The sequence below is a fragment of the Triticum aestivum genome, chromosome 1A (assembly GCF_018294505.1).
Source record: "Triticum aestivum cultivar Chinese Spring chromosome 1A, IWGSC CS RefSeq v2.1, whole genome shotgun sequence".
NCBI lineage: Eukaryota > Viridiplantae > Streptophyta > Magnoliopsida > Poales > Poaceae > Triticum > Triticum aestivum.
Genome location: NC_057794.1, coordinates 87,584,398 through 87,653,134, shown reverse-complemented (window position 1 = coordinate 87,653,134; position 68,737 = coordinate 87,584,398). Strand labels below are relative to the sequence as shown.

The 68,737-nt window shown below is 46.0% G+C and overlaps 3 protein-coding genes across 3 annotated transcripts; 1 reads left to right on the top strand and 2 right to left on the bottom strand.

Annotated features, from left to right (window-relative positions):
- Positions 1-17,790: 17,790 nt before the first annotated feature.
- On the top strand, positions 17,791-20,125 carry LOC123191404 (40S ribosomal protein S4). Its single transcript, XM_044604160.1, has 5 exons — positions 17,791-17,937; positions 18,600-18,677; positions 18,771-18,951; positions 19,059-19,156; positions 19,516-20,125. The coding sequence occupies exons 1-5, from the start codon at positions 17,935-17,937 to the stop codon at positions 19,951-19,953; spliced, it is 798 nt and encodes a 265-aa protein (XP_044460095.1). The 5' UTR covers positions 17,791-17,934; the 3' UTR covers positions 19,954-20,125.
- A 5,599-nt stretch (positions 20,126-25,724) lies between these two features.
- LOC123100250 (desiccation-related protein PCC13-62) lies at positions 25,725-26,992 on the bottom strand. Its single transcript, XM_044522233.1, has one exon. It carries the CDS (start codon positions 26,915-26,917, stop codon positions 25,946-25,948), a length of 972 nt encoding a protein of 323 aa, XP_044378168.1. The 5' UTR covers positions 26,918-26,992; the 3' UTR covers positions 25,725-25,945.
- Positions 26,993-44,879: 17,887 nt separating this feature from the next.
- On the bottom strand, positions 44,880-46,468 carry LOC123100141 (uncharacterized). Its single transcript, XM_044522142.1, has one exon. It carries the CDS (start codon positions 46,448-46,450, stop codon positions 45,059-45,061), a length of 1,392 nt encoding a protein of 463 aa, XP_044378077.1. The 5' UTR covers positions 46,451-46,468; the 3' UTR covers positions 44,880-45,058.
- Positions 46,469-68,737: the final 22,269 nt, after the last annotated feature.

Below are 68,737 nucleotides of genomic sequence, written 5' to 3'. Positions count from 1 at the left end.
ACCCCTTCACCGTCTACTATTCATTCAGCCCTCCACACCACGGGGTCCTGTTCGTCCACCCCTCCACGGGCACCCCTCCACCGTCTACTGTTCATCCAGCCCTCCACCACACCACGGGGTCCTGTTCATCCAGAGGCAACGCCACCGCTCACTGTTCATCCAACCCCCCCTGCAACACTCACTATTCATCCCATCGATCGACTTCAGTTAGCAGCAGTAGCGAAGGAATTGCTCGATCGGGTTCAGTTAATAGCCATCGTTCGATCGCTCGGGTTCAGTAACGCGTAGCCTGCAGTGCAATCGCTCGGGTTCAGTTAGAGCCCAATGCCTCGCTCGGGTTCAGTTAGAGCCAACGCCTCGCACACACGCGCATATGTGTACGAGAGAAACACGCATCGCTCGGCCCCCGACCTCCCACCATAACCGGGAACTCCCCGAAAGTTTCCTCGCCCTCGCTTCTACCATGGTTTTTTCCGTCATGGACGGCCCAAAGAATGTCATGCAGCTGCGTCTCCGGCCTGCCCAGGACGAAAAGCCCATTTTCTGTCATGATTTTTTGTCATAGAAGTAGGAGCCCACCACATCTATGATGATACCGGGTTTTGTCACAATTATCGTCATAGAAGTGTCATATGTATGACAGAAAAAAATTTCGTTCGGCCCAAAATGTCACAGATGTGTCTTTTTTTGTAGTGAAGAGATTGCGAAGAACGTCAACTCGAGAGTCACGTTGAGTTGAGACTCCTTCGTTGACCTTTGACAGCCTATCCCGGATAAGCTTAGCTGTCTCCAAAGCACTCACGCTGCCATACTGCCCTTTGCTCAGATGGCCACATATGATGTTCTTCACTTGAGAGTCGAGTTGCTTGAATCTCTTCACATCAGCAGCGTTAATGGTAGGAGTGACGAAGGGAACGCCATTTTCCACAACATACCAAAGATCGTTGTCAATTGCCTTAAGATGCATTCGCATCTTGTTCTTCCAGTAGGGGTAGTCCGTCCCATCGAAGGTAGGACACCTAGCAGAGACCTTGATCATGCCTGCAGTCGGCATAACTAAAATTCTAGGTGGTTAAACAAAAATCACATAAAACAAGGGAGTACCTTGCTCTGATACCAACTGAAAGTGTGTTATATCGACTAGAGGGGGGTGAATAGGCGATTTTTACAAATTCGTCACTGAGGAATTTCAGGGTGAGGAAATTCCTAAGCAATGAACTACTTAGCAGCGGAATAAGTACTCAGATGTAAGCATAACAGAGTAGTAGCATGGTCATCATGATGAAATGAAAACAAGCACATAGTACAAGTAGCGTAAACACAAGATAAGCAGGATGAAGACAAAGTGACTGAAGAATTAGGATTGAGGAAATTGAGAAAGTCTTCAGTCAAAGTCTTCAAACAGTAACGATCAAGTACTTTTGCACAGAAATGAGGAAGTGGAAGGGTTGAGGAAATAGAACCACTAGCTTGGTGAAGACAGTGATTTGGTAGACCAGATCCAACTGCTGTGACAGTCGTACATCTGGTTGGAGCGGCTAGGTATTTAAACCTGAGGACACATAGTCTCGGACACACAGTCCTCACCGTATTCTCCTTGAGCTAAGGTCACACAGACCTCGCCCAATCACTCGTGGTAAGTCTTTAGGTGACTTCCAAACCTTCACAGATTCGGTCACTCGATGATCCACAATTTCCTCTTGGATGCTCTAGACCATGACGCCTAACCGTCTGGAGGATGCACAGTCCTCAAAGGTAACAAGCGTCAGTTCTACATAGGAACAATCTCTTCAGTGATGTTCAATCACTTTGGGTTTGTAGGTGTTTGGGTTTGGGTTTTCCTCACTTGATGATTTTCGCTCAAAGTCCTCGAAGGATGTGATGCTCTCAATGACAAGTGTCAATTTCTCTCGGAGTAGCCAACCAGCTAGTGGTTGTATAGGGGGCGGCTATTTATAGCCTAGGGAGAAGCCCGACATGATAAGACATAAATGCCCTTTAATGATATGACCGTTAAGTGGGTAGATATTTTGGGAAAGCCAGCACATAGCACAGCAACGGTCGGAAATTTGGCTATCAAATTCCTCAAGGCTATCATGTTCCTCACTTGTAGGCAATCCGCATGAACTCCTAACTCCTCAGTCAGAACAAATTCCTCAGAGACCAGAAGATCTTCGTCTTTGTAGAAATTGACTGAACTGTATGAGATTTCCAATGGCTTCACTCGAAAGGATTGGTAAGTGTAGGATTTTGAAATGAGAATCGCTTGGAAACTTTTCCTTAGTTTTACCTCGACCCCCTTTAACAGTACGGTGTTTCCTATGACTCAAGAACGAGAAAATGAAACTACGAAAACAAAAGTCTTCACGCTTCATAAACCTCACATGAATATCAAGTCTTCAGGGTCACACCAGTTTCTTCACTTTCAAAGTCTTCGGAAAGCCAAAGTCTTCAGTTGAAGACATTCATTTTTAGGGGTCGACTTTCTCTCTAAATATCAAACTCCTCATAGACTTATAGACCTGTGTACACTCACAAACACATTAGTCCCTTAACCTATAAGTCTTCAATACACCAAAATCACTAAGGGGCACTAGATGCACTTACACTTTGAGATTTCATTGTTATCGGATTGAATACGTTTATGGATTTGAGAGCACTTGAAATACGTTTTGCATATGAATACTCGTGGTGACAATGGGGTATCGTATTGATTCATTTGATATATGTTTTGGCACTCAACTCGCGGATTCCCAGTTTCAAGAGAATTCATTTTTTGGACCTTAACATGTGAATTGGTTGCTACTTTGTCATGATGAGTTTTATGAGAAAGATTTACTTTTATGATGCTAGGGAAAGTGATTGAATTATCATTGATCAAACTTGTGCACTTTGCTAGCATTCACACTTCACAGATTATTTCTTGTATCATTTACCTACTCGAGGACGAGTAGGAATTAAGCTTGGGGATGCTGATACGTCTCCAACGTATCTATAATTTATGAAGTATTCATGATGTTATATTATCATTCTTGGATGTTTTATAATCATTTTGTAGCAACTTTATATCATTTTTGGGACTAACCTATTGACCTAGTGCCCAGTGCAAGTTGTTGATTTTTGCTTGTTTTTTACATCGGAGGAAAGCAATATCAAATAGAGTCCAAACACCATGAAACTTTTTGTGGATTTTTTATGGACCAGAAGACATCCAATGGGCCATAGCAGCACCTAGGGGGGTGCCCCGAGGGGGCACAACCCACCAGGGCGTGCCCAGGTGGGTTGTGCCCACCTCGGTGGCCTCCCGTACCCCCTCTTCGCCCTATAAATCGTCAAATATTCCAAAAACCCTCGGGGTTACCCTAGATCGGAAGTTCCGCCGCCGCAAGCCTCTATAACCACGAAAGACCAATCTAGACCCCTTTCCGGCACTCCGCCAGAGGGGGAAATCATCACCGGTGGCCATCTTCATCATCCCGGCGTCCACCACGATGAGGAGGGAGTAGTCCACCCTCGGGGCTGAGGGTTTGTACTAGTAGCTACTCCCTCCTTCCACGAATAAGTGTACATCTAGCTTTTGTTCTAAATCAAAGATTTAAAATTTTGACCAACTTTATAGAAAATAGTAGTAGCATATATGACATCAAATTGATATATTATGAAAGTACATTTCAAAACGAATCTAGCGATACTAATTTAGTGTCATAAATGCTGCTACATTTCCCTATAAAGTTGGTCAAAGTTTTAAAACTTTGACTTGGGACAAAACGTAGATGTAGACTTATTCATGGACGGAGGGAATATGTGTTTAATCTCTCTCTCTCTCTCTCTCTCTCTCTCTCTCTCGTGTTCTTGAGATGTCACGATCTTGATGTATCGTGGGCTTTGTTAATATAGTCGAATCATATGGTGTTTTCCCCTCTCTATCTTGTTGTGAATTGAGTTTTCCCTTTGAGATTCCATTTTATCGGATTGAATACTTTTATGGATTTGAGAGCACTTGATATATGTCTTGCATATGAATACTCGTGGTGACAATGGGGTATTATATTGATTCACTTGAGATATGTTTTGGCACTCAACTCGCGGATTCCTGAGGTGACATTGGGGTAATCTATGCATAGGGGTTGATGCAATTTCTTGTCCTTGTTTCTCCGGTAGAAATCTTGGGGCACTCTTTGAGGTTCTTGTGTTGGATTGAGTATTATGAATCTGAAATTATTTGGTGTTATTTTAGTACGAACTCTTGGATAGATCGATTGGAAAGAATAGCTTCGAGGTGGTTTCGTACCCTACAAACGATTTCTTCTTATGTTCTCCGCTAGATAGGAACTTCGGAGTGATTCTTCATCGCACGTTGAGGGATGGTTATATGATCCAATTATATTAGCATTGTTGAGAGATTGCACTAGTGAAAGTACGAACCGTATGCCTCATTTTAAAGCATTGCAACACCTTCATATCTGCTGACTTGCATAGGTCTTCTTATAATCTTCTGCTCTTCATGAGTTCTGAGAAAGCATTAAGGAGATTAGGAGAAGGGGAGACGTTAATTCAATTCATGGTGTTGGCTTCTCATTTGTGCTAACTATTGTGGCATTCGTACAAATTCACATTATGCCATATGATATCCAGGTGCTTTTCTGATCTGTATTGAACATATTTTACGCGCCTTGTATGGTGACATGTCTTGTCAAAAGCATTTCTCTAGTAGTAGTGATGAAAATATGAGGGAAAACATGTATAGATGAACAAGTAGAATTCCCAAAAAATGGTTGACAATTTTTTACCGGACGAGTAGTTCTTTCTGGAATCACTGCAAGTGGCAATATATAGTAAATGTTTGAAGTTCTCTTGGTTGATAAATAAATTGTAGAGTTAGTTTTAGAATTCGGAGATAATGGAGCTATCTATTCCATCTACTAAATGTTTACTTTAGTTTTGACATACAAAATATTTTAAGTTCATGTGTGTCAAGAAAACAAAAAAGAACAAGGGCCCCTTGTTGTCTTCGTGCCCCGAGCCCCGTATATATGTGGGCCGGCCCTGTCCATGTGGGGACTTTTCGGTTTCCGAGGTAGGTGCCGAAAAGAAGTTATGCATATTGGGTATTAAAAACATCACCAACACATTGGGCCACATGCAGACGATGGTTGTCACTCGTTCTCCTATGACTATTCCCTCCATGGGTCCGCTAGGTCGTCGTCCATCTAATATATGACACAACAAGAAAGGTAATTTGACGAACAAGGAGGATTATTTTCGGGTTGTGTTATGGTACGTAGGAGTACATATTAGGCGTCGAAGAGGGGAGGGGGCAACATATATATACTACGTGTCATGAACCTCGGTTAGTGTGGGGGACTTAAAGGTTTCCAAGACAGGTGCCACATCAAAGTTCTGCATATATATTAGGTATTCAAACATCACAACCACACATCTCCATACACGTATTTAGCCCATAAGCAAGTAATGGCGGTTGTCCTCTAGCACTCACTCATGGGGTTATCAGCGAGATGCTTCGTCCATCTCTGTGTGCCCGCTTGGTCAATCACTCCGACCGACAGCGATAGAGGTTAATTTGACTTATAATTTGGAGGGGATTAAATTTTGGTTTGTCTTATATGGTTCGATACATGCAACTATATACTTCGCACGCATGTGTACGCACGAATCCCTCCCACCGGGCCGAAGTGGGGGGGGGGGGCGAGCAAGCGACGCATCATGAACTAGATCTGTGTGGGGACTGTGCGTTTTTTGACGCATGCATGCGCCACATCAAAATGTTGTGCTTTTGGTATTCAAACATATATGCATGCATCACGCATGTCCATACATATGTTTGAGGCACATATATACATGCAGTGGTTGTCTTTGGACACTCTCCATCGCTTGGTTATCATCGACGACCTATATATTCCTGGGCCTGTGTGGACGTACATCACTTTGACCAACAACGCGAGAGAGGTTACCAGGGTGGACTCGTCTTCTCTTTGTTCGCGTTACCGTATAGTCGTACATCGATCATGGTGAGATTCGAGACCTAAGTTCAAGGGCTCGCATACACATGAATCCCTACATATATAGTATACTATGCACCATGAACCCTCGCTCCGTGTGGGGACTTTCCGGTTCCAAAAGCACGCGACCACATCAAAGTTGTGCATTGGGTATATTCAAACACCACATGACACTTCATACATATGTTTGGGCCACATGCAGGCAGTGGTTGTCTTCAGGCACTCCCTGGCGTGGTTATCGCTGACAAACTAGCCTATTTTGTGGGGCCGCGTGTGGAACGTCAATGCATGACTTTGACCCAGCAAACAAGAGAGGTTATATGACCAAGGTGGTGATTCTTCTTGGTTAGTCTTACAATACACCTTGGCGAGATGCCCCATCCCACCGACTCAAAGTGTGTGTGGGGGGTACTACTTTGTACTAGATGAACCTTCATGGGGTCGGGGATGCCTGGTTAATTTGCGATGCACATGTGCCACATCAAATTTCTGATTTGGTAACGCTAGAAGAACACATCTGTGGGGCCGCACACTATCCACATTTGATCGAAAGGAAAGGGGGGGGGTTGGTGTACTCCTTTTGTTTTTGTGTTACGGTACGGTGAGATGTCAAACCTAGCTATTTGGGGGCATGCATTCATAGCTAGGATTCCCCTCCCGGCAACACGAAGTGTGTGTGTGTGTGTGTGTGTGTGTGTGTGTGTGTGTGTTGGGGGTAGCAATAATAACGTGCGCTTTGTGCGACAGGTGCCACATCAAAGTTGTGCATTGGGTATTTGAACATCAAACCACCCTTTTCATACATATATTTCGTCCACATGTAAGTATGTTCGTGTTCTGACCCTTTCCCGCATTTTTTGGCCAAATTTATAAACAGCAGACGAGTCAGACGCAACAACCGTCTGCGACCAGGTACAAAACAGACACGGTTCCATTGGACTACCCATGTGTCGTGCCCCTGCCCCTGTCACCCACATGATCATAGTAGATTGGGCCCCACGTACGAGGCTTCCCTCCCCCTTCAAAAATATCTAATCCCTCACACTCTCGAAAATATCTACCCGTGTAGATGGTTTTTATGTTTGATAGCACACGATTACTATGTCTAGACCGTGTGCGATGTCTGTTACTCCTGCCTCCATCCCTCACAATCTCAAAAATATCTGCTCGACTGGAGTGTTTTTCGGTTTGATAGCACATGATTATTATGTTTTAACCATGTGTGATGTCCGTTACTCCCGCCCGGCTCTGCTTCAATCCCTTGATCCAAATTTTTGGTAGCCCCGCCATTTTACTCCCGCCTAGTAAAATTTTCAGTACCCGCAGCATTTTCTCAAACACCACCTTGGACCCCCTCCACACACACACACACCGCAAATCCCCCGCTCACACACATACACACCACCAGTGGCGGAGACAGGGGGACCAGCAGGGGCCCTGGCCCCCCTAACAGCAGAGATGTAGTGCTAATTTGCTGATGAATAGTGCTAAAATTAGTGATTATTTCCTGTCAAAAGCATGTTTTCCATTTCCTTGGCCTTCCCCAAGCAGTTTTTACATCATTCGACCCTGTTGATACTATTTTCTTGGCTCCGCCACTGCACACCACCCCTCCCTCACTCCAAACCTAGCTAGGTCGTCGCCGCCGCCGCGCCGCCTCCATCGTCAACCTCTGTCGGTCTGCTCGTGTAGTTACCCACCAATATACATACCCTCCCTGCCCTGAGTTTCTTAGATGACGCCTACGAAACACTCCCTTTCCTAGAAATCCCCATCCCCACCCCCTTCGCCACTCCAGAGCGTCGCAACCTAAGCCCGACTACGCTTCCCGAGGAGCTCGAGGAGCGAATGGCCCAAAAGAGCTTTACCGTGGCCTCTTCACCCGACGTTGACGAGGTGGCCGCTGAGGAAGCTGACGATGATTACTGGACCTGGATTGAGCCTTTCAATCAGCAGGCTAGAGTATTCTGGCATGTCACGAATGCCGGATATGACATCGAGGTCGTCGACGCGACTACTTGACGTGGGTTATGTCACAGGTTAAGTTTCCCACACCCAACCCTTCGGGTTCGGCAGCTGTCGATCTTAGCGGTGGCCCTGCTGCTGATCTCCTGCGGCTCGTTATGAACAATTTGTCATCCTTCATCGCCATGGAGCCCCTTTTTTCATTTCTGAAGGACACGTTCTGCGACACTTGCCTAGGAACCTCAGCTGGCAAGTCAGACCTCATCGACGGCGACCACGAGGAGGAGCCAATATGTGACAAGGGAGGAAACCCATGATTTGTTTTCTCGAACCCCTTTTGTAGTGAGAACTTGTCCAGTATTTATTGCTATATTAGGTTGTTTGCATTAGGCCTTGTTTATTTCTATGGTTTATGGTTGTTCGATTGTTTGTAGTTAGCATATGTCCAGTTTCAATTGCCATCTTTGGTTGTTCGTAGTATGCCTTGTTTATTTCACTATTAACAGTGTGATGTTCTATATGTGCTAGTATGAACTGTGCAGTTCAATTTCATCAATACCAAATTTAACAATACCTCTATGAATGACTATATTTGGTTGATGTTAAGCATGTTGTACTCCCTCTGAATCTTTTTAGTTCACATATAAGATTTTTCTACAGTCAAGCCTTGTAAATTTTGACCAACTTTATAGAAAAAAATACCAACATTCACAATATGAAATAAATATCAGTACATGTGTCATGACTTAATTTTTTATATTGTATAACTTTAGCATGCTAGATGTTGATATTTTTTCATATAAATAAGGTCAAACTTTATGAAGTTTGACTACAGACAATTCTTATATGCAGAGTAAAAAGGACCGGAGGGAGTATTGAACACGCCTTTCCATTTGATTTAACAATGGCACTGTTTGGATACTCTAACTTAGCTAGAGGTTAGAGTTAGATTCTAGCTCATGACAGTTAAAAGGGAGAGAGAGAGATTGGTTGAATAGTTGATTTTATTGCTTGAGCCTCGTGAGCGTATCTATAGGAGTACATGGTCATCTTGGAGTACAAGTCAGGGTAGAATAAATCCTACGGTTTCCTAAATAACAATGATACTAAACAATGACTAACCCTGAACTAACTCTAGCCAAAGAGGTGTTTGGATGACAATGTTAGATTGACAATAAATGCACTAGGAGAACTAGCCCCAATCAGCACCTCTTGGGTGGGATTGTTGTTTTGGGTGGGTTTGACGCAGCTAGCTCAAACTAGCCCTCATGTTTGGATACTTTAGGGCTATTTGAGCCCAAACTAGCTCAAACTAACTCTAACCATGGATCCAAACAGGGCTAATAACTAGTGTACTTAGACATGCACAATACAAGTTTGAATGACTACATTTGCTTGTTTTTAAATATTAGTCATGTTGCAGTTAATAGCACACATTTCCGCTTCTTATTTTTAAATATTAGGTTTTTAACAATTTGGTCTTGCACATGTAGGTCCTGCTGTCAGAGGTTTTGACCCACTGTTTTACCCTTTTTGCATACGTGGAAATGAGTTGTCCATTAATATCAGTCAAGTCAAGAAACTCGGAAAGATTGTTACGATAAAGAAGTTAGCGACAAAAAACAACAAGATCTTTGTCTGCACAATGTAGAAGACATCATTTCACTACGGGGTGGTACTAACTGTTATACCTTGCCTTTTTAATTCCTTTGCGCCATTTCAAATCTGGAGAAGATATTTATGCATATCCTTGTTTTCAAGCCTTTCCAAAGCAGTTCACTTATGATTACCTCTCAAACCACCTGTATGGTCAGGAGGCGGAGAAGGTTTTCATACAACACCCATGGTTCAATATTAATGTGTTCCTGAAGAGGACGAAGGATGGATGGTCAATCATCCACAGGCATTAGCCTAAAGTTGCAAAGACCTTCAACATCAATGAAGGCTCAATATTCGACTTGTGCTTCAGCAGTTTTCCAAATGAGATTCATCTGTCTATTCCCGTCTATGATGCTAATTTCGAAAGGTTGTAGATGTTGCATGTGAAACTTGGTGTTGGTGTAGTTGTGTAATGGGGTAGCTGAGTGCTGAAGTACTCTGATGTATTTCAATTATGAAATCCTGCTTCCTTAATATGGAAATGAAATATATTGTGTGCTTAATATGAAATGTCAATTAAATTAATAAATGGATTATTAATACTAGGGCAATTAGCCTGCTAATGGCCAATTAGCCTGCTAATTGGGTTTTTCCATTGCAAACGATTATTGAAAAAATACCGTGGGCAATGACCTCAGGCAATGCACACAGTTTCTAGGAATAAACCGTGTTGGATCAATGAACAATCACACACGACATCCTCTTGAAAACTATTTGCGTTAGACCACCTTGCGCAAACATTTACCATATAAAAAGTGTGTGTGATGGACAACCTTTGCCACACAGTTTTTTCTACGCACCATGTGTGATGCATTCAGTAACACAAATGATAAAATTGTTAATATCGTGTGCAATGGCAATGCTGTCACAAATGATTTAGTGGGGAAAATTGTGTATGTACCTGCGAACGGAAACGTTTTTCTTGGAGTGAATGTGTGGGATATATATACAAACGGAAACGTACTTCTTGGATTAATTGCGTGGGATGTACATACTAACGGAAACGTATTGCTTGGATTGACTGTGTGGAATGTACATGCGAACGGAAATGTTTAGCGGTGACTGACTGTGTGGGATGTACTTACGACCAAAAATGATTTTGCTTGTATAATTGTATTTTTAGCACTATTGTACATATAACCAGATTTGATCGCTCGTCGGTCGCACACGACCTCATTTTGTCAAGCGTGTGTGCCAGGAGGGCATATCCCCGACGGTTTTTGGGTCGTGTGGGAAGGACCCCTATCGCAGTCACTCACTAGGTGATGGTTCTAAATGTCATCGCGAAAAGGGATTAAAAACCGTTTGTATAGCGCCTCATTGTACCAGTGTCTGCTTTGTGATCTATCTATGTAATTGAGTCCGTGAGTTATATAATAAAGAGTAGTTTTGAGTTGAGGGATTTGTTTTCTTGCTATGATCTAGAAAAAAAGATTATATAATGATTTTATGGAGAGTGATGACTTCACATATAAAGAGTATGATGAATAAAAGTTGTTGAGAGTTGACAAACATAGTTTTGGTCATTGTTGAAATTAATAGAAAGTAATAAAGAAAGAGAGGTTTCACATATAAATATATTATCTTGGACATCTTTTGTGATTGTGAGCACTCATTAAAATATGGCATGCTAAAAAGTTGATGTTGGACAAGGAAGACAACATAATGGGTTATGTTTTCTTATATCCGAATAGAAGTTACATTATCATGGATCCTCCAACATGTTGAGCTTGCTTTCCCTCTTGTGCTAGCCAGATCTTTTGCACCAAGTAGAGATACTACTTGTGCACCCAAACATCCCTTACACCAGTTTTGCCATGAGAGTCCACCATACCTACCTATGGATTGAGTAAGATCCTTCAAGTAAGTTGTCATCGGTGCAAGCAATAAAAATTGCTCTCTAAATATGTATGATTTTTTCATGTGAAGAAAATAAGCTTTATACGAACTTGTGATGTGGAAGAAATAAAAGCAATGGACTACAATAAAGTTCTCTATCACAAGCGGCAATATAAAAGTGACATTCTTTGATTAAGATTTTGTGCATCCAACCATGAAAGTGCATGACAACCTCTGCTTTCCTCTGCAAAGCGCCTGTCTTTTACTTTTACTTTCTACCTCTATACAAGAGTCATGGTGATCTTCACCTTTCCTTTTTACACTTTTTCCTTTTGGCAAGCACTATATGTTGGGGAAAGATCTAGATATATATCCACTCGGATGTAGGTTATCATAAAGTATTATTGTTGACATTACCCTTGAGGTAAAAGGTTGGGAGACGAAACTATAAGCCCATATCTTTCTGTGTCCGATTGAGGCTTTGAACACATAAGTATCACGTGAGTGTTAGCAATTATGAAAGACTAAAAGATGGTTGAGTATGTGGACTTGCTATACAAAAGCTCTTACATTGACTCTTTCCAATATTATGATAAATTGCAATTGCTTCAATGATTGAGATCATAGTTTGTTGGTTTTTAATAAAGTTTTTGATTCATACTTTACCTTGTGAATGAATTGTCACTTTAGCATAAGAAATTATATGTCATTATATGCTATTTTTCTAAAGATGATCATGATGCCCTCATGTCCGTATTTTATTTTATCGACACCTCTATCTCTAAACATGTGGACATGATTATCGATTTCAGCTTTGCTTGAGGACAAGCAAGGTCTAAACTTTGGGGAGTTGATACATCCATTTTTCATCATGCTTTTATATTGATATTTATTGCATTATGGCCTCATGGGTTGTTATTACCTATTTTGGTACAATACTTATGCCTTTTCTTTCTTATTTTACAAGGTTTACATGAAGAAGGAGAATGCCGACAGCTGGAATTCTGGACTGTAAAAGGAGCAAATCTGAGAGACCTATTCTGCACAACTCCAAAAGTCCTGAAAATTTACAAAGAATTATTTTGAAATATATAAATAATATTGGGTGAAGAATATACCACATGGGACCCACCAGGAGGCCACAAGCTTGGGGGGCATGCCCTACCCCTTGGGCGCACCCCTGTGGCTTGTGGCCCCCTAGCAGGCCTCCAGTGCCCATCTTCTGCTATATGATGTCTTTTGACCTGGAAAAATAAGAAGGAAGCTTCCGGGACGAAGCATCGCTGTCTCGAGGCGGAACCTAGGCAGAAGCAATCTAGGGCTCCGACAGAGCTGTTCTGCCGGGGAAACTTCCCTCCCGAAGGGGGAAATCGAAGCCATCGTCGTCACCAACGATCCTCTCATCGAGAGAGGATCAATCTCCATCAACATCTTCACCATCACCATTTCCTCTCAAACCCTAGTTCATCTCTTGTATCCGATCTTTGTCTCAAAACCTCAGATTGGTACATGTTGGTTGCTAGTAGTGTTGATTACTCCTTGTAGTTGATGCTAGTTGGTTTATTCGGTGGAACATCATATGTTCAGATCCTTTGTGATAATTATTACTCTCTAATTATGAACATGAATATGCTTCATGAGTAGTTACATTTTTTCCTTAGGACATTGGAGAAGTCTTGTTATAAGTAATCATGTGAATTTGGTATTCGTTCGATATTTTGATGAGATGTATGTTGTCTTTCCTCTAGTGGTGTTATGTGAACGTCGACTACATGACACTTCACCATTATTTGGGCTTAGGGGAAGGCATTGGGAAGTAATAAGTAGATTATGGGTTGCTAGAGTGACAGAAGTTTAAACCCTAGTTTATGCGTTGCTTCGTAAGGGGCTGATTTGGATCCACATGTTTCATGATATGGTTAGATTTATCTTAATTCTTATTTCGTAGTTGCGGATGCTTGCGAGAGGTGTTAATCATAAGTGGGAGGCTTGTCCAAATAAGGACAGCACCCAAGCATCGGTCCACCCACATATCAAATTATCAAAGTAATGAACACTTGCTTTATATAAGTGCTTGACAGTAATTCCCATGTGTCCTCGGGAGCGTTTTGCTTTATATAAGAGTTCATCGAGGCTTGTCCTTTGCTACAAAAAGGATTGGGCCACCTTGCTGCACCTTTGTTACACTTGTTACTAGTTGCCCATTATGAACTATCTTATCACACAACTATCTGTTACCGCTAATTTCATTGCTTGCAGAGAATACCTTGCTGAAAACCACTTGCCATTTCCTTCTACTCCTCATTGGGTTCGACACTCTTACTTATCGAAAGGACTACGATAGATCCACTATACTTGTGGGTCATCATAGATTGACTCTGTAATCATCCTATACACTAGCTTCAAGATAATCAAGGGAGATGTAGGTTTTTCCTCTTAGAGAGGGCCCGAACTTGGGTAAGCATCGTGTCCTTCGTCCCTTGTTCCCCATTGATCCAAGATCCATAGCTCGGGACCCCCTACCCGAGATCTGCCGGTTTTGACACCGAAAACGTTCAAGGCATTTTAAGCATGGAGTAACAAATTCTTCCTGAGAGGTGTCGATCTGTTGAGCAAGCAATGAATCATTGTATTTCTGAAGATCATCATGAGAAGCTCTCAACTTCTCGAGTTCTTGCTTCCTTTGAGGAAATTCATAGGACAGCTTCTCGTGTGCAACTGAGAGGGCCACATGACGACTCTCAAGTTCATCATATTTTGACTGTAGACGCTCAAGGTCTTCAATCAGAATTTGAGATCGTCACTTTTATCTAACAGTTTGTGAATCTTTTCCATGGCAGTTTGTTGCTTTGCAACAATTGTAGCAAGTTTGGAATAACTAGGAGTCATGTTTTCATCAGATTCACCTTCACTTGAAGAAGATGAAGACGACTTGAGTACCTTAATGCCTTTGGCCACGAGGCATGTTGCTGAGGATGATGAGTCTGGATCACATGTCATGGACTTGAGGGATTCCTTGAACTCGAGGAACCAGGGATCCTGACGAGTGCGGTGACCTTCATAGACGTCAGAGATCCTGTCCCAAATGATCTTCACGTTGGCTAAGTGCATGATATGTCTGAACTCATCTTTGGATGGGCTGGAGTAGATGACATCCCTTGCCAAGTACCCAGCCGAGTATACTTGCGAATGTCATCAACATGCGCCATCTTGCATAGATCGGTAAGACCAATCTCAGTGATGGTCCACATCTCGCAGTTTGTCGCTAAGAGACACTTCCTCATCATGACTTTCACTTGGGTTAGTAGTAGCCATCAAAGATGCGGCACGCAGCTGACACCTTCTTCATACCTGTAGTCGACATAACTAAATCTCCAGGTGGTTAAACCAAAATCACATAGAACAAGGGAGTACCTTTCTCTAATACCAATTGAAAGCGCAGGTTATCTCTTAGGGGGGTGAACGGGAGATTTTTAGAAATTCATCAAACTCTGAGGAATTTGACGAAGATCAGAGTGAAGAAATAGAGATGCAAGGGAAACTAAGTCATCACAGAATTAGAGAGCACGCGGTCATGATACGTAAGAGTGAAGAACAAGCAATCATACAATCATACACGCATGAAGAATATGAACTGAGGACATGAAAGATAGCTTGATGAAATTCTTCAGTTCAAATTCGTCAGAGCATAGATCACAAATTCTTCAACGGCGGAATAATGTAAGAGAGGGTGAGAAATTTGAAACCAGGTAGGCTCGGTGAAGACAATGCAATTTGGTAGACCAGTTCAAGTTTCTATATCAACTGTACGTCTGGTTGAGGTGGCTGAGTCGCAACTTAGAGGACACTCAATCATCACCATATTCCTCTTGAGCTAAGGTCACTTAGTCCTCACCCAATCACTCATGGTAAGTCTTCAAGGTAGACTTCCAAAACCTTCACAGACTTGTTCACCAACACACCACAATGACTCTTGGTGTACTCAAAACTTGACGCCTCACCGTCTGGAAGAATGACACTTTTCAAAGGTAACAGGCGTCATATCACACAGATCAATCTCTTTAGTGATGCTCAATCACTTTGGCTCTGGGTTTTTCCTCACTTGGGATTCTCTCAAAGTCGTCAGAGGATGGGTTGCTCCCAAATGACAAGCGTCAAGTTCTCTCGGAGCAGCCAACCAACAAGTGATTATGGGGGCGGCTATTTATAGTCAGGGGCAACCCGAGATGAATTTTCATGCCCATCTCTGATTCGACTGTTGTCAGGATAAGGATCCACTCGACAGCTAGCCCACGACGCAGCAACAACCAGAATTTGAACTCTCAAATTCGTCGGGGCACTCAATTTCCTCACGATAGGTAGATCGCACTGGCGAACTCCTAACTCCTCAACCTAAACAAATTCGTCAACGACTAGATGAACTTCGTCACTGTCGCTAGCAAATGCGTCAACTGTACTAGAGATTTCCAAAGGCTTCACTCGAAGCGGTTGTTGCGTGTATAGGTTTGAGTCAGTTTGAGCATCACTTTGGAATTGTGAAATATGTTTTACCTAGACCCCCTTTACTGGTACGGTTTTCCTATGACTCAAGGAAGAAGAAAAAGAAACTATCAAAACAAAAGTCGTCGAGCTTCAAAGTCTTCTCATCAATTTCTTCAAAGGCCGTACCAATTTCATAACCAAATTCTTCACTTGAAGAAATTCATTTTTAGGGGTCGTCTTCCATGTGTTAAACCAAATCTTCAGGGACTCTGTTTCATGTGTATACTCACAAACACATTAGTTCCTCAACCTATTTGTCTTCAATATTCCAAAACCACTAAGGGGGCACTTGATGCACTTACACTATCTCACACCGCGAGAAGATCTCATGTAGGGACCCATTTCATCATTACTATCAATAGAGGTGCTCCCGCTGGACAGCATTTTGCATTATCCCACAAATCAAGCGGTCCTCGAAGCCCCTCCTTTCCACCACCTGACGAGGCAATGACCAATCTAGGCAATCATACGCCTTTTGGAATTCCAACCTACGGAAGATGCCTCTTTGGTGTTTAACCATAACGTCATGGATAACTTCATGAAGTACTAATATCATGTCGTCATTGTAGCTCCCCTTAACAAAAGCGTATTGGCTCATGTGTGTCAATTTGTGAGCAAGCATGACAAATCTAGCCGCACACACCTTCACAATGATTCACTAGATAACGTTAAACACCGTGATTGGCCTAAAGTTGCTTGATCACTATGCCCCCACAATCTTAGGGATAAAGGTTATCACACTGACGTTAAGGTGAGAAATATCAAGGGTGCCAACAAAGAATTCTTGAAACATGGACATGATCACCGGCTTGATATCATCCTAAAACTTTTGGAAAAAAGGTGACTAGCAACACATCCGGATCCTAGACCAAATTGGACCTCATTTCCATGACTTCTTCATACCTCTCGTTGTTGTTCTCCTTGTGTCTGTCGTTGTTGCTCATCTTAGATCTCGATACAACAAGTTGAGATGAAGTCAAGTGCTCGACCAGACATATGCCTAAAACTCATCGATAGTGGAACCGATGGCGTATGTGTGTGGTTGATTGAAAGGTCAATGATGAATGAACAAACATACGTATATTAGGTTAAATTAGGGTGTTCGGAGAGCACGAAAATAGTAGGAATACGAGATTCAGATTTATATCATCCCTGGTAGTGCCAAAAAGCTCAGTGTTGAAACCACTCGTGATTGATTCATATTATACATTTTAGGGCACAATCTAAGTTTTTGGAAATCCACGCTTTATCTTACACTAAGCATCATAATTACAATTTAGAGTTGAAAATGATATGTATTATGGGCCATAGGTGAGTCCACTTGGGCAAGTCATTATCAATATTTTTTATGTGTTGAGAAAGTGTTTTCCAATAGATCCTTTTTTGGGAATTTAATTTCATATACTAGTTGCTGTTTTTTTTGAGAGAAATATCAGTCGCTGTTACCTTATTTTTTGAGAATAGTCGCAGTTAGCCTTTCTTTTTTGATATAAAAATCGCTGTTAGTTTTTTTTTTAACATCAGTCGCTGTTAGTTTTTTTTTAACATCAGTCGCTGTTGGCTAAGGTCCAGAGACCAGAGCTACATTCAAAAAGAGAAGAAAAGAAAAACTATGGTCCAGAGCCCACCCTTTCTTCTTGAGATATGGCCCAGAGCCGAAGGGAGGATTTGGGCTTTTGTTCGCCAGCTGCCCACAACCGTGTCAAGCCCAAGACCAGGCCGAAAGCCCACACAGCCGAACGGGGGGACTAAAACCCTACCCCTCGCAGTATATATATAAGCTCTCTCGTCCCCTCGCTTCCCCCTCATTCTTTGTCATCCCGGCGGCGGCGCGTAGCACAGGAGAAGGAGCAGGCGGCGGTGGTGCCCGAAGACGAGAAGCACGGCGACCTAGCCCGAGCTCGCAACCATGGTGAGCGCCGCCCCTTTCCCCATCTTCATCCCTCCGCGTGCTTCCTTGCCTCTCGCTTGTAGATCCGATCCGTGGCCATGCGGTAGCGCCGCCGGCTCTCTGTTGTTGAGGTCCTTGGTTAGGGTTGAGGTCATTCGGTGGCTTGTGCTCTTACTTGGCTCGGTAGATTTGCTTGTGTTTTCCCTAGTGATTCCTGTGGTTGATGGGTTGTAGCGTGTACTGTTAGTGGGTTCCATGCCTGTTCTAACATAGATCAACTCTCAATCCATGTAGCGTTGCGTTGATTCATGATCTAGAGGCCGCTACCGGTGTGGCTTTGGAAGATTTAGCTGCATGATTTGACCAGATTTGTATAACTTGTTGTAGATTGTAGATCAGTTTCGTTTCTTCTCTATGTGTTCCAAAGTGTTTTCCGAGGAGAATTTGTTTTGAGATGTCCTGCCTAATGCTCACAGTTGTAGCCAGCAATTTTCATGCTAAAATTACTCACACCCTAAGTTCGATGAATACTAAGTAGAACACATATTCCATCAAGACTTGCAGCAATCTCTTGTAATCTAACCATTTTTATGAGGTTTATGATCTAATGTGGGATACTGTACTTGTTTGCTGTTCATGTTTCGAAAAGATAATAATTGTTGTCCTTGTTTACCTGTCAACAGGCTAGGGGTTTGAAGAAGCATCTGAAGAGGCTCAATGCCCCGTCTCACTGGATGCTTGACAAGCTTGGTGGAGCTTTTGTAAGTGCATCAGTTCTTCTATCCTGTACTTCTTCAGGCATTTAAGATGTTCTTGTTCAGTGATCTGATACTTGATTTGTCTATTGATTTCAGGCCCCCAAGCCATCATCTGGTCCTCACAAGGCCAGGGAGTGCCTTCCTCTGATCCTCATCCTGAGGAACAGACTGAAATATGCTCTCACCTACCGTGAAGTGCAGTCTATCCTTATGCAGCGTCATATCATGGTTGATGGAAAGGTCCGCACTGACAAGACCTACCCTGCTGGTTTCATGGGTATGCTCTAATCTTGTAACAGAATTAATTGTATCCTATGTGAATTCACATTCTGCAAAGATTGTTAACGTCACTTGATTGCCGATATCTTCATTTTTGTCTATTAGACATCATTTCCATTCCCAAGACTGGTGAGAACTACAGGCTTCTGTATGACACCAAGGGCCGCTTCCGCCTTCACTCTGTCAGGGATGAGGATGCTAAGGTTAGGTCTATCCTGTTTCTGTAATGTCATCCTGGTCTTCCATAATGCTGATGCCTTCTGATATCTAGAACTGCTTATATTGTACTTATGAAACCTACTTGTATATGGGTAAGCATCAATATCCTCTTGCAATGAAGACCTTGCTGTTTGCCTACCATTGTACCACTCTGTTGCATGTTTGCTTTTCTATTTGCTCACCATGCTTAACTGTTTCAATCCTGTCTTCCGTTTTCTGAAGATGCAATTTTGTTTTCAGATACTGCATAGATAAATTCTAGTTTGTCATTTGTTTTATTATCCTTAAATGTAGTATATACCATTATCTATTCATCTACTGACTTTGTTTCCTTCATGTGCAGTTCAAGCTCTGCAAGGTCAGGTCTGTCCAGTTCGGCCAGAAGGGCATCCCCTACCTGAACACCTATGATGGCCGCACCATCCGCTACCCAGACCCTCTCATCAAGGCCAATGACACTATCAAGCTCGACCTGGAGACCAACAAGATTGTTGACTTCATCAAGTTCGACGTTGGTAACGTGGTCATGGTGACTGGCGGGCGCAACACTGGGCGTGTTGGTGTGATCAAGAACAGGGAGAAGCATAAGGGAACCTTCGAGACCATCCACGTTGAGGATGCCCAGGGCCACCAGTTCGCCACCCGTCTGGGCAATGTATTCACCATTGGCAAGGGCACCAAGCCATGGGTGAGCCTCCCCAAGGGCAAGGGTATCAAGCTCACCATCATTGAGGAGCAGAGGAAGCGGGATGCCGCTGCCCAGGCTGCTGCCAAGGCCTGATTCTGAGGCGTTGAGTCGTTTTGCTATAGCCAGTTATCTGCAAGGATATAGAACTATGTTCCTGGAACCATCGTTTTTAAGTTTTGCCTGATGTTTGTTGATTTGCGAACTCGTGGTTGCCTCTAGATGTAATGTGGATGTTTATCTTATTAAGTGCTATTTCGAGACCTCATCCGGTTATCTTAAATGTTATCTGATAAAATGCTCTCTGTTTAAAGTTGGAAGATGTTTGCAACCTCTGATTTTGCTTCTTTTGGGGTTGACTTCATGGTTGGAGTTGTTGTGGAACCTTTGGCCCCAGCTTGTCAACTGTGTGGAATACTGGAACCCTGAGCGGACCCTCTTTAGATCAATTATATTCAACTAAATGTTCGGAATTCAACTTTAGTTCATTTGATTGAACTAACTCTTTAGTTCAACAATTCAACTAAATGTGCAGAATTCACTTTATTTTTGAAGCTTCAGTTCTTTTGGTTGACGACATTGTTTGAGTTGGAGTTCGTTCATCCGTGTGCGTCCCAGTGGTGGCGGCTGTTTGGGCCATTGAGAGGAGAAAATGTTTTCTTCCAGATGCCGCACGGTACCCTAAATCGGTTTTAGGGGTAACCACGAACTAGTTTTGTTGGAGGCGTTTTTGTGGGACCTGCTAGAGATGCTCTAAATGGAGTCTGGCTCGTGATCCACATCCGTCTATGGACCGTCGATAGAAGACATCGCCATGGCCTTGCAAATCACATGATGTGTTCCCTCTGTGGCATGAAGCAGAAGACTTCTGGTCACCTCATGGTAGGATGCACGTACTCCTTGCCGTTTGGACCTCGGCCCTGGGACGATGCTGCTTGGGCGGATGCCAAAGGGCGGGGAGCTGGCGGAATGGTGGTCTGCCACGCCGACACCTACCGAAGCAACCTTAGTGGGACTTTGTCACATTTGCGCTTCGTCGTCTTCATGCTATGGCTCGAGCGCAACGACATAGTCTTCCAAGCCTCGTCAAGGACGATTCATCAGCTCAAACACTGCGATCATGATCGAGGGCGATCTATGGACGAAGACGGGAAAAGGGTTGTGCGGCATTTTAAGATGGAACCTGATAAGTGTCACACGTTAGGTACGAGCACACAACAACTTCCAAAGTTTTCGATGGCAAGTTTACTGGCGCGAGGATGGCAACTTTAGTTGCCAAGCATGACAACTTTCATGTTTTAGTTTTTTTTCTGACAAAAAACTTGCCGTCTATCACTAAAAATCATCATCCTTACGTGACTGGAATAGCTATCGAAAAACAATAGGACCGGAGTGCTACACACCTAACATGTGACACTTATCATTTGAGTTTAAGATAACCTGGGTGTGTTCGTTTTTCTTTTTGGACAACGATGGTGTTCTTATTGGCGTTGTATTGACTAAGGGTGTAGGACCGACCAATCCCTCACCATAGCCGTTGTGTTGGCCGCCATCGGCGGAACACCTCTTGTACGTTGTTTTCCGTTCTAATAATGCAATGACGCACGAAGCTCTTGGGTGTCTGAAAAAAATCTTTCTTCATATTAAAATTTGGTACTTTCTCTATTTATATACATAGGGCTAAATACGTTTTTCAAGGCTAACTTTGATCACATGTTATGACATACTTCATTACTGGCCAGGTGCACCTCAAGAACGGCAGCTCATGGTGGATCTCGGTAGTTTACGAACCACAAGGGAATGAACTGAAAACATAATTCCTCACTGAGCTGTATGCTAGGGGATTGGCCTGCCCAGGGCCTTGGGTCGTCTTAGGAGACTTTAACATGATCTTGCGGGCCTCAGAGAAGAATAATGCTAATCTCAACAGAAGTGTGATCACCAAATTTCAGAACTTTGTTGACGACCACGAGCTCAAAGAATTGTACATGCATGGACGTACATTCACGTGGTCTAACGAGCGAGAAACTCCTAGGCTAACCAAGATCGACTGTGTCTTGGTTTTGTTGGAATGGGAACTGGCCCACCCGAAGTATGTTCTTCACGCCTTTTCAACTAGTCCCTCGGATCATGCGCTACTCCACCTCTTGACTAGCATCAACTATAGTACGAAGCACACCACTTCCGTTTTGAGCTATACTGGACGAAACTCGATGGCTTTGGGGAGGCCATTAGTGCAGCTTGGGCTTGCGATGATTCCATCGTCGATCCTTTTAAAAGGTTAGATACACAGTTCAGGAACATGCCGAGTTACCTGTAGGCATGGGGGCAGAGGCAGACATGAAACATCAAGCTGCTCAGGAAGGTGGCTAACTAGGTGATATTCGGTTTTGGTAAGGCCCAAGAAAACAGGAGCCTAACCTCCTTGAACTACGGCTGAGGAGAACGCTCAAGTTATCGCTGCCGGGGCTGGCTAGCTTGGAGTGTATCATTGATAGGCAAAGATCTAGGCTGAGGTGGCTCAAGGATGGTGATGCTAACTCTAAACTCTTCCAAGCAATGGCGAACAGCAGGAGGGCAAAAAACTTCATATCCAGCATCACATCAGGGGTGGAGATCATTACTGATCAAACACGGATGGAAGAGGTGTTTTCACAACATTCAAAAACTTGCTGGGAGTTGTGCCAGCAAGGAACGAGACCCTAAACCTGGAGTACCTTGGCATTCAATCCCATGACCTGGGCGACCTAGATCAGATCTTCAGGGAAGAAGTATGGAGAGTCATTAGATAAATTTCAGCGGACAGAGCACCAGGGCCCGACGAATTCATTGGTGCGTTTATCACAAAGCGTGGCCAATCATTAAAGGAGACATCATGGCCGCCTTACTTCAGCTGTTCGTTGGGGATGGCAGGGGATCCCACAAACTCAACCGCGCACACATAGTTCTGATCCCCAAGAAGGTAGACACACACGAAGTGTTTGATTTTCGCCCAATAAGTTTGCCACACAGCTTCTCCAAGTTGTTTGTGAATTTGCTAGCATCGCAGGTGAGGAAACGAATGCCAGACATTGTAGACATTAATCAGTCCGCATTTATAAAGGGTAGAAATCTGCATGATAATTTTCTGTTGGTCCGGCAGGTGGCTCAGAAAATACATATCAAGAAGGAACCGAGAGTCTTTCTGAAACTGGACATTACTAAAGCATTCGATGCCTTTTCCTGGCTGTTTTTATTTGAGATCATGAGATCCAAGGGCTTTGGACCTGGGTGGATGAGATGGATTGCTATTCTCCTTCAAACTTCCAGCACCAAGGTCATCTTTAATGGCGCCCCGGGAAGGTGCATCCACCATGCTAAACGGTTACGACAAGGTGACCTAGTTTCTCCGTGCTGTTTGTCATCGCCATGGACTCACTATGATGCGACATTGTCTACGGACACTGATGTTTCGTTAATGGAGAAGTATGTCATATCAGCTAAGCGCCGTGACAAAAGAAATCAAATGGTTACTTTCAGTTCTATGCATAAACAAAATACGACCATGCCATGTTTAGCTTCGAAGGTACAAGTACTACAGATTGGCAGGATAAAATTTCATATTATTCCGAAGAAAGAAGTGAAGCCTACCTTTCGAACACCATGCAATCAAGGCACGATCAGAAATATTGCGTCCAACTATTTTTGAAGCAACACTATAAGGATTCACAAGGGAGCATGCACGTGGTTGTCAAAGTACTAGTCCGTTTTCGACTTTTGTGTTCAACATGGCCGGATACTTAAATTAGTTGAGATTTGATTTGTTACGATAGGGGAGAGAGAGTCCGTATGTGTCTTTCCTTGTTTAAGTCGGTACAGTTTTTATCACCTATATAAAGGGCTGGCCGGCCGGCCGTGTAGGGGTAGTTTTCTTTTGGCTATTTTGCATCGATGGATAGATTAGCAAGTCGGGGTATCTTCAGGCCGCCGCAGAATATTTGTTGATAGCTTTTGAGGCTATGTGATTTTGGTTTGAGATTGATTCTAGAGTTTCAATTTCTGCTGATCTGGTGAAGATCGTCCACGTACTTCCTCTTTTGGGTGTGCGTGTTGTTTTGGTGGTGATTGCATCTACAAGATCGCGAGCGCCACACTGTTTCAGGTGACACCGTACCATGAAAGATTGGGCAAATTAATTATACCATCGATTTTCTGTCGACGATCGCATCAAGTGGTATTCAGAGCAAGGTTGATCACGATACAATTTTTTTTCTCGGCTATTTGATTCAATTATTTGAAAGATGGTGAACTCGTAGCATGAAAAATCTGATCATGAGGAGGGCGATGATAAAATGCATGCAAGTACATCTGACAGAAGACTTTGATGGTCATGAGGAAGACTTAAGATAAACATCCAACATGAGGAGAGAGAGAAAGAGGGAATGTATAGTACATGCATGCAAGTGTCATCTGATAAAAAGCTGACTTTGATGGGACCTGTGTATCCTTTTTGCATGTTGTATAACTATGTATTCATGAGAACATAATGTTTTGTTTTTTATGCTCTCTTCGTCCCTAAATATTTGTCTTTCTACAGATTTCAAATGATCACCACATACAGATGTATATAGACATATTTTAGAGTGTAAGTTCACTCATTTTGCTCTAAAAAGATAAATATTTAGAAACGAAGAGTACTACACAGTGCTACACTAATCTTTAAAACGCAATGGACGGCCGGAGATCTGCCGGTACGAGACGGAACCGTGCAATTTTCCGCTTCGGTATCTGATGATGTTGTAAGCCCAACCTGTTTAGATGGCGTGGTGGTTCTTCATGAGATCTTATATGAACTGAAAATGAAACACCAATCAGGCTGGAGTTGTTCGGCTCTGACCATGGCAACACGATGCTCTCGCAGGCTGCAGCTATCTTATGGCGCTTGCTGCTATCTAAGCATAATAATACTAAAACAAGAAACTTGCAGAAGAAAGTCAGAATTTGTTTGACGATATTGATACCAGATGTCCTTAAGAGTTAAGATGACCCAACATTTCATTTGAAACTTGATCCACAGCATATAAGGAACAAACAATGACAAATCAGAGTATGAGTAGCCGGGAGAAATCCTTGCTCCGGTCTTCACCGAAGCCGGCGACGGCGGCGCCCGCGGGTGCCGTGATCTTTCTTGGAAGCGTCGCCGTGGAGTTGCTCCTTCTCCCCACAGCTTGGGCTCCGGAGGGAAACCTCAGATTCGTTGGATCGGGCGATGGAGGAGTCTTCGTGTCTTTCTTCTCCTTGGAGGCATCGTCTCGGAGCCGGCTACGACTGAGAGACTGGAGGATGATGGCATCTTTGCCGTCGATGGCGGCATCTTCACCGCGTGGTTTGCTGAGGCGGGGCGCTGGTGTCTGTTTGGCAACGATGATGGCGTCGAGAGGAGCTTGGGTCGCGGCGTGGTCTTGGTGTTCGAGGTGCTCTTTTGGGCACGGTCGGCGCAAGTCCTGCATATTTCCCCTGTGTTGCTCGTCGTCAAAGTCGGAGCTGTCGGTTGCTTGCGCGTGTGGCCATCTGTTGGCATGTGCCGGCGTGGCTTCTGTTTCATGTCGGTGGCCAGGTTGGCCGGTGGTGCCCATGTCATGTGGGTTGTGCTGTATCGATTTTAGCCCGGTTTTCCGTCAATTAACCGGGCAATTCTCTTCTTCTTAATCAATAAAAATGGCAAATCTTTTGTCTCGTTTCAAAAAAAAAAAGAGTATGAGTAGTGCTAACGACGTACTATTCGTAACAGATTTTAATTCAGATTTGCTCATTCTCATCTAGATGAGAATTAACGAAGTCTCATCTATTCCCACACTATTTGATTAACCAAAATAAATAAATAAAAATCCCTATGAATCTCTGTGCAAAATCCCATTTCAGTTTTGTATAAAGTTCCGACTCACACCTGGCATTTTGTTTCTCGAGCTGTAAACTGAATTTGGTCTCGAGACAAATTTTCTTTTCAAAATATAGATCGCAATGTTTTTATTGTGCCTGTTTCAGTCCATGGGTAGCACGAAAGAGGTGGAATGGAAGCACCGGCTGAGTCCTCGAGCTGCAGCGACATCTATGCGAGCTGGACAAATCCTCTGGCGATGGTGCCGTTGGCGCCCCGGGGCAGGAACCCGCCGGGGACCTGCTCGTTGCGCGAGCCGTAGAGGATGCGCAGCGCCTCCGCCGGGGTGCGCTGGTACCCGAGCGAGTCCACGCCGGCGCCGAGGATGTTGCTGATGGTGCGTCGCTCCGCGCCCTGATGCCGGTCCAGCACCTTGACCCCCTCGTCCTTGGCGCCGCAGCCGGACAGCTCGTTGCGCCAGTCGGAGATCCGGCGCGTGAACTCGGCCACCGTGCGCCCCTTGTAGGGCGCCACCGTCTCGTCGGCGCGCTGGTACAGCAGCATCCTGATCACCGCGTCCTGCCCGGCCTCCACCGCCAGGACGCTGGCGTGGAGGCGCTTGGAGGCGTAGCCCATGAGGTTGGGGCTGATGCCGACGGCGGCGGCGGCGGTGACGTGGGGCAGGATGTAGGAGGCGAGGAGGAAGTTGACGGTGCCGTTGTAGGCGTCGAAGGGCGGGTCGAGGCGCGCGCCCAGGGCGTCGTCCATGATGGCGGCGAAGCGGTCGGCGCTGAGGTCGATGGGCGGGCGCGGGAACCCGCCGTTGGCCTGCGTGATGGCCCTGATGTGGCCCACCTCCTGGTACCCGAGCTCCGCGGCGATCTCGGTGGTGCGGAAGTCGAGGCTGGCCTTGCGCGGGCCGACGGGGGCCGGGCCGCCCGCCGAGAGGTTGCGGTCGAGGTAGTCGATGCCGCGGCCCAGCGCGGCGTGGAGGAACCACTCCGCCTCCACGAACTTGGGGTTGAGCAGGAACTGCAGCTGCTCCATGTCGCTCGGGTACACCGCGATGGCGCCCCGCCGCGGCAGGCTCGGCCGGCACCGCGGGTCGTCCGTCTGTGTGACTGTGATGGTCGCCGCGAGCGCGACGACCTGCAGGCCCGCGGCCAGCAGCTGCAGCAGGAATGCGCCGTGCGCGCGAGCCATGGCCAGGGAGGACGGAGCGCCGGTCGTGCCGTGCTGGTGAGAGCTCGCGTGCTTGGCTCTGCTCTGCTCTGCCCATGCTCGTCCGTGTATTTGTGCTGCGGGCTGGGGGTCTGGTAATGGTTAGCGTGGATTTAGGAGGGCATGAGGTTGGCAGGACACGAAATGCTCGCGTGTCCATCACCACGGCGGGGGCGCGGCTGTGGCTGATGTTGACTAGGATTTGGTAAAATTTCTCTTAACCGTGCCCAAATGATCGCATGTTCTCTAGAGCGTTCTGTATTTTGAACCGTGCCCAAATCCCGTTCGATCGAAAATCAAGCAGCAAGAGTCCGACCTCAGGGTCCACCATAGAAAGGCATTCCTCAGTCCCAGAATAGCATGCATACGGGAGCCATATTCCAATCATGTGAACTACTAGTAATCTGTATTTTTTTCGGGAAACACAACTGTGCTTTTCTTTTTTCGGAAAGCACATACCGTGCCTTTTTTCTTCTTCTAGGAAAGCACAATTACAAAAACATATTGTCTTGGTTGATGAAAAGTTAGGTTGCTAACTTGGGAATCATAATTTAAAATACACATAACTTATTATGTTTGATTATGTATATTTGTAAAAATATTTATTGAATATAAGTAGAATAATTGAATAGAAAATATTTTTTCATGCATGGTTGAATGGTGTGATGAGTCTTTCTCTATGCATGATTGCATGTTGAGGTGGGCCTTATCCTACTTATAATTATATGATGAGGTGGCATTGCTTACATGTTGAGATAAATAAGTTAGTGGGCAACTCTCTCTTAGGTATATAGGGTTCTAAAGGATAGCAATTTTGTTAGGGAAGAAATCGTTTGTGTTCTTTTGGTTTGTAGGAATGGATTTCTGTTCCTATATAGGATAGAACTATTTTTCTTCATATTTTAAAGGAAAAAACATTAACCTAGACTCAATGAATTTTTTCTATCGTATGCGTCAAATGACATCTCTTTTCCTATAAAAATTGAGATATATATGTCATCTCATTATTTTCAGTTCCTATAATATTTCTATCATACGAACCAAATGAGACCTCAAACTATGACTATGAACTAACAGAGAGTAGTTTAATTAGGTTGGTCATCAGAATGATATATAGAATTAATACATCGTCATGAGGAAAAACTGACCTCTAGTTGAGTAATCCGTAATCCGCACCTGAGGTCATATCCTTTAGGATGAAGACTCGTATGCTCGTAGTGAACAATAAATGTGAAAAAACAGCATTTTTTTTCAAAAAAATCTAATAGCTTTAGGAATTCAAGATGCTCAGATGCGGTAGGAGCGTCCAAATTTTGGTGGTCAAATGACATACGAGCAGCTCATTGCCAAATAAAAGGAAGAAACAGGTGAATCTTTTCTTTTATTAGTTTTTTTGATAAAAGAAGGGCCCGTCCCTTCCGATTTCCATTAAAGAAACTAGCATCAGGTTCAAACGATTACACAACTAGAAGTTCAAGACACCATCAACATCTACAAATAGTAAAGAACGACCAAAGCACTACGAACTGTCCCCCTAAGGCAAACTGGCAAAAGCACAAAGCTAAATACGTCTACTTTATTACAGACCGGAATAGCTGCACACACGACTTTTTATGCACGACAGGTGGACGATGGTAGGATCTGACATTGCTTAGGTATGGAGGGATTCAATCCAACAATTATTACCCTATGTCGTCCATGCATCGTCCGCAAAATCATCGGCTGTGTAGCATTGCTCATTACAGACCAGACGAGATCTAAGGATCTAGCCACAGCAACCAAAGTCTTTTGATCATCTAAACACAAAATAAACTACCACTAGTAGAAAACGAGCCTATTGTCCCGGTTCGTAAGGGCCTTTTGTCCCGATTCCTGAACCAGGACTAAAGGGTCGGTACTAATGCCCTGTCTCTTTAGTCCCGGTTCAATCCAGAACCGGGACTGATGGGCCTCCACGTGGCCTGTACGCGGAGCCCAGGCAGGAGGGCCTTTGGTCCCGGTTGGTGGCACCAATCGGGACCAATAGGCATCCACGCGTCAGCATTTCTGTGGCTGGGGTTTTTGTTTTTCTGAAGGGGGGGGGGGGGAGGGGGGGGGTGGGGGTTTTGGGGGGTTAATTTAGGTGTTTCATATATTGTGTTAGCTAGCTATAATTAATAGAGAGAAGTGTCCTCTCTTATGTCCGTGCTTGATCGACGGTACCTACTATTCATACGTACAGAGAGGCCTAGACACGCTAGCTAGCTAGTAAGCAAACGAAGGAAACAGAAGATCATCATGAACATATATGCATACAGAGAGAAGTGATATCGACCACCTCTCCTTCTCTGAGAGATTGGTCGAACAACAAGTTCTCGTATATCTATCCGACACTACCGGCTACATATATACAATAATTATCTCTTACAAATATAATCTCCTAACATACGGATGCATGGTCCACATAGTATTCTCCGTCTTCAGCGATCACGTGGTCAAGAAAGAATGCCGCCAATTCCTCTTGAATTGCTCGCATGCGAGCTGGTGCTAGGAGTTCATCCCGCTTCCGAAACATCTAATTTGAAAAAGGAGGTCAATACATATATATATGAATGAATGAAACTCAACACAAATGATGGTAATAAAAAAAATTATGAATGTTGTTATTTACGCACTTCATATTGTTCGTCAGAGTAGCCCCGCTCATAGGTCGTGTGGCGGATGGACTCGCAAACGTAGTATCCACAGAAATCATTCCCTTGTTCCTGCCACAACCACTTTACAAGAAATAGAGGTCAATCAAACTGATAAGCAAGAATGCCAAATGGTATTGATGAAACTAGCGCTTGAATCACTAGGAGATGCGCGGAACATGCTACTATAGTACTTACTTTCGGGTGTCTAAATTGCAGCTTCTTCGGCAGTCCCGGAGCTTTTTTGGTGAATTTTCTCTAAACCCTGCCAGACAAAAAAAACAATTACTTGATATATCAGGAAATGAACAAAGTTGCTGATATGGTGGATAATGATCGATTTAACTTACTTCTCAAGCATTTGAGTCATGTCCGCATAGTCCTGGGGATCTTTTCGTCTCGAGTCTAAGACGGTTACTAGTCCCTACTCAAGCTTAATCTCTAGGAGAATATAGTGGAAACTACACACGCATGCATAACTCATCAATTACATTACTATAACCTTGACTAATATATAAGGGAAACCGAATATGCACAAGACAGTAACACTCACTTGAAATTGTAAGAAAAGAGTATTATATTTTTGTTTCCATTTATTACCAACGATCGTAGCAAGTTGGCCTCGGTATCTGCGGCATGAAATTTAACCTGAGTTGCATCTATGAGATTTGTGTTAATGAACCCAATATCACCGATTTGTCTTTTCTTCAATTCGACGATCTTCAATCTGCATAATATAGTGAGGATAATTATAAATACATGCAATGAAAGAGCTGAGCTATATAGAGAGACTTAATGACAGAAGTAGTACTACTTACAGACAGTAGCAGGTGACCGTTGCTTTATCAAGGGCTAATTGATTGAAAAACTGAAAGAACTCCTCAAATGGAACAGGCAACAGTTCAATTCCAATGAGGTCATGCTCCTTTTTAACTCTCACATACAAAGTACTCCTCCCCCCAGACTCTCTGCAGATTTTCAAGTACCAATCATGCAATCTTCGCATCATCGTTGATAGAGATCTTTCATCTTTGACGAGAGGCTTCCCGTACTCGTATCTTTGTATCTGCACCTCCATGAAATCATAATGTACATCGTCGGGCAGGTAATCTCCAAGATTGCTATAACCGGGCACCATCCTCGGATCATTAGCGACGATGTCGCTAGGCACCTTGAGCGGGGGGCACGATTGCTTCGCTTGTTCGTCGAGCTGGGCAATTTGTTTCCCAGCTCGTCGTTCTTTCAGCCTTTGATCACTGACAGTACTTCCCGACCGCTCCGCTTCGGCAAATGCCTTTCCAATAATGCGCTCATAGTTGCCTTTCGGCGGAGACTTGGGTGGTTTTTCAGGGCATCCAGAGTGCGCTTCGCTTTCACCGGATCTACCTTCTCCTCTGGAGAGGTGGATGTTTCTTTGCTTTCACCCCTTCAAAGAAGTTCCTCACCTCTTCTCGCGCGATCTCGGCGTTCTCCTCCAGGGTCCTCTCGTATGGTAACTTCTCTTGAGTCTTCAGAGAAGGACCGAATCTGTATGTCCTCCTGCCTTTGGCTGTACTGCTAGACGCCGGCAGAGCAGACGGAGCGGTTGTCTTCTTTACTTGCTTACGAGGCAGAGGAGAAGGACTACGATGCGCCGGAGCAGCCGGAGCGGCGGTGGTTCTCTTCCGCCCTTGCTGACGAGGCGGAGAAGGAGGAGGCTGGCTGCTCGGGCGCGCCGGCGCAGGCGGAGAAGGAGGCGGAGTGCCACCACGCGCCGGAGAAGAAGCGGGCCGAGTGCCCTGATCGTCACTCGCCGGAGGAGGAGGCGGTGGAGGAGGCGGAGTGCCCTGACTCGCCGGAGGAGGAGGAGGAGGCGGAGGCATCCAGTTCGGAAGGTTGATGAGCTCCTTCCGCCATAGGCATGGAGTCTTCAGAGCAGAACCCAACCGAGTCTCCCCTTCACTGGTAGGGTGGTCAAGCTGGAGGTCCTCAAATCCCTCCGTTATTTCATCGACCATCACCCTATCATATCCTTCTGAAATCGGCCGGCAGTGAAAAGTTTGAAGGAAATATGCCCTAGAGGCGATAATAAAGTTATTATTTATTTCCTTATATCATGATAAATGTTTATTATTCATGCTAGAATTGTATTAACCGAAAACATAATACTTGTGTGAATACATAGACAAGCAAAGTGTCACTAGTATGCCTCTACTTGACTAGCTTGTTAATGGAAGATGGTTATGTTTCCTAACCATAGACATGAGTTGTCATTTGATTAACGGGATCGCATCATTAGGAGAATGATGTGATTGACATGACCCATTCCATTAGCTTAGCACCCGATCGTTTAGTATGTTGCTATTGCTTTCTTCATGACTTATACATGTTCCTATGACTATGAGATTATGCAACTCCCGTTTACCAAAGGAACACTTTGTGTGCTACCAAACATCACAACGTAACTGGGTGATTATAAAGTTTCTCTACAGGTGTCTCCAAAGGTACATGTTAGGTTGGCGTATTTCGAGATTAGGATTTGTCACTCCGATTGTCGGAGAGGTATCTCTGGGCCCTCTCGGTAATGCACATCACTTAAGCCTTGCAAGCAAAGCAACTAATAAGTTAGTTGCAAGATGATGTATTACAGAGCGAGTAAAGAGACTTGCCAGTAACGAGATTGAACTAGGTATTGAGATACCGACGATTGAATCTCGGGCAAGTAACATACCGATGACAAAGGGAACAAACGTATGTTGTTATGCGGTCTGACCGATAAAGATATTCGTAGAATATGTAGGAACCAATATGAGCATCCAGGTTCTGCTATTGGTTATTGACCGGAGATGTGTCTCGGTCATGTCTACATTTTTCTCAAACCCGTAGGGTCCACACGCTTAACGTTACGATAACAGTTTCATTATGAGTTTATATATTTTGATGTACCGAAGGTTGTTCGGAGTCCCGGATGTGATCACAGACTTGACGAGGAGTCTCGAAATGGTCGAGACATAAAGATCAATATATTGGACGACTATATTTGGACACCGGAAAGGTTCCGGGTGAGATTGGGACAATACCGGATCGCCGGGAGGTTATCGGAACCCCTCGGGAGGTATATGTGCCTTATTGGGCCTTAGTGGAAAGGAAGGGAAAGGAGCAAGGGAGGGGGCGCGCCCCCCAAGCCCAATCCGAATTGGGAGGGGGCCGGCCCCCCTTTCCTTCCTTCCTCCTTCCTCTTCCTTCCCTCTCCTACTCCTAATAGGAAAAAGGGGAGTCCTACTCCCTGTGGGAGTTGGACTCCCGCCTAGGGCGCGCCACCCTCCTTGGCCGGCCCCCTCCTCCACTCCTTTATATACGAGGGCAGGGAGCACCCCATAGACACAATAATTGATCATTGATCTCTTAGCCGTGTGCGGTGCCCCCCTCCACCATAATCCTCGATAATATTGTAGCGGTGCTTAGGAGAAGCCCTGCGACGGTAGAACATCAAGACCGTCACCATGCCGTCGTGCTGACGGAACTCATCCCCGACACTTTGCTGGATCGGAGTCCGGGCTTCATCATCGAGCTGAACGTGTGCTAGAACTCGGAGGTGCCGTAGTTTCGGTGCTTGATCGGTCGGGCCGTGAAGACGTACGACTACATCAACCGCGTTGTGCTAACGCTTCCGCTTCCGGTCTACGAGGGTACATAGACAGCACTCTCCCCTCTCGTTGCTATGCATCACCATGATCTTGCGTGTGCGTAGGATTTTTTTGAAATTACTACGTTCCCCAACAAAGTTGCGCCGGTTTCAGTAGGAAAAAGAGAGCCAACAGCCGCCTTGACCTTCATATTAAACCATTGCGTCATAAGGTGGCAATTTCGAGACTCCGTGATAGCATCAACGGGATAGCTTGCAGGAGCCGTCAAGACATGCTCCGGCTGAAGCAGCTCGGTGGAAGCCACGCTGCTTCTCCGCTGAGATGGCGGGGTAGCTTCGGGGGAAGCTTCGGCAGTTCGTTTGCTGCGATTTGGTTCTCGTTCCTCTATCGCTTGTACCCTAGCGTGCAGTGCCTACAATTAGGTCTGCTCCACTTTCTTCCTCCTCTCGTGGCATTTGTAACCGCCTGCGTCCGGAAACCCAGCCTTCCACGGAATGGAGCCTGGCGTGCCTCGTGTCCGTCCAGGGTGCTCAGGATTCCCGAGGGCCATTGTGAGCTCGTCGTTCTCTCTATCTGGAATGAACGTCCCTTGCTGCGCTGCTTCGATATAGTGCTTAAGCCTCTTGACTGGTATTTCCATTTGCTCGTCCGTCCAAATGCACTTCCCTGATACAGGGTTCAAGGTTTCGCCAGCCCCGAAGAACCAAGTACGGCAATGGTCTGGCCAGTTAATTGTCTCTGGTTCGATCCCTTTATCAACTAGATCATTCTCAGTCTTGGCCCACTTAGGCCGGGCTGCGAGGTAGCCACCTGACCCCGTGCGATGGTGATGCTTCTTCTTCGCAGCATTTTGCTTGTTTGTCGCCGACATCTTCTTACTCTTTTCTGATGTCTTGTGGGCCACAAATGCGGGCCAGTGATCTCTGATCTTCTCATATCTTCCCTTGAATTCTGGTGTCTCTTTATTTTCGACAAACTTATTCAGCTCTTTCTTCCACCTCCTGAATAGTTCTGCCATCCTCTTAAGAGCAAAAGACTTGATTAATTGCTCTTTAACTGGCTTCTCCGGATCATCCTCTGGCGGTAGGGTGAAATTTGACTTCAGCTCAGTCCAAAGATCATTTTTCTGCATATCATTGACATAAGACACCTCAGGGTCTTCTGTAGCCGGCTTTAACCATTGCTGGATGCTGATCGGGATCTTGTCCCTAACCAGAACCCCGCACTGAGCAACAAATGCGCTCTTTGTCCGGATGGGTTCAATCGGTTGGCCGTCGGGCGCGATTGCTATGATCTCAAACCTTTCATTCGAGCTCAACTTTTTCTTCGGGCCTCGTCTCTTTACCGAAGTTGTGATCGATCCGGAGGGCTAGAAAAAAGAACAACGACTTAATTAATATGTGTACATACCAAAACAATGAATGCATCAATTAGCTAGTTAGCACAAGCTTAACTAATATATATACCTAGCCGGACTCGGTTCGGTCACCGGAGACGTCATCACGGTCTCCTTCTTGCACCGGCATTGGGTCACCGGAGCCGTCCTCACGGTCTCCTTCTTGCACCGGCATTAGGTCACCGGAGCCATCATAATCATAGCCAGCTGCTTCTAGACCATCAATGTCGTTGAGAAACAACGAGCAGACGGCATCACTTCCTCGTGCGATTATGTCCCCCAACAACTCTTCTTGTACTTCGTCTCGGGCAGTGTCCATAGTTTCTACAAATATTTACAACATGGCAATTATTATTCAAACATGACAGATGGATATATTAGTGGCAAATGTAGAACTAATATTAATTAGTGGCCTCGATGCTGCTTCTCTAGGGTTTGGGGTGGCCTCGACGCTGCTTCTGTAGGGTTTGGGGTGGCCTCGACAATGCTTCAAGGATAAAAAAAAGAAGAGGAAGAAGAAAAAAAAATAGGAGAAGAAAGAATAGAGGAGAAGAACTACTCTATTCTTTCTTCTCCTCTTTCTTCTTCTTCTTCTTCTTCTTCCTCTTTTTTTTATCGGGAACGAGGGTCGTCGAGGGTCGCCGAGCGGTAGAGGAAACCCTAAATAGCAAGTATCGTCGGTGTGAGATACATGTGGTCGTCGGTGTCGAAGCCCGCGTCACACCGACGATACTTGCTATTTAGGGTTTCCTCTACCGCTCGGCGACCCTCGACGACCCTCGTTCCCGATAAAAAAAGAAGAGGAAGAAGAAAAAAAGAGGAGAAGAAAGAATAGAGGAGGATCTCCTCTATTCTTTCTTCTCCTCTTTTTTTCTTCTTCCTCTTCTTTTTTTATCCTCTTCTTCCTCTCATGTTCGACTACCCTCGACCCCTCGGCGACCCTAGACCCCTTCTCGACCGTTGACCCCTCGGCGACCGTCAACCCCCTCTCGACCCTCGACCCCTCGGTGACCGTCGACCCCCTCTCGACCCTCGACCCCTCGGCGACCCTCGACGACCCTCGTTCCCGATAAAAAAAAGAGGAAGCAGAAGAAAAAAAAAGAGTAGAAGAAAGAATAGAAGAGTTCTCTCTTCTATTCTTTCTTCTCCTCTTTTTTCTTCTTCTTCCTCTTCTTTTTTTATCCTCTTCTTCCTCTCATGTTCGGCGACCCTCGACGACCCTCGTTCCCGATAAAAAAAAGAGGAAGAAGAAGAAAAAAAAAGAGGAGAAGAAAGAATAGAGGAGAACTCCTCTATTCTTTCTTCTCCTCTTTTTTTTCTTCTTCCTCTTCTTTTTTATCCTCTTCTTCCTCTCTTGTTCGACGACCCTCGACCCCTCGGCGACCCTAGACCCCCTCTCGACCCTCGACCCCTCGGCGACTGTCGACCCCCTCTCGACCCTCATATATAAAACCTTTTCTTCCTTCTTCTTCCTTCTATTCCTTCTTCCTAAATATATAAAACTTTTTTTAAAATGAAACTAACCTAAAATGTACTAAATCAGAGAACATATATAGATAAAACTTTTCTAATTAAAAATCTAACTTTTGCATATATGTATTTTTAAAACATCATTACAATTGAAAAAATACATACATATATACACATATGAACATACATCAAATACATTAAAAACATATATCTAAAAAATACATACATACATATATATATATATGAAAATCTAAAAACATGTAAAAAAGCATGTATAATTAAAAAAAATTGCACGACGGCGGCGGGGGCGGCAGACGCGCGGTGCTCACAGAGGCGTCGGGGCAGGGGACGGCCGGCGAGGGCGCGGGCGACGAGCGCGCGGGTGACGGCGACGACGAGCGCGGGTGACGGCAACGACGGGCGCGGGCGACGGCCGGCGAGGGCGCGGGCGACGGCGACGACGGGCGCGGGTGACGGCCGGCGAGGGCGCGGGCGACGGCGACGTCGGGCACGGGCGACGGTCGGCGAGGGCGCGAGCGACGGCGACGACGGGCGCGGGCGACGGCGACGGCGGGGGCGGCGGGCGGCGTCGGGGCAGCCTGGCGGCGTCGAGAAGGTCGGCGTCGTCGGGGGCAACTAGCGAGGGAAATCTGAAAATTTCCCAAGTGTTGCTTATATAGCAAAGGCATTGGTCCCGGTTCGTGGCTCAAACCGGGACCAATGCCCCCCTTTAGTCCCGGTTGGTGTCACCAACCGGGACCAAATGCCTCTTTTCAGCAGCTCAAAGGGCGGGAAGCGGCGGCCTTTGGTCCCGGTTGGTGGCACCAATTGGGACTAAAGGGGGGGCATTGGTCCCGGTTTGTGCCACGAACCGAGACCAATGCCCCCTTTAGTCCCGATTGCTGGCACCAACCGGGACCAAAGGCCTTGTGCTGCCCCGCGCCAAAACTTTAGTCCCACCTCGCTAGCTGAGAGAGCTCGAGAGTGGTTTATAAGCGCTACTGCGCCTTCCCTCTCGAGCTCCTCTCAAATGCAGGCTTTCGGGCCTAACCCTGCGCTGTGTGCCTGTGGGCCTACAGGGCCTCCTACGGGCCTGAATCCTGACCCATGGTAGGGTTTCTAGTCGTATTCAGGCTGTGGGGGCCTAGTAGGTGGCACTTTTTTTTCTTTGTTGCTTTATTTATTTTATTTTGTTTCTACTTACAAAAAAAACTTATTGTTGCTATTTTTTTTCCAGTTTTTTTCTTTTGTTTTCTGCATTATTTATTTTCTTTTGTTTTTATTTATTTTTTAATTCTTTTTTGCTTTTAGTTTTAGAAAAATTATGAACTTTCTGTTAGTGCCATTAGTTTTCAAATTTGAAAACACTTTTTTTATTGCTTTATTTATTTTATTTTGTTTCTACTTACAACAAAATACTTATTGTTGCTATTTTTTTCCAGTTTTTTGTTTTGTTTTCTGCATTATTTATTTTCTTTTGTTTTTTGCTTTATTTTTTAATTCTTTTTGCTTTTAGTTTTAGAAAAATTATAAACTTTCTGTTAGTGCCATTAGTTTTCAAATTTGGAAACACTTTATTAGTTTTTTGTTTTCTTTGTTGCTTTATTTATTTTATTTTGTTTCTATTTACAAAAAATACTTATAGTTGCTATTTTTATTTTTTTTCCAGATTTTTTGTTTTGTTTTCTACATTATTTATTTTCTTTTGTTTTTTGCTTTATTTTTTATTTCCTTTTGCTTTTAGGTCAGCAAAATTATAAACTTTTTGTTAGTGCCATTAGTTTTAGAAAAATTATAAACTTTCTGTTAGTACCATTAGTTTTCAAATTTGAATAGTTAAAATTTGAATTCTTTGAAATTTGTGTGAATCACAAGTTTGTGATTAACTTTACTAAAAAATGAACATAGATGCACCTATAGAGAAAATTCGACCTAAATTCATAGTTTTCAAATGAACTCTGAAAAAGTTGGCATAGCATACTCGTGTGTTACAAAGTTGGCGTGGTATCATCATAATAGTTGCGGAAGAAAGTCTTTACTTTTTCTTCGCTTGTGTCATTTGCTTATTGTGCCGTAACTATGGATAATCTTCATCGTTTATCAGGATGCTTGGGTCAGCCTTGACATTGAAGGGAGGAATTTCATGAAACTTTTCATAATCTTCAGACATGTCTGTCTTGCCCTCCACTCCCAGGATGTCCCTTTTTCCTGAAAGAATTATGTGGCGCTTTGGCTCATCATATGATGTATTCGCTTCCTTATCTTTTCATTTTCTCGGTTTGGTAGACATGTCCTTCACATAGATAACCTATGCCACATCATTGGCTAGGACGAACGATTCATTAGTGTACCCAAGATTTTTCAGATCCACTGTTGTCATTCCGTACTGTGGGTCTACCTGTACCCGCCTCCTGACAGATTGACCCATTCACACTTAAACAAAGGGACCTTAAAATCATGTCCGTAGTCAAGTTCCCATATGTCCACTATGTAACCATAATATGTGTCCTTTCCGCTCTCGGTTGCTGCATCAAAGCGGACACCGCTGTTTTGGCTGGTGCTCTTTTGATCTTGGGCGATCGTGTAAAATGTATTCTCATTATCTCGTATCCTTTGTAAGTCAATACAGCCAAAGATGGTCCCCTGGACAACAAGTACAGCTCATCACAAACAGTGTTGTCACCTCTGAGACGTGTTTCCAACCAACTGCTGAAAGTCCTGATGTGTTCACATGTAATCCAGTTGTCGCACTGCTCCGGGTGTTTGGAGCGCAGACTGTTCTTGTGTTCATCGACATACGGGGTCACCAAGATAGAGTTCTGTAGAACTGTGTTGTGTGCTTGAGACCAAGAATATCCGTCCCTGCATATTATTGAGTCACTTCCAAGAGTGCCTTTTCCAGCCAGTCTCCCCTCATACCGCGATTTAGGGAGACCTATCCTCTTAAGGCCAGGAATAAAGTCAACACAAAACCGGATAACATCCTCTATTTGATGGCCCATGGAGATGCTTCCTTCTGGCCTAGCGCGGTCATGGACATATTTCTTTAGGACTCCCATGAACCTCTCAAAGGGGAATATATTGTGTAGAAATACGGGCCCCAGAATGACAATCTCGTCGACTAGATGAACTAGGACGTACGTCATGATATTGAAGAAGGATGGTGGGAACACCAGCTCGAAACTGACAAGACATTGCGCCACATCACTCTTTAGCCTTGGTACGATTTCTGGATCGATCACCTTCTGAGAGATTGCATTGAGGAATGAACATAGCTTCACAATGGCTAATCGGACGTTTTTCGGTAGAAGCCCCCTTAATGCAACCGGAAGCAATTGCGTCATAATCACGTGGCAGTCATGAGACTTTAGGTTCTGAAACTTTTTCTCTGACATATTTATTATTCCCTTTATATTCGACGAGAAGCCAGTCGTGACCTTCATACTGAGCAGGCATTCAAAGAAGACTTCTTTCTCTTCTTTCGTAAGAGCGTAGCTGGCAGGACCTTTATACTGCTTCGGAGGCATGCCATCTTTTTCGTGCAAACGTTGTAGGTCCTCCCGTGCCTCAGGTGTATCTTTTGTCTTCCCATACACGCCCAAGAAGCCTAGCAGGTTCACGCAAAGGTTCTTCATCACGTGCATCACGTCGATTGAAGAGCGGACCTCTAGGTCTTTCCAGTAGGGTAGGTCCCAAAATATAGATTTCTTCTTCCACATGGGTGCGTGTCCCTCAGCGTCATTCGGAACAGCTAGTCCGCCGGGACCCTTTCCAAATATTACGTGTAAATCATTGATCATATAGCGAGTACGTGATCACCAGTACGCATGGCGGGCTTCTTCCGGTGGTCTGCCTCGCCTTTGAAATGCTTGCCTTTCTTTCGACATTGATGGTTGGTCGGAAGAAATCGACGATGGCCCAGGTACACATTCTTCCTGCATTTGTCCAGGTATATACTTTCACTGTCATCTAAACAGTGTGTGCATGCGTGGTATCCTTTGTTTGTCTGTCCTGAAAGGTTACTAAGAGCAGGCCAATCGTTGATGGTCATGAACAGCAATGCCTTTAGGTTAAATTCCTCCTGTCTGTGCTCATCCCACGTACGTACACCGTTTCCATTCCACAGCTGTAAAAGTTCTTCAACTAATGGCCTTAGGTACACATCAATGTCGTTGTCGGGTTGCTTAGGGCCTTGGATGAGAACTGGCATCATAATAAACTTCCGCTTCATGCACATCCAAGGAGGAAGGTTATACATACATAGAGTCACGGGCTAGGTGCTGTGATTGCTGCTCTGCTCCCCGAAAGGATTAATACCATCCGCGCTTAAAACAAACCATACTTTCCTTGGGTCCTTTGCAAACTCATCCCAGCACTTTCTCTCGATTTTTCTCCACTGCGACCCGTCAGCGGGTGCTCTCAACTTCCCGTCTTTCTTATGGTCCTCACTGTGCCATCGTATCAACTTGGCATGCTCTTCGTTTCTGATCAGACGTTTCAACCGTGGTATTATAGGAGCATACCACATCACCTTTGCAGGAACCCTCTTCCTGGGGGGCTCGCCGTCAACATCACCAGGGTCATCACGTCTGATCTTATACCGCAATGCACCGCATACCGGGCATGCGTTCAGATCCTTGTATGCACCGCGATAGAGGATGCAGTCATTAGGGCATGCATGTATCTTCTCCACCTCCAATCCTAGAGGGCATACGACCTTGTTTGCTGTGTATGTACTGTCGGGCAATTCGTTATCCTTTGGAAGCTTCTTTTTCAATATTTTCAGTAGCTTCTCAGATCCTTTGTCAGCCACAACATTCTCTGCCTTCCACTGCAGCAATTCCAGTAAGTTACCGAGCTTTGTGTTGTCATCTTCGCAATTGGGGTACAACCCTTTTTTTTGATCCTCTAACATGCGATCGAACTTCAGCTTCTCCTTTTGACTTTTGCATTGCGTCCTTGCATTGACAATGACCCGGCGGAGATCATCATCATCGGGCACATCGTCTGGTTCCTCTTGATCTTCAGCAGCTTCACCTGTTGCAGCATCATTGGGCACATCATCTGGTTCCTCTTGATCTTCACCAGCTCCCCCCGTTGCAGCATCACCGTATTCAGGGGGCACATAGTTGTCATCGTACTCTTCTTCTTCGTCGTCTTCCATCATAACCCATATTTCTCCATGCCTCGTCCAAACATTATAGTGTGGCATGAAACCCTTGTAAAGCAGGTGGGAGTGAAGGATTTTCCGGTTAGAGTAAGACCTTGTATTCCCACATTCAGTGCATGGACAACACATAAAACCATTCTGCTTGTTTGCCTCAGCCGAATTGAGAAACTCATGCACGCCCTTAATGCACTCGGAGGTGTGTCTGTCACCGTACATCCATTGCCGGTTCATCTGCGTGCATTATATATAATTAAGTGTCCAAATTAATAGAAGTTCATCATCACATTAAACCAAAGTACATACATAGTTCTCATCTAACAACATATAGCTCTCCAGAGCATCTAATTAATTAAACCATACATTGAAACTATGTAAAACATTTCAATGCGAAAACAAATGCGATCATAATCGCAATCAAGGTAACAATTGATCCAACGGCATAATGATACCAAGCCTCGGTATGAATGACATATTTTCTAATCTTTCTAATCTTCAAGCGCATTGCATCCATCTTGATCTTGTGATCATCGACGACATCCGCAACATGCAACTCCAATATCATCTTCTCCTCCTCATTTTTTTTTATTTTTTCCTTCAACAAATTGTTTTCTTCTTCAACTAAATTTAACCTCTCGACAATAGGGTCGGTTGGAATTTCCGATTCACATACATCCTACATAAATAAAATCTATGTCACGTTGGTCGGTGTAATTTTCATAAACAATAAATGAACCAATAGTTATAAAGATAATATATATACCACATCCGAATCATAGACAGAACGAGGGCCGACGGGGGCGGATACCAAAACCATCGCACTATATAAGATGCAATAATAAAAGTAAGAAAATAATACAAGTATCTATGTAAACATACAAGTAAGAATATTTTTTCCTTTCAGAAAGAATATAAGAACAAGAGGCTCACCACGGTGGTGCCGGCGATGAGCTCGGCGCGGGTGATCGACGACGGTGAAGACGGGGACGAGGTGTGACGGACCGCTAAATCTAGATAAATATTGAGGAAAATGGAGCTTGCAGAGAAGAAAGCTTAAGTAGTGTGGCTCGGGCATTCCATCGAACACCTTGTGTGCATAGGAGGTGAGCTAGAGCACCACCAAGCCCTCTCCCCCTCGGCCAGAAAAAACAGAGCAGTGTGCTCTGCTCTTACGCGAGGGGGTATATATAGGCACCTCATTGGTCCTGGTTGGTGGCATGAACCGGGACTAAAGGGGAGCCTTTGGTCCCGGTTCAAGCCACCAACCGGGACCAATGATGGTGGGCCAGGAGCGAGGCCCATTGGTCCCGGTTCGTCACACCAACCGGGAACAAAAGGTCCAGACGAACCGGGACCAATGGCCCACGTGGCCCGGCCGGCCCCCTGGGCTCACGAACCGGGTCCAATGCCCCCATTGGTCCCGGTTCTGGGCTGACCCGGGACTAATGGGCTGACCCGGCCTGGACCTTTGCCCCCTTTTCTACTAGTGTACTAGCACAGGTGCCAGGGCATGAACACCAAGCTTCAGATGAAGATCTCGTTATTCCAGACGCACCACATTGAATCTTCATCCTTGTGAAGCTCTATACACCTCAATTGCGATCCATTCTAGCAGTTTTGTGCCCAACTACATTACCCTTCTTCGTTGCTCTTTTATCTGCAAAATAGATCAATCCATAATCTAGTGGCACACTATCTTGATCAGTGTCATTGGATCAATAAAGTTTTTCTTATCCAAAATCACCCCATAAAGCAACCTTTAGGAGAGCTTCTGCCCCCGCGCCGCTCCCTCCCCAGGGCGACACGGGCGGCGACCCCCGCCCCTCCCGCAGCCTCCCCTCACCAGCCCCTCTCCTCCTCGCCGTCGCCGGTGGCCTCCGGCAGGCAAAGCCTGCGCGGAGCCGTCGGCGGCGGGGTGCTCTCTGGCTGTTGCTCGCTCGGGAGGAGGGGATCTCGCGTGTGGGTGGCGGCTATCCGGCGTTCGGCTCCGGGGCAACGTCCTTGCTCGCGGTGGAGGCGGTCTTCGGCGTGCGGCGCGACGTCTGGTCGCGGTGGTGGGCGCACCGTCGCGGTGCGCGAGGTCGCGGTCGTCGGGCCTGTTCGGTCCCGATCCGATCTGGGATCCGCGGGCGGCGGCTGGCGCGGACGGTGGAGGGAGGCTCGGCTCCTCTGTTGCGCGTCTTGGAGGCCTCCTGCAGCGTCTTCTCCGGCTAGGTGCCGTGGTGGTTCAGGCTGGGGCTTCGGTCGGCCGGCTGCTGATCTGGTAGCTCGTCCGGTGAGTTGGGGTGGGGTGGCGGCCCTCCCTCCCTGCTAGGGGCTCTTCTGTGGCGCTGCAGCGGCAGTGGGTTGCTGGATCTGGCTTGTTTCGGCCATGTTCGGCTCGTCGGCATCTGGCTGGCGGCGAGGATTGTGGTGGCTCCTGCTTGGCCATGGCGCGATGGCTTCGTGGGAGGTGTGCGGGTCAGCGAAGGTGCTATGCGTGGGGGTGTGGGTGTTGCTCCGGGCGAAAGCTTTGCCGCGCTCTTGCCGGCCGACAGCGTCGGCGTCTATGGACGTCGTTTCACCTCCTTGGAGGCGCCGCCGTGGAGTCCACCCTTCACGCACCCTTGGATCCAGTTCTTCGGGCGAAAGCCTAAGACCCAGTCGGGTCGGGCGACGGCGTCGACATCGTCGCTTCCCTCTTTGGGGCGTCGCGTGGAAGAACTTTGGATCCCGTTTGCACGCTCCATGGGCTGGACGCTCGCGACATCGCGGTCGGCAGGTGTCCGTCCGGCGATGTGATTGTTCTGCGCAGCTTCTTGTGTGGCAACGATGTGGCTTCGAGTGGAGCTGGCTTGCTGATGGGTCTTGGTAGTCGGTCTCTTCCGGCGTGTTCGAGGGGTCGCCGCTCTGGCGCTGGCTCGGCGCAAGCCCAACGCTTTTCTCCTGCAATGCTCGTCGACAGAGTCGGAGCTGCCTGGTCGCCGGCGTGTGTGGCTGACTGTTTGGCATCGACCGACGCAGGCCTCGACGCTTGTTTGTGGTGAGGGCTTCTTCGCTGGTCGTCGATGGTGGAGTCGGAGTCGCCCTCGCGGAGGTGTGATGACGATGACACCGGTTGCAACCTCGACGATGCTTTTCTCTCTGGCGGCGTGTGTGCGTTCTTGTGTGGGTTGCCAGGTCACCCTGTGTGCCTTGTTTTTCGGGCGTGTTGTAACGATTTTCACTCGATTTGGGTGACCTTGTTTTTCGGGCGTGTTGTAACGATTTTCACTCGGTTTTCCATTAATTAACCTGGCTATTCTCTTCGACCTTTTTTAATGAATCGGACCATAAGGGACCGCGTTTAAAAAAAATCACCCCATTTCTGCACTTCCATAGTGTCCAGAACAGGGCAGAAACACCAACTAACCCAAGTTTTTTTATATTCTTTGGAAAAAGTTTTAATCCAAGGTCCCAGACACTCCTCAATATTAGAGGGAGTCTTTTTTAGACCAAAAGTACATTGCATAAGACTCCAAATTAGAGCTGCTGCAGAACATGTAAAGAACAAGTGATCTACTGTTTCATGTTTGCCACGGAACACACATGTTCTTTCCCCTTGCCATCCATGGATATATGACACTAATTAATACACAAATACACAGGACGTAATCCATGGATATATGAAGTCGTGAATACATCGTCAATCAGGTGAATGAATGCTATCCTTCAGAGAAACAAAAACAAATCTGAAGAACATTCGAGCAAACTATAGTTACAAGAGATTGATACACTGTACATACTTTTCAGTACAACCATGCGACTCCCGTACTAGGTGTAGCTGGCGGCTACCATCTTGGGCTCGATGTACAGGTTGCGCCTGCAAAGCGGGCACGTCTCGCTCATCTTGAGGACTTGCTCCAGGCACGCGCCATGGAAGACGTGGGGCTTGCCGCAGCCCGGCCACGCGGCGAGGTCGTCGCCCTCCAGCAGCTGCCAGCAGACGGGGCAATCCTCCCCGGCGGCAACAACCCTCCTTCGGTTCGCCGGCTGCTCACCGACGTCCTTGCAGCACTCCTGCCCGGCTGCAACGACCTTCCTCTGCTTTGCCGGCCGCTCGTCGGCGTCCCTGGTGCACCGCACCGGCTCTGGCAAGTGCAGCTCCATGCCGGTGAAGCGCCCGGGCCACGGCTTCGCCACCATGCCCTCCAGCGCGGCGCACATGTGCCGCATGCTCGCTAGCGTGTAGTCCGCTCGCCGGAGGAGGCCAACGTCGACGAACACCTCGACGCGTCTTGCTCCCGGCGGGACGCTCACCTTCGACGCCAAGCTGGACCATAGCTCCTGGAGCTTCTTCCTGAAGCCATGGGGGTATATCAGCAGGCCCAGCGACGATCCGGCCCACTCCAGCGACCTCGCCGTGTGTTCGCCTGTGGCTATGAACCGGAGCTGGTGCTCTTTCGTGCTCCTGCGCGCTTCCACGCCGCACGATGATGGCGAGAAGCGGGTGTAGCGGAAGAGCACGAGGATCTGCATGAGGTCGGCTTCGTCTTGCCTCTCCGTGGCGGCGACCTGCATGAAGCCGGCCGTCTTCCCAGCGGCGGCGAACCGCGGCGCCGAACCTCCCTCGAGGACGAACTTGCTGGGGTGTACCATCTGTAGCAGCATGTCATTGTGGGCGCTGCTCTCCATGGCCGCTTGTCCGTCAACCTCGTCGTCGCTCTCCTCCTCCTCGCCGCTGCTGTCATCTTCGTCGTAGTCTTCCGAATCCGAACCCACCGACTCGTCGTCCTCGGCCCCGCTGTCGTCATCGTCGTCATCCTCCGACGACCACAGCATATGATCCTCTTCGTCCTCCAACGGCGGAGGAAGAACGTAACCGTCGTTGAAGAGACCCTCAAACCGAACGGCGACCGCCACATCACCAGTGGGGTCGCCGCCCTGTCGCCTCACGCGAGAGCAGAAGAGATCGAGGCCCATCACCAGCACCGGTCGCGGCAGCTCCGCGCGCGGCCTCTCGGACGACAGCGACGCGAGCTCGAGGGTGCCGTCGACGGTCTTGACGTAGGCTTCCACGACTTCGACGCGCTGTCCGCCGCCAGCTGCGCTCGGCGGCGGGTGGACGAGGGACACGTGGGTGACGACGCCGCGGCGGCCGTTCAGCACGGGCGCTGATCTCAGGGTCTCGCCGCCCTTGACCTCGACGGACCAGCGGAGGTCCATGGTCGGATGGAATCGAATTAGCAGCTAATAATCTCGCGTTAAGCAAAATCGTGCTCCTCCTCTGCTTATATGGATCGCATAGTTGCACTGTCACAAATCGTTAATTAATCGTAATCCGCATCTTAAGTGGATTTGTTTACTCAGGTTACTCTAGACTAGAATGGCACTCGGAGTGGATTGTTTACAAGGTATTTTTCTTGTTACGTGCAACGTTTTTCTTTCTACTTCATCTTTTTTTAGGGTAAAACCCAACTTTATTCATGAAAATCCACATAAAGTGGGATACATCTGATATCATGAGGAGCATCAAACCAAACATGGCGTCTTGGACCTCTAGAAAAAGAAAACTTGACTAAACGATGTGCTTCAACATTAACAACACGACTCTCAAACACAAAAGTACAGTGCAAAGGAGGTGCTCTCAGATTAATCTCGCTAACAATCGCTCCATATGTTCTCCTAGCATTTTTATTGATGTCAGATACCACCTGTTGGCAATCCGAAGCCACCACCAGGTTTTGGATTCCAAGATCCTCTGCAAGGGCCAAGGCCTCCCGACATGCCATCGCTTCAAGGGAGGCTGGGTCCGTGACCCCTTCGACAACAAGGGCTGAGCTACCCATGTAATTTTCTTCTTCATCTCTGCAAACATCCGCAACTGATCCTCCCCTTCTACCTGCCACTCCCGCATCCACATGTATCTTGAAATGTCCTATTGGTGGGTTCCTTGGCCGTGTATGCGCCTGATCGTGTGTGACGACTGTCGCCGCCCCTCTTTCGTTTTTCTCGTTAACAATACCAAGGTCAGCTATAAACCTTGTGATGAAACCATGAGTCGTATGGGGACTTTGGAATATAGCTTCATGAATCGCCTTACGCCTGGAATGCCATATGGCCCATAAAGTTACGGCGACCAACACAAAATCCTCATGAGATAGCAACTCCATTAGTGTGAATAACCACTGCTTTGCCTTGGGCTCCGATGTTTCTATGATTTTATGTGTAGTCTCCTCATCCATGAGAGCCCAAACACTTCTAGACGACGTGCATTTCAAGAGTGAATGGCGCCAGGAGTCACGGACTCCGCACAGGCCGCACTGTGGAGAGTCGGCCATATGACGGTGAGCGCGAACATCATTTGTCGGAAGTGAGTGTTTCGACAATCTCCATAAGAACATCCGTACTTTGCTCGGCACTGCAGTTTTCCACAAGGTTTTCCAAACCTCCTCCTCAGCCCTGGAGCTGGATGATCCTGGGACTTCCTCAAGCCATGCCTCTCTTTGGTTCCTTGTAGCGACGAGCATGTTATATGCTGATTTCACAGAAAAAGAGCCATGCTTTTCGTAGTGCCAAGACCAAAAGTCATCGACATTCCGTGTGCACAAGGGTATCCCAAGTATAACCTGTGCATCCATCGGCATAAAAGTTGTTTGGATAAGCTGTTTATTCCAGGACGCGGTCACACTGGTAATGAGCTCGAAAACCATAGTGGGAGGGTTCGGTGTGATGCATCTATATGGCCGCATCATCTCCTCTCTAGGTAACCAGTTTTGCGTCCATATATTTGTATCTGCACCATTGCCAATCCGCTTGATCAGACATTGTTTCAATATATCTCTTCCGTCTATGATGGCGCGCCAAACCTGGCTCGGGTGGCTTCCCAGCACCGCTTTCAAGATGTTAGAGTTTAGGAAATAAACGCTTTTCAGCACACGTGCACTTAAAGATTCCAGATTGTTGGAAATTCGCCCTCAGAATCGATCACATAAAATTGCACGAAGACACGCACACACGAAACTGATAGCCAAAGGTACGTCTCGTACCCTCTAAATTCCTCTTTATTGCTTTTCTCCTCTTTTCTCTGTGTACTTTTCACGGTTACAAATCTCACGCACCTGCCCATCTATATATAGATGCTGGACCTGACTCCACGTCACCGACCTGAACTCAAAATTCCTAATCTACACGGACACATACTAACAAAGCTAACCGGGCTCAGCCTAGTCCTACTCTAATACAACGACTGGACTCCTAACAGGACTGACGCTTACAAGACTAACCAAAACTCGCTCGGACAAGCACACGTAGCACAAGCTGCTTCATCTAGTACTAACTCAATTTACCTAATCTAATCACCATATGTTTGGATTACTCCAACATTCACCCCCTAATCCAAACATTATTTCAATATATCTCTTCCCTCTATGATGGTGCGCCAAAGCTGGCTCGGGTGGCTTCCCAGCACCGCTTCCAAGATGTCAGAGTTCAGGAAATAAACGCTTTTCAGCACACGTGCACTTAAAGATTCCAGATGTCAGAGTGTTTCTACTTCATCTAATACATCGTTTTGGAAGGGCAGTGTGCACTTTGTTTCATCTATCTTCTCTCTGGGCTGGAAATGGTACTTCTCTTCACTTCTCTGTCAAAACTGGGAACAAAACTCATTCTCTTTCTTGAGTCTGTCTCTTTCTTCATTCTCCTTGTTGAGTCATCACTCTATTTGTTCGTTGTTCATTTATTCACAGTTTCGTTCTACCCGTCCTGGATCTGTTATTCATTATTTTTACTCAGGTTTTCATCTTTTTTGTTTTTCTCACTCGGCTTTGCTAGTCATGGTATTTCATTCCTATAGCTTATTACCCTCATTCTCAATTATTCTAGCTAGTCACCTTTCATTACTTTTCTCCTGCCTTTTTAGACTAAGTATAATGGAAATTATGCTTAGAGATTTGGTGTTCACGCAAAGCATTTTTCCGGTTGTCGTAGCAAAGCCATCTCTAATATTGCATGATGATATTCCTCCTCTGTTGCAACTATGTGTATGTATTTGTGTGTGTGACACATACTCCTTTCATCCTGAAAATATAGTGTGCATTTCATTCTTTTAAAGTTAAAATTTGTAAACTTCCACTAAATTAGATTAAAATTTATCAAAATTTATAACACAAAAAAATACCATTAGATGCATCATGAAACAATACCATATAGTACTTGGTTCAAATTATCTGAAAATATATTGTCCATTCGTTCCATTATATTTTCATATAATAAATATATTTTCGTATACTCTCTCCATTCCAAAATACTTGTTGTGGTTTTAGCCATGACAAATATTTTGGCACGTAGGGAGTAATAAACATCTAGAATATAACAAATACTCCCTCTATTCCATAATTTCCATATACTACCTCTGTTTAGGTTTACTGGCCCCCTTCGTATTTGTATCAAATTTTGACCGTATATTTGACTAACAAAATATAAGTTGTATGTCACAAAATTTACATTGTTGGATTCGTATTAGAAAGAGATTTTCAGTGGTACATTTTTTGCAGTATAAAACTTACTTTTAGTAGTTAAATCAAAGGTCAAAGTTTGACCCAAAATACAATTGAGACTAATAAACAAGGCTGAAGGTAGTGATAATTATTGGTGGTTGCGTTGCTTGATGGCTGTGTGGTGACTCCCGATGAGATGTCGGACTGCGGTGGCGTCGATCTAGGCCTTGTGCTCCAGCCAGTGATTTACGGTACAACGCTTGTGCTGGCGTCGGTGTGGTGGTGGTGTGTTTGGACGTCATTCCCCACATAGGTGCTCGATTCTCCCGACGAAAGTCATGCTCGACTATGGTCGGGACTGGTGGCGAATGATGTCATTGGGTGTGATTTTTCTTGTTGGAGGCGTCACCGAGGGGATTTGACATCACTCTTAACCTTAAGATGTTGTCTCCCGGTGAAAATCGTGTCTGATGGTGGCACCCATGGTGTCATTACTTCATTGAAACTATTTTCTTGGAGCCAAATCTTGTGATGGAGCACCAGGTCGGTGGTGGTGTGGATGTTCTGAAGCACGTAGTGATGTGGTGAGCGTTGATTCATTGGTGGTGGATTCATTGGCTCGCTCCGCAACATTCCCAACGCACCGACCCAAACAACCATACGGGTGTTAGGTGGGATAGTCGGGTGAGGTCCAAGAAAGACGACCGCCTCTGCCTGGTGGCCAAACATCAGTTGCCAAAACCAGCACATGAGCTGGCACGCACACATATAACTGGGCTAGCTCCTCATGCGACAAACACCTCTACCCCATGAAACGACACACGTAGGGCAAGGCAAGGGCCGCCAGATGAGGCATCTTCGCGCGTGGAACCTTAGGCCGCCCATGCTCAATCAGGCAGTAAGGAAGGCGCCAGGCAGACAACGACGCGAGGTGCCCCAAGAGGCGGGTACTCCAACAACTTTTATAAGAGTAATACCACTCTCATTTTTCAGATACCAAGAAAACAAAACAAACAAATAAATGGCAGGACTAATTGTGTAACAGACATCTTGTGTTTCAGGCTAATTTAGCATGTTGCATGTGGTGGCCCTGTTAGTAGAATGCCCGTGCGTTGCTACAGACTATAATGCATATAAATGAATCAAACAAATAATTAAGATAGTCTCCAAGATCAAAACTCATGCTCATTTCTCCTTCATACGTCCGGTCAAGTTCGAACATCAAATGGGTGCCCAACGGCCTCTCTAAAATTGTGTGGTTAATCCGGGCTCCCTCAAATCTAGCCCATATGTGGGGAGAAATATGCATGGTTGTCCGGACTATCTGTCATGTTATCTCCAACACATGGTCCCAACACAAAAAACATCACCCCACGATGCACCCTTCCTTTTTCCTGCCGACCCCTTTCCCACTCGGTTTTCCGCCGTAGCGGGACATTTATCGTTGAAGCCCTCTCCTTTAAAAACGGATGCCACCCACCTCACCTTCTCCATGGCGCCCTCTGTTGGGGAACGTAGTAATAATTTAAAATTTTCCTACGTGTCACCAAGATCAATCTAGGAGATGCTAGCAATGAGAGAGAGAGAGTGCATCTTCATACCCTTGAAGATCGCTAAACGGAAGCGTTGCAAGGAACGCGGTTGATGGAGTCGTACTCGCGGCGATTCAAATCGCAGCAGATCCATCTAGCGCCGAATGGACGGCGCCTCCGCGTTCAACACACGTACAGCCCGGGGACGTCTCCTCCTTCTTGATCCAGCAAGGGAAGAGGAGAAGTTGAGGGAGAACTCCGGCAGCACGATGGCGTGGTGGTGGAGCTCGTGGTTCTCCGACAGAGCTTCGCCAAGCTCAATAGAGGAGGAGGAGGTGTAGGAGGGGGAAGGGCTACGCCAGGGGCTGAGGTACGTGTGACGCCCCAAGACCGACGCTCCAGACGCCTTCCATGTATTTCGTGGTCGCCGTGTGTTCCATTTGTTTGTTGCATTCAACATCGCATCATTCGCATTGCATCGACACTCATTGCCGTCATTGTTTTAAAGCTTGCATATGTTAGTAGTTGCTGCATTCCCCTTTCTCCGTTGACTTTTCTCAGATCAACCGGGTTCTCGTTTCCCTCTTGTTTGATCGCCTTACCTATCTGCACAGCCATGGACCCCCCTTCGCAACCTTGCGTGCGTGTCCGAAACTCCCCCGGACCTGACCCGCACAGTCATTTTAGATGGGTCCGGATCAACACCTAACATCCTGAAAGTATATGTAGTTTCTTCGTTGGACTCCCCTAACCTATTTTCCCGACCGTCAGATTGCGATCGGATGACTTCGAAGCCCCCTCAGACAACAAACCTAGCCCTCCATGCTATAAAAAGAAGGCCTAGGCCTCCAGATTTGGAAACCCTACCCTCATCCTCGAAATCCGCGCCACCGCCAGCCTCCTCCACCCCCTCAGTCGCCACATCCCACCTCTCCACATGCAGGCCCTCCAAGCCCAGATCCAGGCCCGCTCGGGCCCGGGTCAATCGCCGCCGCCAGGGAGCTCCCACAGCCTCCCGAGCTCCTCCAATGGAGGCAACCACATGTGTGCCCGTGACCCAACCGCCTTGCGCGTCTCGCCGACTTCCTTGCTGGAGACCAGGTTGTGCCGTCCCTCGCCGTCTCTCTTCCTTTGGTTGCCTCCCTCTCTCTCATGATCAACCACTCTCTCTGTCCTGGTTGCGCAGGTACCCCCATGGCCGCCATGCTCAAGCTCCGCCTCGACCCTGTCGTCTAGCCGCCAGGTCTGGCCGGGAACGGGCTCCCCGCACCTGGATCCGCCACTGCCGCGTCGTCCTAGAGCCCTTCGTCATTGGAATCGCGCTATCGCTGGTGCCCCTCCATCGAGCTTGCTCCACCTCGTTCGGTGCAGCCTCGTTGCTTCCCCTGCCTCGCGTTGACCTGCGCCGACGCCTGCCTAGGCCGCACCAGTGTAACACTCCAAAAATTTTGATTTGGTTTTTATCAAAATCTTTATTTGATTTGGAGGAGGATATTTAAATTTTTTCTTAAACCCTCTCCCTCTCAAAACTTTTATGACAAATATTTTGGTACTCTTCTCAACCTTGATTTTTGGTCTTGAGAACTTTTCATGTTGTCTTGACTCTAATCAAATTTATTTTCTGAATTTCCTTCTATTAAAAAGAAACCCTAGGGATTATGGGTTATTCTTTTCCCCATTCAACATTTCCTCTTTTTCTATGTCACATTTTGACATAGCATTCCAAAACCCATCCCTGCCTTAGATCAAGGCAAGACCCCACCTCCAGCAAGTTTCAAGCCATTTTTGTTTTCTATTCAATTTATTTTAACCTCAAAACTATTTCTGTGATTTGTTTTGGACCTAGGTGATTTGCAAAGGAACTACAAGTTTCCTTTTGAGTTTTAACTCCAAACAAACTCCTCTAACTAGTCCTTAGTACCTCCAACCTAGATCCATCAAGATCCACTTGTCCTCAGTTCAAAAATTTCAAATTTTGCCCACTGCAAGTTTGGACCAGAAATGCCATTTTCGATGAAATCCATATTTTCCTTTTTCAAAAATTCTGAGATAATTCATACAGCTTCCAGATACACCAAGAGGCCACCTCACCGAAGATCAGCTCCAGAAAAATTTCCCACATGACAAAAACATTTCATCGAACACCTGGCATGCACTGTTTCTGTCTGAATTCAGGAAAAGTTCAGAGATTCAGTGTCTGGGTTCAGTCGATAGTGTCATTTCGTCAGAACCCGTCGACAATCTCGCCAGTAGCCTCCTTGGATCAATGCTCACTGCTCCCCCTCCTTATCCAGTGCGCCACACACTCGCTTGGCCGGGCGCGGGCGTCGGTGGCGACGTGGCTCGCCAGCTCCGATGTCTTCTGCGGTGGCAGAGCCACCCGTGGCGGCCAACAGAGGCCGGCCCTGCCTTTCGGTGCCGTCCGGCACCGCCCCAGCCACCAGAGCCCTCCGCGTGTCCACCCCCTCCTCTGTGCATGACTGCGGCACCGTCGCCGTGGCCTGGCAAGCACAGAGCGTGCTCTCTGCCGCCGACGGGCTCGCGAGGCACCGTTCCGTCGAAACCGCGGAGCAGGCCAAATCCCACCAAGGTTAGCGTTTGAGTGGAGCCAGTGGATCATCACTAAGCTGCCCAATCCCCTAAATGGCCAGTTCAACCTCTACACAGCCGTAGCCATCGCCGGAGTTATCCCGTTCTCGGGCACCGCCTCGGGCCGGCTATAAAAGGGGGCCTCGAGCTCGATCTCGACCAGGCATCACCCCTACACCTCTCCAGAGCCACGCCCAGCCACTAGGAGGACCTCGAGGGGGTCTTCTTCTCCGTCTCCGGCCGCCCCGATCCGCTTCGAGCTCCGGCACGATCGGCGCCAGTGAGGGCACCCACACCTCCCTAACGCTGCCCGTAGCCTCCTAGTGCACCCACACTTCTAACCCACACTCCAATTTGAAGCTTGCAGCTCTGCTTGAAGAGAATCAACCTCACCCGAACCACCGTCCACCGGAGTTGGGGCCGCCGTCGACGTGGTGCTCGCCGACGCTCAACTCCACCACCCACAGGTGCGGAAGAACACGGTGAACACGTTGGTACCCTCCGATCCCCTTGCCTCGCCGTGGATCGCCGCCGGCGACCACCGCGGCCCTCGGGCACCAGTGCCCTATTCTGGTTTTCAAACCCGACGGGTGGGACCTCCCCGTCAGCTTTTTCTTTTTTTGAAACATTCTCTGAAAACGCCTTCGGGCAAAATATGTCTCCCCTCTGGACTGACGTATTCTAGACTGAAACGTTTTCTGTTTTTATGAAGTGAACCCTGGAAACTTTCTATTTCATTTACAGAAAGGTCCCTAGACTAAAACCCTTATAACTTTTAAACAAAAGATGATTTTAACTTGAAACTTTTTTTGTCATCTTTATTTTTCTGTCTAGTTTTTTGTCACATTTATTTGAAAAATATTTGGGATACTTTTTGTGCATGCGCGGTATTTATGTAGTATCTGATTTTCTTTAATACGTAGATACCGGAGGAGGTAAAGGAGACGCGTACTTCGCCGAGCTAGACTCCGACTTCTTCGAGCCAGGCAAGCATGTTTGAACCTTTGATATGATGAGTGTTTTGCATATTTGCTTGAGTAGTTTTTCTCATGGCATGTTTATATAAGCATTTGTGAATGTTATGTGCATGCAAGACAAGCTACAAGTGAGCTTCGAAGTTGGATGTGTTCTTATGATGATAAGATAACACGATCATGTGGTGACATGATGGGTTGTAGGCTGGTATTGTTGAAGCATGCCAGTTTTATGTCAACCGTGAACTCCAGTTTTAACGTGGGTCAAGTCTCGATCCCGTTCGTTTCCCCTTCGTGCTGCCACATGTTTTCTGCAAAGGGTGCGGTCTAGTAAGTTGCAAACCTCTTTCCTGGTACACACCAAACAGAGAGACCGCGATGAGGGTTCCATGGCCCTGGATTAAAGCCAGTTATCCGGTCAGGGGGCATGGGTGTTTCCGGTTGGGACTGAGAGGGGGGCACCCCTTAGAGCGCGCGATATAAATTTGATCCCATGCTATTCGAGGTTGTAGCCTCCCCATCTTAAGGTTTTTCTTGAACGTCGCCGAGGGTGATCCCTGGCAACGGAATGTGGAATGGGTTTGTACTAGTTAGACGTGTTTCTTCTAAAACACCGTAAACAGAACTAGTCCTTGTGACTACCGAAATCCGTTGCTGTGGTAAAGAGTACAAACTCTGCAGAGTCAAAACCATCCGAGTATCCATGTCCACGAGCAAGGACTTGGACATCATCTCTGTATCAGTTTCAATCTCAGTGGCAAATCTCAGTGTCAACCCCAGAGGCAGCCCCCGGAGTATAAACATAAAACCGAGAGTGGTAAACTTGGCTGAAGGTTATTTATGTGAATGGACTAACCAGTTTATTATTATACGTTGAGTATTTCCTTGCGATGATTTAAATTCATGAGCTATTTAAAATTCGAATGATAAACTATAAGCCCTTTATGTGATGTCGCTCAGACGTCCGACTATGGCATCTTTGTGATTTATTTTCATTATAAGCCCTTTTCGAGATGTCGCTTAGACGTCCGACTGTGGCACGTTCTGTTATTTACTTTTCAATATAAGCCCTTTATGAGATGTCGCTTAGACGTCCGACTGTGGCACGTTCTGTTATTTACTTTTCAATATAAGCCCTTTATGTGGTGTCGCCTCGACGCCCGACTACGGCATGTTAATTTACTATTACCTTTCGAGGCGTCGCTTCAGACACCCGATCAGTCTTCTGTTATTTATTGGGATTTCGGGAGGACTACCGCCTGACTTCCTTTTATTTATCGTGCATTGCAAATCTATTATTTGATTGTGCATACTAACCTGCTCATGTGCATCATGTTTACATTTGTTATATCTTATGTCCGAACTGTCTTGCGAGTACATTCAAAGTACTCACCTGGCTTGTTGATTTGGCCAGATGTTGACGAAGGCGATCTTATGGATGAAGAGTTCGATAGCGATTCCGACGCCTAGAGGAGTCCCAGTCAGTCACGTGCGACCCTGGAGTTGTTCACTTGTATTATACACGCTTCCGCCACCCGAATAAAAATCATCAAGCCTCACTCCGACGATTGATGAGCTGTAAGCTTTCAGAGTCATGTCACTCCCTCACTGTGACATATCCACCACCACCTTTATTTCGAGTCAGTAGTTATGTCACCATACCCTTGTGTCATATCCGCCTCTATGTATAATATAGGCGTGCTTGTAATAAATTGTTGAGCATCCTCAGCTCAACCATGTGTAATATTTAGTTCTGTTAGATTTCTGTATGAAGGTTTTGTCTGCCAGTAAGAAGAATTCTTTTGTACTGGTCAACACAAAGGTCGGCTTTTCAATAAATGTTTTATTGGAAAGGCGGTCCTGACAAACTTGGTATCAGAGCCAGGCTGACTGTAGGAAGCCACTAGGTGCGATCGCTAATCGGTTATTAGCTTATTTTATTATTCTGCATATTGTAGCAATTTTCTGTTGGTCATCATAAATTTATGATTTGACTATTCGGGATTTTGTCTACTTTTGTAGATGGCGGGCAACGTTTGTGAGTCACAGGTGTTCGCCAATGTTCCTGAGGGGTTTATCAAGCTCCTCATCTCCATCACCAAGATCGCGATCGGGCCATCAGTCTGTCCGGAGTTCACACTCTACCGGCACAAGCTCAGCGACAGTTTGTCCATGTACCAGGCCGCAATTCAGTTCAAGGGAGGACGCGCCGAGTTCCGCCGCTTCCGGTTCGTCGGGAGGGCCATGCCTACGGAGAGGCATGCCATGCAGATGGCTGCCCGCGAGGCAATAGCTCGTCTCCGGGATGTTCTTCCTTCAATGAAGACTCGTCGCTACCGCTACCTTCCCTGCCACGTGCCATACACTTGCCACTATGCATTCGCTTGCGCCAGGGGAGAAAGAGATGAGGCTATTGAGATGCTTGTTGAGTACCTCAAGGCACTTGAGGCAGCTTTCGACAACCTCGTGGATGACCTCATAGCTGCTCGTATGGATTCCATCCATGGCTGCTCTGCCAACAAGAGGGAGCTCCTCCATATGGCACCACCACTGACGTTCATCTCGTCCTCAGCATCCTATACACCGGCCATCTTAGCCACCGCTCGCCGCCTGCCTACCACTAGGAGTTTGACCAGGTCATTGCTCCCACTCCAGTCCGAGCCGCACCACCTGTCACACCCGTGCCAGCTCCACAACCCAGTACTTCGCGCCTGGAGCCTATCATTGAGGAAGAGGTTGAGTCTCTAGCACCACGGGGTCTTACCCTCGGCAGGCCAAAGGAGGTCTTCACCAGCTCCGACTGAACATGCCTAGCAGCAGTGTGATGTGCCAGCTTGTATGATATGTTTATATGTACATATGTTTGGTGAGTAGTAGTTTGTGTGCACATCATGTAGGATCTCAGAGAAATGCACTAGCCTAAATAACATGTCAGGAATGTGTACGCACATCCTGAGTGATGTATTGTATAAATACGGCTTGCGTGTAAGATATGTACTAAGCGGTCCTTCTCCATGCGCAATCGAGTTTTATCTTGAAAAAATCTGAGAGTTCTTAAAATTTCCGCCTTTACAAAATTATTTATTTTTATGACTCAATTTTCTCATGAGTTTGCAAAATTACCCCAGAGTGAAAAATGCCTCGTCCCTGGACGTGTTCCATGCCAAACCCGCCGGAAGAAAATTATGGTGCCCAGACTAGCAACAATTTCACACAGGGACAGTCAAGTCAGCAGGGCAGTGAAACAACATTTTCTCAAGTATGCCGCCTTTATGAGCAAAGCCAGCAGTAGCATCAAGAAATGATGAACCATGTTATCAATATGGGGAATCATCGTGAGCCATATCAGCAGCACTCTAAATTGTCTGAATTATAGAAGACGCGTCCCCCAATGTTCTCTCACACTAATAAACCTCTTGAGGCCGATGATTGGCTTCGAGACATTGAGAGGAAGTTGATTATTGCTCAGTGTTCAGACCGTGAGAAGGTACTTTATGCACCTCACTATCTCACGGGAGCAGCCGCATCATGGTGGGAGAATTTCCTACACATGCACCCCAATGAAAACAATATCACCTGGGAAGATTTTAAAGAAGGATTTCGTGGGGCGCACATTCCCAGAAGCATTATGAAGATCAAGAAAAGGGAATTTGATGACCTCAAGCAGAGAAGCATGACAATGACTGACTACAATAGTCAGTTTACCCTATTATCTCGTTATGCCAACGAAGAACATATGACGAAGAACAAAAAGATGGAGAAGTTTCTGGATGGTCTGGCACCAGCCCTTAAATGCCAGCTGGTCGTATACACCTTTCCAGACTTCAAAACACTTGTGGACAAGGCCATTACATTGGAAAATGAGCGCCACAACTTGGAGGAATTTCACAAGCGGAAAAGGGACCAGGTTACTCATGCTCGCAACAACCGGCACAAGACTGACCCTCAGAAGATTGGAGCAAACCGACCCACAACCAATGTTCCGCGCCAATCAAAATTTTCACGCAAGGGACAAGGATTTTACGTATCGCCCAGGTGTTACTTGCTATGCTTGTGGGGAGGAAGGACACTATGCTAAACAGTGCCCAAAGCCAAGAAACTCGGCCCCAAAGCCGAACAACAATGGGAACAATTCAGCACCCAAGTGTAACAACTTCAACCCCAACAACAATCACAAGAAGGGTCACCTGAACCATGTGACCAAGGAGGAAGCGCAAAATGCCCCAGATATCGTACTCGGTACGTTCCCTGTCAACACAATACCTGCCACGGTTTTGTTTGATTCTGGAGCTTCTCACTCGTTCATTTCGAAGAATTTTGCTTTGCAACATGATTTCTCGATACTCCCTTTGGAAAAATCCATGATCATCAAGTCCCCCGGGAATAAGCAAATCACTCAGAGTTACTGCCAAGGTGTAATTATTGAGCTCAGAGGGCTAAAGTTTCAAGCAAACCTCATCGTATTGGAAAATAAAGGGCCGGAGGTTATCCTAGGGATGGATTGGTTAACCACCAACAAAGGATTTATCGATTGCTTCAATCGGAATGTAATCCTCACTCATCATCACGGGAAGACAATAAAAGTCGCAGCCCAAGAAAGACCAGGATCACGACCACCAAGATTGAACAAGGTGGACACCTCAGAGTTAAGCAAAGTTCCAGTGGTGTGCGAATTCCCTGACGTATTTCCCGAAGAACTACCAGGCATGCCGCCAGACCGGGAAATAGAGTTCAGCATTGAACTAGCACCTGGAACCACCCCCATCTACAAGAAACCCTATAGGATGGCACCCTCCGAGTTGGTAGAATTAAAGGAGCAAATAAAAGAATTGTTGGACAAAGGATTTATACGAGCCAGCTCCTCACCTTGGGGTTCGCCAGTATTATTTGCCAAGAAAAAGGATGGGACACTGAGATTATGCATAGACTATCGAGCACTCAATATGGTCACCATCAAAAATAAATATCCGATGCCACAGATAAATGATTTATTTGACCAGCTCACACAAGCCAAAGTTTTCTCAAAAATTGATTTAAGGCCACGATATCATCAATTAAAAGTCCGGACAGAAGATATCCCCAACACAGCATTCACCTCCAGATACGGACTATATGAATTTACAGTAATGCCATTTGGACTAACAAATGCCCCCGCATATTTTGTCCACCTCATGAACAAAGTGTTTATGAAATTTATGGACAAATTTGTTGTGGTGTTCATTGACGATATTCTGGTATACTCTAAGACACCAGAAGAGCATGCAGAACATCTCAGGATTGTAATGGGAGAATTAAGGAAGCACCAATTATACACCAAATTCAGCAAATGTGAATTTTGGTTAAGACAGGTCAGCTTTCTAGGCCACGTATTGACCCAAGAAGGCGTTGCCGAAAAAAAGTCAAGGCCGTACTTGGATGGAAATCACCAGCCAACGTAACGGATGTCCGCAGTTTTCTGGGAATGGCTGGATACTACCGAAGGTTTATTGAGGGGTTCTCCACCATAGCAAAGCCAATGACATAGTTACTCAAGAAGGATAAGCAATTTGTATGGACTGAAGCTCGCGAGAAAAGTTTCCAAGAACTCAAGAAGAAATTAACAACAACACCAGTATTGGTTATACCAGACATACACAAAAGTTTTGAAGTGTATTGTGATGCATCCCGGAAAGGCCTCGGATGCGTGCTAATGCAAGAAGGCAAAGTAGTTGCATACGCTTCCAGACAACTTCGAAAGCATGAAGAAAATTATCCCACTCATGACTTAGAATTGGCAGCAGTCATTCATGCACTCAAAGAGTGGAGACACTTTTTGCTTGGAAATCGTTGTGAAATATATAGGGACCACAAAAGTCTCAAATATATTTTCACACAGCCAGAGCTCAATTTACGGCAAGGACGCTGGTTGGAATTAGTGAAAGATTATGATGTTGGCATCCACTACCATCTAGGAAAAGTGAATGTAGTGGCAGATGCTCTTAGTCGAAACCCCAGCTCGGGCAACGACCACCCACATAACTTGAGACCTGAATTTCAATAGGAGTTCACCAAACTCAACTTGGTGATGGTCACGGAGGGCACTGTGTCAAATTTGGAAATACACCCCACCCTTGTGGAGCAGATTAAGAAAGCTCAGCATGGATACCCCAGCATCGAAGGCATAAAAAGAAAAGTGAGCATGGGCAAGGCCTCGGAATTCGTCGTAGACAATGAGGGAATATTATGGTACGGAGAAAGACTTTGCGTGCCAAATATAGAGGACCTCAAACAGCAAATCCTAACCAAAGGCCACGCCGCTCCATATTCAATCCACCCTGAAGGAACCAAAATGTATAAGGACATTCAGGAAAGATTTTGGTGGCACGGTATGAAGAGGGATATAGCCACCTTCATTGCATGTTGCGATTCTTGTCAATGCATAAAAGCCGAGCACCAAAAACCAGCCGGACTACTACAACCAAACAGGATACCTGAGTGGAAATGGGACGAAATTGGGATGGATTTCATTGTCAGACTACCTCGGTCACAATACGGAAATGATGCCATATGGATCATCACCGATAGATTAACCAAGGTGGCACATTTCATCCCAGTGAAGACAACCCACACCACTCAGAAGCTTGCCAAGATTTATCTCTCCCGTATAGTTTGTCTGCATGGAGTTCCAAAGACTATAATATCCGAAAGAGGCACTCAATTCGTCTCAAAATTCTGGGATCATTTACAACAGGCTTTGGGAACTCAGCTAGCATTCAGTACAGCATACCACCCCCAAACTGATGGACAAACTAAATGCGTGAACCAAATTCTAGAGGACGTGCTGAGAGCATGTGTCCTCACCTATGGAACCAGTTGGGAAGAAAGCCTGCCATATGCCGAGTTCGCATACAACAACAATTATCAATCCAGCCTACAAATGGCACCTTTTGAAGCCCTGTACGGGCGGAGGTGTCGTACTCCATTAAATTGGTCGGAAACAGGAGACAGCCGTATCTTCGGCCCAGACATGCTCAAGGAAGCCGAAGAGAAAGTTAGGCTCATCAGGGACCGACTCAAGATAGCTCAAAGCCGACAAAAGAGTTACTACGATCAGAAGCATCGTGAAGTCAGCTTTGAACCCGGTGAATATGTGTACCTACGAGTATCCCCTATGAGGGGCCTGCAACGGTTCAAGGTTAAAGGAAAGCTAGCACCAAGATTTATTGGACCCTTCTGTGTGGTTGCACGGAGAGGCACCATAGCCTACCAGCTAGACCTACCCAAGGAGCTGCTAGACGTCCACGACGTGTTCCACGTCTCAAAGTTGAGGAGATGTGTAAGCAACCTAGAGAAGCAAGTGTCACATGAGAACATTGACGTGCAACCAGACCTCACCTACAGGGAACGTCCAATAAAGGTATTAGAGGAGTCTGAAAGGAGGACCCGTCAAAAAACAATTAAGTTCTTCAAGGTTTAGTGGAGCAATCACACTGAGGATGAAGCGACATGGGAAAGAGAGGACTCTCTCCGGGCAGAATACCCACACCTATTTGAGGATCAGCTGAAATCTCGGGCAAGAGATTTTTCCTAAGGGGGTAGGTGTTGTGACACTCCAAAAATTTTGATTTGGTATTTATCAAAATCTTTATTTGATTTGGAGGAGGCTATTTAATTTTTTTTCTTAAACCCTCTCCCTCTCAAAACTTTTATGACAAATATTTTGGTACTCTTCTCAACCTTGATTTTTGGTCTTGAGAACTTTTCATGTTGTCTTGACTCTACTCAAATTTATTTTCTGAATTTCCTTCTATTAAAAAGAAACCCTAGGGATTATGGGTTATTCTTTTCCCCATTCAAAATTTCCTCTTTTGCCATTTCACATTTTGACATAGCATTCCAAAACCCATCCCTGCCTTAGATCAAGGCAAGACCCCACCTCCAGCAAGTTTCAAGCCATTTTTGTTTTCTATTCAATTTATTTTAACCTCAAAACTATTTCTGTGATTTGTTTTGGACCTAGGTGATTTGCAAAGGAACTACAAGTTTCCTTTTGAGTTTTAACTCCAAACAAACTCCTCTGACTAGTCCTTAGTACCCTCAACCTAGATCCATCAAGATCCACTTGTCCTCAGTTCAAAAATTTCAAATTTTGCCCACTGCAAGTTTGGACCAGAAATGCCATTTTTGGTGAAATCCATATTTTTCCTTTTTCAAAAATTCTGAGATAATTCATACAGCTTCCAGATACACCAAGAGTCCACCTCACCGAAGATCAGCTCCAGCTCCGGCGTCTTCTGCGGTGGCAGAGCCACCCGTGGCGGCCAACAGAGGCCGGCCCTGCCTTTCGGCGCCGTCCGGCACCGCCCCAGCCACCAGAGCCCTCCGCGTGTCCACCCCCTCCTCTGTGCACGACTGCGGCACCGTCGCCGTGGCCTGGCAAGCACAGAGCATGCACTCTGCCGCCGCCGGGCCCGCGAGGCGCCGTTCCATCGAAACCGCGGAGTAGGCCAAATCCCACCAAGGTTAGCGTTTGAGTGGAGCCAGTGGATCATCACTAAGCTGCCCAATCCCCTAAATGGCCAGTTCAACCTCTGCACAGCTGTAGCCATCGCCGCAGTTATCCCGTTCTTGGGCACCGCCTCGGGCCGGCTATAAAAGGGGGCCTCGAGCTCGATCTCGACCAGGCATCACCCCTACACCTCTCCAGAGCCACGCCCAGCCACTAGGAGGACCTCCAGGGGGTCTTCTTCTCCGTCTACGGCCGCCCCGATCCGCTTCAGGCTCCGGCACGATCCGCGCCAGTGAGGGCACCCACGCCTCCCTAACTCTGCCTTAGCCTCCTAGTGCACCCACACTTCTAACCCACACTCCAATTTGAAGCTTGCAGCTCTGCTTGGAGAGAATCAACCTCACCCGAACCACCGTCCGCCGGAGTTGGGGCCGCCGTCGATGTGGTGCTCACCGACGCTCAACTCCACCACCCACAGGTGCGGAAGAACACGGTGAACATGTTGGTACCCTCTGATCCCCTTGCCTCGCCATGGATCACCGCCGGCGACCACCGCGGCCCTCGAGCGCCACTGCCCTGTTCTGGTTTTCAAACCCGACGGGTGGGACCTCCCCGTCAGCTTTTTCTTTTTTTTTTTGAACGTTTTCTGAAAACGCCTTCGGGCAAAATACGTCTCCCCTCTGGACTGACGTATTCTAGACTGAAACGTTTTCTGTTTTTATGAAGTGAACCCTGGAAACTTTCTATTTCATTACAGCAAGGTCCCTAGACTAAAACCCTTATAACTTTTAAACAAAAGATGATTTTAACTTGAAACTTTTTCTGTCATCTTTATTTTTCTGTCTAGTTTTTTGTTATATTTATTTGAAAAATATTTGGGATACTTTTTTTGCACGCACGGTATTTATGTAGTATCCGATTTTCTTTAATACGTAGATACCGGAGGAGGTAAAGGAGACGCGTACTTCGCCGAGCTAGACTCCGACTTCTCCGAACCAGGGAAGCATGTTTGAACCTTTGATATGATGAGTGTTTTGCATGTTTGCTTGAGGAGTTTTTCTCATGGCATGTTTATATAAGCATTTGTGAATGTGATGTGCATGCAAGACAAGCTACAAGTGAGCTTCGAAGTTGGATGTGTTCTTATGATGATAAGATAACACGATCATGTGGTGACATGATGTGTTGCAGGCTGGTATTGTTGAAGCATGCCAGTTTTATGTCAACCGTGAACTCCAGTTTTAACGTGGGTCAAGTCTCGATCCCGTTCGTTTCCCCTTCGTGCTGCCACATGTTTTCTACAAAGGGTGCGGGTTAGTAAGTTGCAAACCTCTTTCCTGGTACACACCAAATAGAGAGACCGCGATGAGGGTTCCATGGCCCTGGATTAAAGCCAGTCATCCGGTCAGGGGGCATGGGTGTTTCCGGTTGGGACCGAGAGGGGGGCACCCCTTAGAGCGCGCGATATAAATTTGATCCCATGCTATTCGAGGTTGTAGCCTCCCCGTCTTAAGGTTTTTCTTGAACGTCGCCGAGGGTGATCCCTGGCAATGGAATGTGGAATGGGTGTGTACTGGTTAGATGTTTCTTCTAAAACACCGTAAACGGAACTAGTCCTTGTGACTACCGAAATCCGTTGGTTGTGGTAAAGAGTACAAACTCTGCAGAGTCAAAACCATCCGAGTATCCATGTCCACGAGCAAGGACTTGGACATCATCTTTGTATCAGTGTTAGTCTCAGTGGCAAATCTCAGTGTCAACCCCAGAGGCAGCCCCCGGAGTATAAACATAAAATCGAGAGTGGTAAACTCGACTGAAGGTTATTTATGTGAATGGACTAACCAGTTTATTATTATATGCTGAGTATTTCCTTGCGATGATTTAAATTCATGAGCTATTTAAAATTCGAATGATAAACTATAAGCCCTTTATGTGATGTCGCTCAGACGTCCGACTGTGGCATATTTGTGATTTATTTTCATTATAAGCCCTTTTCGAGATGTCGCTTAGACGTCCGACCGTGGCACGTTCTGTTATTTACTTTTCAATATAAGCCCTTTATGAGATGTCGCTTAGACGTCCTACTGTGGCACGTTCTGTTATTTACTTTTCAATATAAGCCCTTTATGTGGTGTCGCCTCGACGCCCGACTGCGGCATGTTAATTTAGTATTACCTTTCGAGGCGTCGCTTCAGACATCCGATCGGTCTTCTGTTATTTTATTGGGATTTCGGGAGGACTACCGCCTGACTTCCTTTTATTTATCGTGCAGTGCAAATCTATTATTTGATTGTGCATACTAACCTGCTCATGTGCATCATATTTACATTTGTTATATCTTATGTCCGAACTGTCTTGCGAGTACATTCAAAGTACTCACCTGGCTTGTTGATTTGGCCAGATGTTGACGAAGGCGATCTTATGGATGAAGAGTTCGATAGCGAGTCCGACGCCTAGAGGAGTCCCAGTCAGTCACGTGCGACCCTGGAGTTGTTCACTTGTATTATACACGCTTCCGCCACCCGAATAAAAATCATCAAGCCTCACTCCGACGCTTGATGAGCTGTAAGCTTTCAGAGTCATGTCACTCCCTCACTGTGACATATCCACCACCACCTTTATTTCGAGTCAGTAGTTATGTCACCATACCCTTGTGTCATATCCGCCTCTATGTATAATGTAGGCGTGCTTGTAATAAATTTTTGAGCATCCTCAGCTCAACCATGTATAATATTTAGTTCTGCTGGATTTCTGTATCAAGGTTTTGTCTGCCAGTAAGAAGAATTCTTCTGTACTGGTCAACACAAAGGTCGGCTTTTCAATAAATGTTTTATTGGAAAGGCGGTCCTGACAACCAGCGCGCCAGGCCAGCCACTGTGTCTCGCGCCTAGGCCGCATCCAGCGCCCTGGCCCAGCTCCACGGCCCAGCTCCGCCCGAACGAGCCGGCCTGCCTCTGCTCGCTAGCGGGCTGCCTCCTCGACCGGCCTGTGAGGTCCCGAGGTGAGGACGCCAAGTCGATTTCCCCTCGGTGTTGTGGGCTAGACCCAGTAGTTTCGCCCTGTGCCTATTTTTTTTACCGTCCGACGAATTTTCTATAATAACCAATGCATGCATATTACAGAAATGCCATTTTACTTGCATTGCTTACAACTAAATAACCGTGCATCGGTTTAAAATGATGTAAACATGTAAAATGCTTAGAATTTCATCTATTTTCATAATATGCTACATTCATCCATGTTTAAAATGTTTAAAATGTTGTTTGCATTAATTTGCATAAATAGCATGTTAAAATGGTTCATTTCATAACTAATTAATTGTAGCTCTGAATTAAATAAACTATATATGTAAATGGGGTAAAAAATGCATAGATTAACATGGTGTACTTTATTTTCCTGTTTAACAACAATAAAATTGTGTTTAGGGCAGAACAGTACCAAATCCAAAATATGCACATGGGGATTTTATGGAATTCTTGTTTGTCGTTCCGGCCTCATTTAAACTTGCCTAGATAGTTAGTTTAATTATGTTTCACCTCTTGCCATGTGTAACAATATTTAATATTGATGAGTAGCTTAAACGGGAGTGAACTAAATATTGGAATGTGGTGTTTCGTCAATATGCAACTCGTTGCATATTGAGCTCCATTTAACTTGTAGTATTGTTTGTTGCATTTTTCCATGTCATGCCTCTTTAAACCGGACATGCATCATACTTGATTGTGCATCGTGCCATGTTTATGCTTGTTTGTTTACTATGTTGTTTGCTTCTTTCTGGTTGCGCTTCTCCTTGATAGTTCGAGTTACATTGCGATTGTGAGGATCCGTTCGACTATGTTGGTTCGTCTACTTCATGGATTCGGTCTTCTTCCTAGCGGGATTTCAGGAAAGATGACGATTACCCTAGATATCACTACTATCATTGCTATGCTAGTTGTCTCAATTCTATCGCTACGTCACGCTTCCTACCACTTGTTTATCAAGCCTCCCAAATTGCCATGATAGCATGTAACCTTTTCCACCATCCTAGCAAACCGTTGTTTGGCTATGTTACCGTGTGGTCAGACCCTCTTATAGCGTTTCTAGTTGCAGGTGCAGTTGCGGGTTGTTCCATGAAGGGACATGGATATGATGGGATATCACAGTATCTCTTATTTAATTAATGCACATATATACTTGATAAAGGGTGGAAGGCTCGCCTTTTGCCTGGTGTTTTGTTCCACTCTTGCCGCCCTAGTTTCCGTCATACCGGTGTTATGTTCCTTGATTTTGCGTACCTAACACGATGAGGGTTTATGGGCCCCTCTTGAGAGTTCGCTTTGAATAAAACTCTTCCAGCAAGGCCCAACATTGGTTTTACCATTTGCCTAATAACAACTAAAAAATTGCATAGGGACCGGCTAGCACCCATGGACTCTTAATCAACCCCCGGGCCAGTGCTCCTCATGGGTGTTGGTCCAAACCGGGTAGACTATGGGGCCGCCTCGAGGAAACCCGAGGTATTTGGTATATACCTGTAGGCTGACCCATCCGGTGTACCCTAAGAACAAGATCGCGCAACTCCTATCAGGCTAGGTCAGTGCATCGGGAGGTCTTGCTGGATTTGTTTTACCATTGTCGAAATGTCTTGTGCACCGGGATTCCGAGTCTGATCGGAGGGTCCCGTGATGGAGGATTGTCTCCGCGGATCGCTAAGTTGGGACACCCTTGCAGGGTTTAAACATTCGAGAGCCGTGCTCGCGGTTATGTGGCAGATGGGAATTGTTAATATCCGGTTGTAGTGGACTTGAACTGAACTCAACTAAAATACACCAACCACGTGTGTAACCGTGATTGTCTCTTTTTGGGTGCGTTCGAGAAGAGAACACGGTTGGGTTATGTTTGAATGTAAGTAGTTTAGGATCACTTCTTAATCATTACTAGTTTGCGACCGTTGCGTAGTTTCTCATCTTTCTCTTATACTCATGAGTTAGCCACCATACTTTGCTTAGCCGCTGCTGCCACCTCACCACTTATCCCTTCCATACCCATTAAGCTTTGCTAGTCTTGATACCCATGGTAATGGGATTGCCGAGTCCTCATGGCTCACAGATTACTACAACAACAGTTGCAAGTACAGGTAATGCGATGCTCATGATGTGAGAGCGATGCTTGATTGCTTTTGGAGTTCTTCTTCTTCTTCTTCGATCAAGGGAATTGGTTCCGGGTCGGGGAGCCTGGGATTAGCGGGGTGGATGTCATTCTTCTCTTTCGTTTGATTTCATCCGTAGTCGGATCCTGCTCTTCTATATGATGATTGCTATGTATTGATGAACTGTTGTATTCATGTTGTAACTTGTGGCGAGTGTAAGCCTTTATTTTGTATTATCATCTATTCAGTACATGGTATGTTGTAATGATATCCACCTTGCTATGCGCTCGATATGCGG

What these genes read in the sequence shown, in the direction of transcription:
- LOC123191404 (XM_044604160.1), top strand. An exon ending in ACAAGCTTGGTGGAGCTTTT is followed by an intron (nt 18,678 to 18,770) that starts GTAAGTGCATCA and finishes TATTGATTTCAG; the next exon opens with GCCCCCAAGCCATCATCTGG. An exon ending in CTACCCTGCTGGTTTCATGG is followed by an intron (nt 18,952 to 19,058) that starts GTATGCTCTAAT and finishes TTTGTCTATTAG; the next exon opens with ACATCATTTCCATTCCCAAG.
- LOC123100250 (XM_044522233.1), bottom strand. Translation starts at nt 26,917, where the DNA reads ATGGCTCGCGCGCACGGCGCATTCCTGCTGCAGCTGCTGGCCGCGGGC.
- LOC123100141 (XM_044522142.1), bottom strand. Translation starts at nt 46,450, where the DNA reads ATGGACCTCCGCTGGTCCGTCGAGGTCAAGGGCGGCGAGACCCTGAGA.